The sequence below is a fragment of the Lepus europaeus genome, chromosome 3 (assembly GCF_033115175.1).
Source record: "Lepus europaeus isolate LE1 chromosome 3, mLepTim1.pri, whole genome shotgun sequence".
Taxonomy (NCBI): domain Eukaryota; kingdom Metazoa; phylum Chordata; class Mammalia; order Lagomorpha; family Leporidae; genus Lepus; species Lepus europaeus.
This window is the reverse complement of record NC_084829.1, coordinates 119420645-119492733: the sequence shown is the minus strand read 5'-3', so window position 1 is coordinate 119492733 and position 72089 is coordinate 119420645. Positions and strand designations below refer to the sequence as shown.

At 35.6% G+C, this 72089-nt stretch overlaps 1 pseudogene; it reads right to left on the bottom strand.

Annotated features, from left to right (window-relative positions):
- Positions 1-20001: 20001 nt before the first annotated feature.
- Positions 20002-63392, bottom strand: LOC133756644 (activated RNA polymerase II transcriptional coactivator p15-like; annotated as a pseudogene).
- Positions 63393-72089: the final 8697 nt, after the last annotated feature.

The following is a 72089-nucleotide window of genomic DNA, read 5'->3' as shown; positions in this document are numbered from 1 at the left end:
TGGTGCACATTATCCAAGCTCTCCCTATCTCCACTACTCACAGTCTCTACTGATCCTTATTCTGTGTTTAGCTCCACTTGTTTTTTAAAACTTTCACATAGGAGAGGAAACATGTGATACTTGTCTTTCTGTGCCTGGTTTATTTCACTTAACAAAACAACCTACAGTTGCATCCACTTTCACGCAAATGTCAAGATTCCATTTTTTTTAAAAAACAGCATTCTGAAAAATTTCATCAAGTGCATCTACCACATTTTCGTTATTCACTAAGGGACACCTCGGTTGATTCAGCATTTTATCTATTGTGAATAGTGCTGAAATGAGCATGAGCATTCAGGAAGTATCTCTTTCAAACTAAGATTGATTTTAAGGAAGAAACAGGCTTATCTTCCATGCAGTCCTGTGTCATTCTTTAAGCCAACAGCTATGATTCTCATCAAAGTTAAAGCAAATGAGTAGATAAGAATAGTATGTAATGTCTATTTTCTTTGGGAGCTTGCTTGGAGGTTCTAGCAGGGGAGTGCAGCTATTCATATACCCTTGATCTAAGACGGGTCCTCTTCTAGTGGGGAAGGTCATCCTCTTCCATTAAGCATGCAGCTTTGGGAGGGACACACATGGAGCTGTGAGGTAGGTAGAAGACATCTGTCCAGCCAGCCAGATGAGCCAAATCAACCGTGGTGATCATGGAGTAACATATATTGCAGCCAGATAGCCCTCACTTCCAGGCTGCTTTCTTTGTACTTGCATGTATCTGTTGATGTTCTCCAGAGAAACAGAAGCAATCAGAGAGATAGATAGATACATGATAGCTAGAACAATAGATGATAGAATAGAGAGATGGTAGACATAGATGATAAATAGATTGATTGTTTGAAGGGTCAGAGAATTATTAAGGGACCTGTTTCACATGATTAAGTGGGCTGAGAAGTCCTATAATAGGACATCTGAAAGCTGGAGACCAGTTGTGCAAATAGCACACATCAGTCTAATTCCAAAACAAAGGAAGCCCATGGTGTAATCCTCATTTCAAGCCTAAAGGCGTGAGAACTCAGGCATGATGTGGATAGGGGAGGGTGCTGACAGCACAGATTCTGATCTCTTGGAGTCTGGTGCTCGAGTGTGACATAAGAAGGGCTTCCCAGATCCAGGAGAGAGATTATGAATTTGCTTTTCTTCTGCTTAGTGCTCTGTCTAGGCTCCCCTGCATATGTATTTGTGTTTGCCCATTTAGTTCATCTATTTATACATCTTCTCCTCCAAAAACATACTCACAGACACATCCAGAAGTAACTCTTTTCCACTATGTAGGTATCTCTTAATCCAGTTAAGTTGATACCTAATTAACCATCATATTGCATAGGGATGTTCTTGTCATATTAACATTTGCCATTCAATCTCCTGTGGCTATATGCCAGTATCTAGTTAGGATACTTTTCTGCCTGAAATTCTTTGTTGTTGGGACTGTAGCTTATGTCTGTGAATATTCTTGTGTTCCTCGGTTAATTGATCATGTGCATCTCATTAGAATGACTGGCAGGTGCAAGATGACGCTTCAGGAAGACCAACAATTCAAACATTACAACTTTTCCTATCTTTTCCAGAATTTCATTTTACCACCTAAGAGGTACAGCATGTGGTCTGTCAAAATGCCTACCTTATACAGAAGGAAATTCTGAGAATTCAGGTACAGAATATGCAAAATGATATAAAGTTTGGTTATTCATATAAATGTAATTAAATAGAAGTGTCTTGTGATTGTATTTGCTCTTCTCCTCAAGACTATTACCCCCATGCTATTGTGAGTCTGATAAAATCATCACAGCATGAAATTGCACTACACTCTTAATTCCTCCAATGTATGTGTTGTCTAGTTTCAATTCCACTTTGCTTTGAATTTCAGTTTTATCTAAATCATAGGTTAAAGGAATGCACAAAAGCAGTTTTATTATATTTCTAAGTTTCCAACAAGGTTAATGAAGTTCAACACTTCAGTTGAATCTGGAAATGAAGGAAAAGAGGATGATTATCATAGTTTCATTTTAAAATCACTGCATTGAGACAGGCAAAATCATTATAATAACCATGTACTACGAATAAACACATGGTGATTATGTGAAATTCCTTACTTTTTAAAAATTTCAGTATTCTTTTACTTAGTGCCTACTGCCCAGGGGCATAGCAGTCTCGACTGTAAAATGCATTGCAGAATAAGATATATGCTCTCAAAAATGTATTCAGTATAGCAAGTAATTATCCTCTGATTCTTTTATTCAAATCAACTTTTAATGGAGTCTCTGGGGATATCTACTTTGCTACATTTATGTTAAAATTTATTTGCATTTAATGTAAACATTATTTTTAAAATAATTTGAAAGTTTATGTACATACAGCTAGTGTTCATAATATGAGCTAGAAATAAGGAAGAATGATTTATCTACAAGAATCAGCAACTCTTTATGGATAACTTTATAAACAGTAGTATTCAGAAGGGCATTCATTAAAACTTTCCATCACATTCAAAATACTTCCTTTATATTTACATAACACAAATCTCAAGAGCAAAGGAATCAAAAACTCATGAACCATTTCACATGCTCTGGTTAGCTGGGTAAACACCCTAGGAATCATGATTTTGTCAGGTACAAACAGGTGCTTTCCTTCTATCACATGTTCTGTTGTTACTCGTCCAGAGATTGGTAGGATACTCATACTTTAATTATGAACTCACAACTGTTACAAAAGAACCAGAAGATTTTTCACAACTTTTGTTCAAGACTGTTTCACAATGAACACATATCCTGTTCCATTATCACTGGTGAAAGTACAATGACATAAAAATCAAAATGACCAATCATATAATTGTTACTTGCCTTTTAGAAACTTTCCAGAGTATTTGAGTAATTTCAAATGCCCTTTAAGTTTTTTACCATTTTATTTAGAATAGGTTTAAATTTGCAAAACAATTTTAATAGTAACACCAAATTTTAATATATTTCTCACTCCATTTCTCCTATCGAAAGCTCCTGTTAGTGTATTTGTCACAATTAATGAACCACACTCTACATCCCCATTTTGTTTTATTCAAACTCTCTTTATCTCTCCCATCTCTCCAAGTCACTATTAATCAACATTCTGTGTTAAGATTAGATTTCTTTTTTTATTAATTTTAGCTCCCAATATAACAAAGGACATGCAATTTTGGTTTTTCTGTGTCTAACGTATTCTATTTAACATAATGTTTTTCAGCTTCAGCCATTTTGCTGAAATTGACATGATTTCATTCCTCTACATTTTTAACTGGTTATTTGTCATATTAAAAAAAAATGTTGGGTGGGCCGGCGCCGCGGCTCACTAGGCTAATCCTCCGCCTTGCGGCGCTGGCACCCCGGTCGGGGCACTGATCCTGTCCCAGTTGCCACTCTTCCAGGCCAGCTCTCTGCTGTGGCCAGGGAGTGCAGTGGAGGATGGCCCAAGTGCTTGGGCCCTGCACCCCATGGGAGACCAGGAGAAGCACCTGGCTCCTGCCATCAGATCAGCACAGTGCGCCGGCCGCAGCGCGCCTACAGCGGCGGCCATTGGAGGGTGAACCAACGGCAAAGGGAAGACCTTTCTCTCTGTCTCTCTCTCACTGTCCACTCTGCCTGTCAAAAAAAAAAAAAAATGTTGGGTCAATTTTATTCATGTGGCTTGGTAAAAAGTTCTTCATTCTGTTGAAGCATATTGCAATTTTATTTTCCTAAAATATACAAAGTCTGAAGTAGTTACAAACAATACAATATGATGTCTGTGATTAGCTTAAAATTCATACAGAATGGGAAAAGTGAATGATATATGGAAGGGACAGAACTAATTGTAGACTGATGCTTGTTATTTAATGAATATAAATTTCCAGTGTACAGGCTTGAGGCGTGCAGCCCGCAGACTCATTTATTACAGTTGGTACAACAACTTATATAGCCAAGACCAGCCAATCTGGTCAAGGGGCGGTCTATACCCCAACCAATCACAGCCTGTTGCCAGGCAGTTTCCAGAGCCATCCAATCACAGCCTGTCGCCAGGCAGTTTCCAGAGCCATCCAATCACAGCCTGTCGCCAGGCAGTTTCAAATCCATCCAATCACAGCCTGTTGCCAGGCAGTTTCCAGAGTCAGGTGGGTTTCAAAGCCATTCCTAACTGACGCTCGCTTGCCAGTGGCCACCTTCACATGGCCTTCTCATTCCACTACAGGTTGCCTCTTCACTTTCTTGACTGTTTCTTTTGCTGTACAGAAACTTCTCAATTTGATGCAATCCCGATAGTTAATTTTGGCTTTGACTGCCTCTGCCTCTGAGGTCTTTTCCAGGAAGTCTTTGCTGGTGCTGATATCTTGCAGTGTTTCTCCAATATTAAAGATGCTGCCATAAAAATCACACAGTTTCTTATATTGAACTCATTGTTGCCATCTTCTGATTTTCCCAGAAAATCTTGGAATTCAGGCTATGTAAAATTTGCCAGTTTAGGAATACTCTCTGAATCAAAATGTCAGCCACAAAGTTGACCAACACATCAGAATATTTTCTATTACTCTTAGAAATGCATCCAAACCAACTTGATAATCTCATAAAATAAATACAATGGAGAATACAAAAAAGATATTTTAGTCTTGAAATACAAGAGAAACCTTCTTCCTTACTACCCGAGATTGACTCAGGATTTGTAAGCTTTTATATCAGTTATTTATTCATCCAGGATTTGTGATGATTAAAAGTGTTTTATTACTGATCTAAAATGTTCATCTTACTGGGCTCCAGTCAAAATTGAATCAGCTACTCTGATGACAGTGGTAGTCATATACATATACACACAACAGGCAAATACCTTATTACATATTAAAATATATTTTCCATTTCAAAAAATTATAAATCATTGATATAAATGTGAAAGGATAAGAAAGAAATACATCAGTATTGCAGTGAACAACAGTAAAAGAAGAAAAATGAGTTATGGATGTCATTATATATCATTCATGTTTAAAAGAACTTTTTGTAACATGAATATTCAATTTACAAAGCCTTGTTATAAATCAGCCAACATCAGTGAGAGATTTATCTTACTTGCCTGTGTGCTACCATAACTCATTGCTTTATGGGAAGAAAACCATAGAGTAAATTGCTAAATTCATTAAAAAGTTATATATTACTGTCTAGGAAAAGACCAATTGATTGAGAACTGCTAAACCTTCTAATATTCCATTCTTCCACATAGAAATACTTTAATGAGCCTACATTAGAACATATATTCAGATGCAGTTAGAGGAGAAAATGATGCCATTTCAGCTTAACAATTTGGTATAGCTGAGTAAAAAAAAAAAAAAAGATTTGGGAAGAGGAAAATGATTTTTTCTAAAATTAGTGGTGGAGGTTTTTAATCCCATCCAACTTGTGGGACTTTTACCACAAGAGGATACAGGCTTCAGTGCAACACTGGTCCTTACCTGTACATGTCTCACATTTGGACTAGGTCTAATAACAGTATTTTAAGTCTTATACTCGGTCTTTTGGGTTCAGGGAAATCTATTAATGTCTTGATATAAGAGGAGAGTAAAAGAGCTACAGGGCAGGTTTCTTTGTATTTCTTCAAAGAAATGAATGAAATGTCAGCCATGAAAATCTCCCCTCCTGGTTTACATAGTACAAATGGCTTTTGTATGGAGATGATATAACACTTTCTGAATGTCATCTATATTCCTGAGAAGAGTTTTAAAAGAACATTTATTTCATAATGGCTATGTTCCTTTTCTAGACTGTTAAATAATATATTAAAAATTGGCTGAGATATAAAAGTAAATGATGGATTTTCTGGACTTTCGTTTATTCGAAATTAACACACTGATGCATATATGTGTATATATATATATATATATATATATATATATATATATATGACTACTTTTGTCTCTGAAGAAATAAAGGATTTGTAAAGAAACTATGAGAAATATAGCTTCCAGGGTTAAATTAATAAAATATGAATTATGACTTTGTAGTGTAGCAAAGATTATAAATGAGTCACTTGCTTTTTGCAGTAAGGTCAATGTTAAGTTAGCAAGAGGTACACAGATCTGTTAGGAACATTCTGTAAGAACAATTGGGAAGCAATTAGTGTTTCAGTGGATAAATTTTTTTTTCAGTTTTGTGACGGTTAAAGCAAAAAAAAAAAATAAATGAAGGCTAACTAAGAGTTGCATTTTATTGTTGTGTTTCGTTTCCCCTGCTTTGTTGTAGGACACACATTTTAGTTAGACTAGGGAGTGGAGAAGGACATAGAATTTGCAATATATGAAAAGAATCCTGACATCTGACAGTTTTTAATGTCTGGGAGAAGTAAGTAGTTTAGAGAGGAAAAGAATAAAAGATAGAGGAATGGAGAAGATGAGAACCTGAAACACTTTTATTTGTACCAATTTTGATCACAATGTTGAAAACTGAATGGGAATGGTATGGGTTGACAAAGTCAGAGGTTAAAGCTGTATTTATTTTCCCTCAGAAATTCCATCATTCTTTTTCATTAACACATACTAACCCTCACAGTTTTCTGATAGTATTTTTTCACATTAACTGTTAATAAGTTAATACTTGAATCTTCTTAACAATCCCTTGTGAATTTTCTCAGTGCAGAGAAGGGCAAAGTGTTTCCCACGAGTAGTTGTTCTGAGGTGAAACAAAATATCTTCAGTGAGTTTCAGGATCATGGCATGGATTCATGATTGTCAAGCTATCTAGAAACTCAACATTTTATCCTTCATCTTCAAAAAGGGCAGCGAACCTCACTGGAACAAAGGTCAGGACTATGTTGTGCAGATTATTGTGAAATGTTTTCTGTTACTTTATTTTATACTTTTGAACAAAATAATAGCTACATAATATTTTGGTTCAGTCTGATGGAAAATTTTTGCTTTCAAAGGATGTTGTTTTTTCTAAATGCACTAAGAGTAACTTTTCAGGGCTCCAAGAAGCACTAGGCTGAGAAGATGTGAATATTACTTGTTATCACAGCTTCATGGAATAGAAAGTTGAAATGGACTGGAGACAGATTGGGTTTGGCTGGGTTTGTTAGGATCTCTTTCTATTTCTTCAGGACATATCTACTCGTAAGGTTCGTTAATCAGGGTATCTTTTGTATATAACTTAACATTTTTCTTTTAATGACTTCACAATTCTCTCCCATAACCAACCTCCCACCCACAAACCATCCCATGAGCTTCTTATAATTGGATGACACCTAAACTTCCCATTATAAGATCCATGAATTGGCTCATCACAATTTTCTAACTTCTGTACCTGAGAATCCAAAACAATAATTTCTTATCATTTCAGTATAGTAAAGACTTCTTCATTCTCATTGTCCATATAATGACATTCAAATTAAGAAATTCTTTCAGATTAAAGTTTGGAGATTATAACCTCATTTCCCTAGAATTTACACATAATCATTACAGGATTAACGAATGGAAAAATCAAGAGACATTTTAAAAATTCAAATAAAATATGAATTTAATTATTGGAGAAGGTTGCTAGAACAGATAATAGGAAAACTGCCTAGATATGCTACATGTCTTCAAATAAGGTACACTCGAAACTTTTCTTTTTGTATATATCTTTATGCAACCCTTTTGAACTCCATTTCTATTTTTCAGACATTTTGTGTGACTTGTGTGGTGAGGTCAACATTATCAAGAGAAAACAATGGTTACTTCATGTTCTTCGGTAAGCTTACTCAAGGGTTGCAAACTCCTTATGGACAAGATCAGTGGCTTCCTCATGTTTGTATCTTCATCATCTACCACAGTGCTTATCACATGCCAAGAACTAAATGTGAGCTAACTTGTTAGCTTTAAGAATAGATGAATGAACTGATTGTAAACAATGAATTGTTAAGTGTTTTCCTTATATATGTTAATTTGGCCATTTGTTTTTTTAAATATATAAAATTATATGTATTTATTATATACAAAATATTTTTGAAGTATATATACATTATGGAATGATTGATTCTGTCTGGATCTTTTAAGTAAATAAAAAAAATTAGCTAATGAAAATCTGTTTTAACTTACTGCATAGTTACTTTTGACAGTGAGAACACGGAATCTACTCTAAGCATTTTTTCAAGTATACAATATGTCCTCTGAATTTTTCAATTGATAAGCTCAGCCTTGCTTCCCCAGGGTCTGAATAAATTTCCTGTTACCTGATTTTTTTTCTGTTTCTGTGACTTTCTCACATAGTTAGCTTCTATTTATTTTTGCCTGGCCCAATTTAAATACTATTTTTCAGAAATCTCTTTTTCTTTCACTTTGAAAATTTAGGTTAGATCCTTCATATTTTCTTTCACAGCACTTATGATGCTGAATAATAATTATTAAGTTACTGATGTGGTCACTTTGAATCTATCACCAGAATGAGATTGTGATTTCCCTGTGGGTAGGTCAGACTGTGATCACTGATACCCCCCTGATAACTTTCAATTGCTAGACAGGAAAGAAATACATTGAACCAACAAATAGAAAGGGAAACAAAGCAAATTGATAATGGTTTATTTTTAGCATTATTTCAAGCCATTTTTCCCAAATGCTCACCAGTCTTAAGATCAATACATTAGAATTATCAGGTATCTGTGTTAAATCACAATTTCCCAGGTTTGGCTCCTGGTTAAGCTCCTGGCTCAGACTCTTTTGGCATTGTGCCCTACATCAAAGACATGGCTCTGATGTGCTCCTTATTGTGTTGACTCACTCATCTCTGCAATATTTCCAGTGAAACTATGTAAGCTCCAAATTCAAAGTCCTTTAAGAAGAAAAATTAAAAATACAATTATCCAAATAGCTTCTATAAGTTCAGGAGAGATCCATTGCTAGGATTTGTTCACATGATGTGAGAATGAATGAAGAATGACTGCTTTCCTTAATGGAGGTCACATACATAATCAGCTTAACATAATCAGACAACAATGTTAACATGAGGTTTTTTCTGCCCAGAGACATGAACTTTAGTCCTGAATGGGAAGAAAGGAGCACAATGCTTGCCATGTTAGCATTCCAAATTGAATTGAGACTTAAGAGATGGGTAGGTATGGAGAATGGAAATTTTGAGGTAGAAAAACTATAAACTATAGTTTAAAGTTAAGGAATCATGAAAGGGTAATGACTATCTTGGCTTAGATGTTATTTTTAAAAAAGCTTTCAGTGTAAGCCAAACAAAAGAATTTGAAAATGAAAATTTTAGCTAATGTAGTGATAATATTTACAAAGAAAAGAAGATCCTGAGTTTTTGATGAATAAACACATCACCTGATATTAAACGTTTATTTCTTTTTCCTGCCAACTCTGACAAGTTACTATCTAAACTGAAAAATACTATTTGTCAACAAAACTATTTTATTACTACACATAGGAAATTGAAAGCTGCATTCTCAAATTCTCTGTGTGAAAATTTATGTTCAAATATAAATATGCATTACAGAAATCTATAAAAACATGCTTTGCATTAGTTACAATTATAATAGATTTTATTTTAGATATATTTTATTTTAAAATCAATTTTATTTTCAGTATCTACCTGAGTCAACTTTGGTAGTTTGTATGTAAACAAAAATCTTGCCATTTCTTCTAGATTCTCCAATTTGTTGGCATATTGCTCTTTGTAGTAATACCTGATGATTCTTTATATTTCTGTAGTATCTGTGTGTATATTTCATTCTTCATCTCTGATTTGTTAATTTGGGTCTTCCTTTTTGTTTTTTCTTCCAATTATGAATTAATTTTATTTTTTCACCGATATTTTATATTTTAATTTTATTTCTTTTCTGATTTTAATTATTAATTTCCTCCTACTAATTATGAATTTGTTTTGTTCCTGTATTTTAGATCCTTGAGATGCTTAGTTAGATCATCTATTTGATGCCTTTGAAATCATTGATGTAGGTACTACTTCCTGTTAAGTTCCCTCTTAACTCTGCTTTTGTTGTAGCCCAGAAATTTTGATATGCTTGTTGTCATCTTCATTCACTTCTAGGAATTTTTTGACTTTTCTTCTCTTTCCTTCAATTATCCACTGTGGTATCAGGAGCATGATGTTGAGTCTCCATGTGTTTGCATATTTTCTAGATTCTTATATTGTTAATTAACAGCTTCATTCCATTATTTTCAGAAGAGATACATGATATGAATTCAATTTTTTGGACTTGCTGTGATTTACATTATGGCCTAGGCTATGGTATATCCTAGAGAGAATTCCCTACACTAATGAGAAGAGTTTTTATTCTGTAGCTATAGTACTATATGTTATATACATACACACACACACACACACACATATATATATATACATTTATATATATATACATTTATATATATATATATATAAATTAGGTCCATTTGGTCCATGTGTAGATTAGATCTGTTGTTTCTTTGTTGTTTTTTTCATTGATAAAAAGGGGGTTTTGAAGTCCCCCATTATTATTGTATTGGAGTCTATATCTATCTTTAGAACTCTTTTTTTTTTTTTATTTGACAGGTAGAGTTATAGACAGTGAGAGAGAGAGAGACAGAGAGAAAAGTCTTCCTTCCGTTGGGTCACCCCCAAAAATGGCCACTACAGCCAGCACTGCACCAAGCCAAAGCCAGGAGCCAGGTGCTTCTTTCTGGTCTCCCATGCGGGTGCAGGAGCCCAAGTACTTGGGCCATCCTCCACTGCCTTCCTGGGCCACAGCAGAGAGCTGGACTGGAAGAGGAGCAACCGGGACTAGAACCTGGAACCCATATGGGATGCTGGAGCTACAGGCGGAAGATTAGCCAAGTGAGCCAAGGCACCGGCTCTATCTTTAAAACTATTAACATTTGTTTTAAAAGGCTAGGCACCTCTGGCATTGGGTACAGATACATTTATTATGGTCACACCTTCCAGTTGAATTGATCCCTTAATAATTGCATAATTCCCTTCTTCATCTCTTTTATTATTAGTTTTTGTATTAAAGTCTCTTTTGTCTCAAAAGAAGATAGCTACACCTGCTCATTTTTGTTTTCCATTGGCATGGGAAACATAGTTTTCTATTCTTTTGCTTTTAGTCTGTGTTTATCTTTGTTGATGAGGTGTTTTTCTTATAGGCAGAAAATAGATTGGTCTTGTTTTTCTTAATGCCTTAAGCCAATGTGTATCTCTTAATTGGAGAATTTAGTCACTGAAGAGGACTTCTAATCCATTTTCTCATTCCATACTTTCAGGAACTCCTAAGACACATATGCTTAGTCATTTGATAGTATCCTGTAAATCTTGAAAGCTATTTCCAGTTTTTTAATTTATTTTTTGTCTCATTGGGATATATCCAAGGATTTGTGTTTAGCTCAGATATTCCTTTTTCTGTCATACCAAGTCTGCTGTTGAGACTTTCCACTGTATTTTCTATGTAACATATTGGATTCTTCATTTCTAAGTTTGATTTCTCTTCTCTCTCTCTCTCTCTCTCTCTCTCTATATATATATATATATATATATATATATGCATATATACGTATCTTGAAACTATTTTTAATCTATATCATGTATGGATTTCTTTATCTCATAAATTTGTGTCTCTGTGTTTCTGAGTAATATTATGATCATTCTTCTGAATTTATTTTCAGGGATTTCATCATCTCTGCATCTTCCCATTCTAATATTGAAGTCTTGTATTCCTTTTAGAGAGTCATATCATCTTCCTTGCTTTGTTTCTTGTATTTCTGGATTTGTATATTTTTAGGCATTTGTGGGAACACTTGTTGGCTTTCTCCTCTAATGGGTTTTATCTTTGAACTATGCCTCTGCGGCTTAGTGGAGTATCTGCTCCTTCAGGAGAAACCCAGAGGCATTTGTTGGGTGGGCCAGGAAGGTCTGATTTATGTTCAGAGGTGGGGTAAGAGTAATCAGAAGTGGCGAGGATATGATCATAATTGCTGGCATAATCACAGCTTCCTCTCCTCTCTTCCGTGGTGATCAATGTCCACTGTTCGCCCACAGTGGTTATAACCCCCACCCATGAAGGTGTATGAACCACGCAAAAAATATCTATGCATTCCTCAGTGAAAGCATGGGATTGTTTGCAATGTCCCACCCCAGGCCATCAAGGAGCTCTGAAACTCTGAAGCCAGATATAGTGATTGCCCAGAAACCCAGCTGTACTCCATGCTCTATTGTGCAGTCACGAAATCCCCGCAGTCCTGGATCACAAGTCTCCCACAGTCACAGGATACAGATTATCCACTCAGCTCTGTGAACTTGCCACATGCACAGAGAGAGCAGAGGCCTTCCAAGACCCAGGTGACTGTGGGCATTCTGCCTTGGTAGTTTGAGCTCCAGAGCCTGTGATAGAGTGTGGCAATTGGAGTGCCTTACAGTCCTAAGTGGCTGCCTAGCCCCCTGCCAATCTTCCAGAGTAGACTAAAAGTCACTGGGAAAAGCAAATTTATCTCTCTGACAAAATCGCTTAGTCTAGCAGGTGTGAGAGCCGCTGCAGCCTCTACTGGTTTTAAAGTAGCACTCTCTTCCTGCTGGTTTCCAGATGTCCTTGTGGAGGGATGGGGAGAAAGAATTGTGCTTTTTTTTTTTCTACTGGGTTAGGTGGGTCCCCTGCCCCCTACTAGGACTCTAGGCCAGACACGAAGTCAGTGTGGTCTGCAAGGCTCTCCCTCAGGCAATACCACCAGTCCAAGGGCTGCTGAGTCTGCAGTCACCTCAGTCTCAGCAGCTGGTATCCGCTTCAGCCCCTACCTGAGGGAATCACAGGTAGTGTCCCTGCTCACTGCAGTGTTTGCACTGCCTTTGCAGCTCCATGACATCTCTTATTTCTGTACCATTTCCCCTGCAAACTTCTCTCCAGCTCTCTCCTAGGGTGCATTTCCTCTGCTTTTCTTATATTATGTTCCCCTGGTCAAATTCAGCTGCCTTTTCCCTGTTCAGCCATCTTGGAATCTGTCTTCTTTAAGAAAGATTCTAAGAGCATAATAATATTTTTCCACTTTACCCTTCTTTCCTCCTTGCCTCTCAACCCCTCCTTCTCTTCTCATTCTTCTCTTAATTTTTAGAATGACATACTTTCAATTTACTTTATAATGACAAGCTTAGACCTCCACCAAATAAAGAATTCAACAAATAGTAAGTAGAAAAACTACTGTTCTTCATGAGTATAGACAATAGTTTTAAATAATAATCAAATATCAGAATGTCAATTTTGCTCACATATATAACATTTTTGTATTTTGTATATTAGTTACTGAAAATCAGGAGAAATAAGATATTTGTCTTTTTGGGACTGGCTTATTTCACTGAGAAATACAGGATTTTAATTTTTATTTTATGACTGAGTAGAATTTCATTGTGTATATGTAACACACTTTTTTAATCCATTAAATTGCAATTTAAAAATATTTATTTATTTTATTTATCCCAAAGCAGAGAGGGAGAAACAGAAATTCCACCCACTGGTGCAATCCCCAAATGGCCACAACAGCAGGGACTGGCCTAGGCACATTAGCATTGAGCTAGACTTGAAGGGCACTTCAATATGGAATGCCTGTGGTGCAGGTGGAAACTTCATCCATTGCACCACAATGCTGATCCCCATAATTTTTAACTGAAAATGCTCTTAACAATAAGTTCTTTCTAGAAGAGGACTGTCAGTAGGCTGTGTGTAAGAGCGTTTATAAATTACTGAAATCGGTTCATTGCTTTCTACTGGTTTTTGTTGGGAAAAAAAAAAAAGTCCCTCTTGTTTCAAAATAAACAGACCTGCTAAAATGTGTGAATATATAATTTATGTTAAGTATTTTAATGGTTTTACAAAGTTAATATTTTAGCAGTAAAATTCCCCTTGCTTAAGATTTTGTCAAATGGTAATCATATGCAAGCATCCTCACATATAAAAAAGTTTCTTTTCAAATAATCTTGACAAATTTTTCTCACTGAAAATAATTAAACTTTAATTTTTACATAGTTCATATTTTATGAATTAGATTGAAGTAATTTGTCTTTGCTTAGCACTAAGCAAATGCTAAACATTGGCTGCTACTCTTCAGAAAAGTCTTTGATAAACTACATTAATCTAGAACTCATCTAAATGCCTCCAACAATTTATACCATTTTCACCCTTAAAACTTTTAAAAATGTTTCATTAAAATATAACTTTGATCTATACTTACATGGGCATTCATCCATACCTATATGAATAGTCAAAATCTGAACTTCATAAGGCAATAACTTTGGAGCTGGTGTGGGAGGAGTGGTTGGTGTGAAGATATGCACTGGCATAGACTGGCAATGAAACATGGTGAAGAATATGACAATTTCTTCCCCTACAAATAACGCGATTTCCAGTGACATCCTTCAAGAGATGTCCCTGCTCAGTTGGAGTATCACTCATGCAGCTTCCTGCCAAAGAAGATTGATTCTTGAGAGTTGCAAAGTTCAAGAGACTGAAAAAAATATAAAGGAAGGAAAGGAAGAGAGGGTAAAGTTTTAAAAGTGTTTGTCAAGCCTTCTCAGGCTTCTTGGTTTAGAACCATGCATTTCTCTTTTGACTCCAGATGAAAGAGAATTTTGCTGACAGTCACTAGAAAATGTACTCTTGGGAAGCATGGAGTGCTTCTCAGTCATGCTGTGATTACTAATGCTTCAGCTTGTCTAATCATAATTTTTGGAATTAATATTAAAAAGAGTTTGTTGAATTATGTTTATATCAAAAAGAATGACTAATAGAACCCATGTTTGAAATCTTTAGAAACTTCTATCAAAATTCCATATAGAAATATAATTACTAGAAGACTCTCATCATTAAATGTATTTCCAGACTTGTAATTTAATGTTGAAACTTTAGTACAATAGGAAATATGTTTTGATGTTTTTATCTTTAAAACCAGAAACATAAGCATGAATAGATAACAAGTATATGTTACTCACCATCTATTCTTAAACCTGTTTTTCCTGGAAGAAGAATGTGAGCTGAGGTGATATGGAGAGATAGAAAGGAAGGAGAGAGGGAAAGGGAGAGGGAGAGGGGAGGGAGGGGGGTGGAGGGGGAGTAGAGGGGGAGAGGAGGAGGGGAGGGGAGAAGGAGAGTAAGAGAGAGAGAGAGAGAGAGAGAGAGAGAGAGAAAGACAGAAGGAGAGAGGGGAAGAGTGAGAGGGAGAGGGGGAGGGCAAGAGGAAGAGAGGAAGAGGGAGAGGGAAAGGGAGAGGAAGAGAGAGAGGAGGAGAGGGGGAAGGGGAGAGGGGGAAGGGGAGAGGGGGAAGGGAAGAGGGGGAAGGGGAAAGGGGGAAGGGGCGAGGGAGAGGGGGAGAGAGAAAGGGGAGGAGGAGAGGGAGAGAGAGAAAGGGGAGGAGGAGAGGGAGAGAGAGAAAGGGGAGGAGGAGAGGGAGAGAGGGAAAGGGGAGGGGGAGAGGGAGAGGGAGGGGGGAGAAGGAGAGGGAGGGAGAGAGGGAGAGGGGAAAAGGAAGGAAGAAGGGAAGGAAGGAAGGAAGTTAGTTTTAAAGCTGACACAGGAAACTCTACAAAGCAGTTTCCATAAAAAATGTCATGCTCTCAGAGCGGTTACCTATTCTTATATCTTTCTTTGGCAATAGAGTAATATAATGAGATTGCTATTCCTATTAGATCATCTCCTAGGCCTAAATTAGATAATAACAGGAAAAAGAAAAAAGAAACAAAGTGAAAATTTATGTTTACAGAGTAATCAAGTAGAGAACATCGATTAGTAAATAATATTAGTGAAAGACTAGCACTTCCTGCTTCACACTTTTTTGAGGTCGATTATGTGTGTGAAATTTGCAGCATTTACATAAATGAACACTAAACTAGTCATTAGCATTACCATTACTACTAGTAGCATAAATCTAAGAGTATCCATTCTAACTTTGTATGTATAAGTGCAATATTAAAATTATCTTAGGGACAGGCCTTGTGGCATAGTAGGCTAAGTCACCATTTGTATTGCTAAATTTCATATCAGTGTGCTGGTTTGAGTCCTGGCTGCTCTACTTCTTATCCAGCTTCTTGATAATGAGCCTGGGAAAGCAGCAGCAGATCAGTCAAGTACTTGGGCTCCAGCCACTAACAAGGGAGAACAGTATGAATTTCCTGGCTTCTGACATTGGCTTGGACCAGCCCAGGCCTGTGCAATCATTTGGGGAGTGAATCAGCAGATAGAAGATTTCTCTCTCTCGCTCTCTCTCTCTTTCTCTCTGACTCTACCTTTCAAATAAATAAATAGATCACTTAAAAAAGGTTTCTTAATACTGTTAACCACATCCCCCACTTGTGATCCTTTGAAATGAGTTTTAGTTTCTCCAATATAAGTTTCAGTTTCCTAAGCCCTGCCTGGTTTACCAGAAATCAGGTGACCAAATGGCCCAACCTCAAGCTTCAACTCTACCGCACCCTAATGGATTCACTACTCCCACTTCCTTTCCTCTGCAAAGCTATATAAGCTCTGTTCTCCCAGCACAGGATGTTGTTCTATCATGCATGGGGAAGCAGCCTGTCAGGTGTCCCCCACTGGACAATAAACCTTTCTCTTACTCCAATGTTTGGTGTGTTCTGTGGTAGCCTTTCTTTTCATTCTCCACATTGGGAGATGGGATGCAATTGCTGAGTATGGTTTTCTGTCCAGGGAGAGGGATTGTAAAAGGAGCCACCACTGATCATGACACCAAGACTGCTTTAAATCTCTAAGATGACATTGATCTGTATCTTCTTATACCTTCTTTGCTGAAAGAAAGAAGAGAGGAAAATAAAGAAACAAAGAAAACAATGATCAATGGATATTTAATTACTGTAGAACACTCAGAGGACAAAACACAGGAAGAAACAAAAATAATGAAGTTAGTGGGATTGCCTCCTTTGACAAATATGTAGATAGCTCTATAATGTCTATGCCATAAATGTGTCTCAAAAGTATAGACACTACATGAATCAAAAGGTAGATTCAACAGATGTTTAGATTCCATTGCAAGAGAATAGAAATGTTGAAGAATGATTATTTTCCTCATTATGATCACAGTATGGATTTTATATATGTATTAATACACATCTGAAAGAGGATCTCTTCTTCCTGGTAAAGTAAGAAAATCTGAGTTATGGTGTACACAGTTCATTTTCCTTGCCTCAAAACAAGAAAGATTAAATACTACATATATGTGTGTGTGTGTGTGTGTGTATGAAGTATTGTTTGAGAAAATCACCAGTTCCATTCTTTTTCTTTTGTCCTAAAGAAATGGATATATTTTATTTGAGGATGACAACTGGGACATTTTGGAATCCTGAAAATGATTTAGAAGTTTCTAAAATAAAATTATATTTCTGTCAAAAGAAAGAATAAAGGAGAAGAAAAAAATAAAAGGAACACAGAAAAAAAAGAGTAACAAAAGGAAAGGAAAGGAAAGGAAAAGAAAGAAAACAAGAGAAAAGAAAAGAAAGGGGCTGACACTGCGGCTCAATAGGCTAATCCTCCGCCTTGAGGCACTGGCACACGGGTTCTAGTCCCGGTTGGGGCGCCAGATTCTGTCCCGGTTGCCCCTTTTCCAGTCCAGCTCTCTGCTGTGGCCCAGGAGTGCAGTGGACGATGGCCCAGGTGATTGAGCCCTGCACCCCATGGGAGACCAGGAGAGGCACCTGGCTCTCGGCTTCCGATCAGTGCGGTGTGCCGGCCACAACGCGCTGGCCGCAACAGCCATTGGAGGGTGAACCAACGGAAAAGGAAGACCTTTCTCTCTGTCTCTCTCTCACTGTCCACTCTGCCTGTCAAAAAGAAAGAAAGAAAGAAAGAAAGAAAGAAAGAAAGAAAGAAAGAAAGAAAGAAAGAAAGAAAGAAAGAAAGAAAGAAAGAAAGAAAGAAAGAAAGAAAGGAAAAGAAAAGAGAGGAGAAAAGGAAAAATACAAAGCATGGTCATTGAATTTCAACAGAACACGCAGCGATAGCTCAGCAGCCAGGTAGCAGTGTCTGGAACATGAGCTTCCACGTTTGTGGGATCTGGGTTCTGGATGCTCTTGGAACAACTTAGACCACTTTGGTGGTGGTTTCTGTGTACTAGGAATCAGTATCATTGGAATAGCTGTGGGCTTTGGGTCTGGTTGGATGTGTGCAGGTTTATCTCTGCTCTGTTTCAGGCACACCTAGAGTACAGAATCTCTGAGATCCCAGGCACAGGTAGCCCATTATGGTGATGACTTCCGTGTCTGAGACATGGATATTCAATGAGTAGAAGCAGATAGGGGACCCAACACACAACATTGTGCAAAACATCTAGGATTCTTAAACTCAGGGTGAATCAAGCAAGCAGGGTCAGAGCCTATAGTATCTGAAGTGTGGGTGTGGTGTGCATGGTGTAGCCAAAGAACCAGAATTTGTCTTGGGGCATTAAATGAAGGAGCCCTTCTCCAGTGTCTTGGCCATACACCATTTCCTGAGAAGCACAGCCTTGGCTTTTTCGTGATTGTCGTGTGGGATTTGTGCAACCTTTCCCTCTCTGGTGGTTCTGTGACACCACCTGTGGTTCTGTGGTGGCTCTTTTGGTTTCCCTAGTGTCAACCTCTGCTGGAAGTCTCCATTCTGTGGCTGATGCAGATCCATGGCAACCTCACCTCCCTGCTCAACTTACTTGTTCTAGACACGTTCCAGCACCTCAGATGTGCCTCAGGGTCTACCCAGCAATTCTTTCCGTGAAATCATTGGCCCTTTTCCCCCAGTGTATGGCTGCAAGTTCTTAGTTGAACACTTGAGCCTTGATAAGACTATTTTCATTTGAGGATAGATACCTAGGGATATGAAGGCTGGTATTGCCTCATACTCCACCATCTTGCTGAAGTAACTGAGATGAAATGTATATTTTATGAATGCATACAATGTCTCTCTATTTACAGTAAGCTAGTATTAATGTAAAGTAAAATTATGATAAATAACATTGTAGTTCTAACTATAAGAAAAATCACTCAAAAATCAGAAAAAAAAATGAAAGAATTCAAGTGGAATACAAGGCATGTACTTCACTCTAAGGAAAGCAGAAGATGAGGAAAATGAAGAGAATCTTATATTATGAAAGATTTTTAAAAATGGAAAAATATTAAACATATATCAGGAGCTTAAAGAGGGGCTGGCGCTGTGGTATAGCAGATAAAGCTGCCGCCTGTAGTCCAGGCATTCCATATGGGTGCTGGTTCGAGTGCTGGCTGCTCTACTTCTGATCCAGCTCTCTGCTATGGCCTGGGAAAGCTGTAGAGGATAACCCAGGTCCTTGGACCCCCGCACCTGTGTGGGAGACTCAGAGGGGGCTCCTGGCTCCTGGTTTTGGATTGGCGCAGTTCCGGCCATAGCCGTCATCTCGGTAGTGAACCATCGGATGAAGACCTCTCTCTCTACCTCTGCCTCTCTGTAACTCTGCCCTTCAAATGAATAAATATATCTTTAAATAGAGAGAGGTTAATGAGTAAACTTCCCCAATCAAAAGATTGCTACTCAGTATAAAAAGCAAAATACAACGTCATATTGTTTATAAGAGAAATAATGCATATTAAAAGACAGAAAGTTTGACAGTAAAAACAAATGAAAAAGACATACAAACAGTAGGTAACAAGTAGTGGAGTGGCTTTACCAAAATGAGATGAAACCATCCTAGAGATAAAAATACTACCTATTATAATAGTGAAATTCCATGAAAATAAAAGGACTGATTTATTCTGAAGATTTGGCAATTCTAAGCAAATTAATATATGATCTCCCAAATATATGAATTAAAAATTAATCACTCTGAAAAGAAAAATAGACAATGAAACACAAGCATTCATGCATCACATCTTTTAATTTTGTAGGCTATATCCTGAGAAATGTGTTGTTAAGCAATGTGATCATTGTGAGATCTTCATAGAGTGCATTTTCAGCACCTACGTGGTACAGCCTACTAGACTACCGAATGGTGCTGTGTACCCTATTGTTCTCCCCCAGTTGCTATGCCGAATTGCTCTGATTTGCTCTACTGAACTGCTCTTGGCAGATTTGCTTGGGCAAGTAATTTTCCACCATAATCAGCTTGCAGACAGATTCCAAAAATTCTTCAGCTGCCTTCTCATCAGCATTTGCAGCATCACAGGCTTTCACGTTATGTAATGAATAACGACCCTTGAATTATTTAAACCACCCAGTGCTAGCAGTGGGTACAACATTGTAGTTAGATGCAGCCTTTTCTTTCAACATCACAGCAAGCTTTCTGCTGTGGCTGTGATTGTCAGAGTGCTGAGAAAGATAGACTTTTGTGCCTGGTCTTCAATTCATGCCACTAGAAGTTTCTCCATAGGTCCTTTTCAATTTTTGTTAGTGTCCTTGTCTTTATTGAAATAGTGCCATTAAAAGCATGTGCCAGGTGTTATTCTTCAAGATTACAATGATGGTGACTGGAGAGTAGTAACTTTATCTTCATAGTTTTTACGTGAGGTGCATGAGGCTACTGGTGGTGTAAATTTTTTTACACTAACATTTTTATATAACTAGAAGTAATACATTCTAAAATAATTAGAAGGAAGTTGAATGTAGTAAATACATAAATCAATAACTGTCATTTAGTATAATTATCAACTATTATTACTCTACATCATTATATGTGCCATACTTTTATACAAATGACAGTGCAATAGGTTTGTTTACACAAGCAACACTACAACTATGTAACAAGTTTCACATGTAAAATGACTATGATGTCATTATTTAAGACGGAATTTTTGGCTGCAATATAATCTATGTGTGTATATTTATTTATACAGTCTGTCGTTGACTTGAATGTAATTATGTGGTATGTGATTTTAAGTCACAACCACTAATAACTCACTTTCAATAATGAAAAAGCAATTACATTTTAAAAAATTCATATAAAAATCCTTAACTACATTAACAGCAAACTTGAATTCATATTTACAAAATAGCAAAATATGGAAATCAATAAGAAAGAAGTAGAAAATGAAGATACAGTCAATGAAATCAATAGTTAGTTCACTTATTAATCGATAGAATTTACAAATATTTATATAGTGCAAAAGGGAGGGTATGGATGCTCAAAACCAGAAACAACTGTCAAGATTCCAGCATTTTTACCCACGTTAATATTTCAAAAGGCAAAATCATCAGCCTCACCAGGGCTTGTGCCTGTGGGACAGAGAGAAATTAAGCAGATATAAACTGTGGATAAGTAGGTCAATACAAGAAATCCATAAGTACTTACGTTTCTCATTGAAGAAAGAGTGGAAGGATTGACAGCATGAATCAATGGCCAATTCCTAGATTATGTATGCCACTAATTCAGTCAGGATGGTGTTCTCACAGTGGTTTGGGCATATTTTGTGTGCACATTTTTTAAATTTTATCTAAGCTAAGCAGATTGCTAGTATTACATATATACAGATTTAGCAACATGGTGATATTTCCCATCCTACCTGCTCTGGTGCTCATGCTCTCGCCCTTCCTCCTCATCCCTCAATTATCCCCTTTCATAATTTTTACAATGATCTACTTTCAATCCACTTTATACTCATAAATTAACCCTACACTAAGTAAAGAATCAAACAACTAAAAACATTTAAAAATACATATTCTGAAGAAAAATTATGGTTCAGTTTTCATCTCATCCAAGTTAGAATTGCTCTCATACAGAAATCAGCAAACAACAAACGCTGGTGAGGATGTGGGGAACAAGAAACCCTAATCTGCTGTTGGTGGGATTGTAAACTCCTGCAGCCACTGTGGAAGACAGTATGGAGATACCTCAGAAATCTGGGTTAGACCAACTTGGTAACTTACCCAAACAAAAAGAAATCAGTATCTGAAAGAGTTATTTGTATTCTCATGTTCATTGCAGCACAATTCACAGTAGCTGAGATGTGGAATCAATCCAAATGTCCATCAACTGTAGACTGGATAAAGAAATTATGGCATATGTACACTATGGAGTACTACTCAGCTGTAAAAAAAATGAAATCCTGTGTTTTGCAACAAAATGGATATAACTGGAAATCAAATACTTAGTGAAATAAGCCAGTCCCAAAAAGAGGTATCATATGTTTTCCCTGATCTGTGGTAACTAACAGAGTACCTAAATTGTGAAGTTTTTGAGTGAAATGGACATTTTGCTATTTGATGACTGTTTACAGCCCTTGTCTCTTCTGCTAAGGAACAGTGTTTTTTTTTTTTTTTCATAATATTTGTTGGATTCTTTACTAGTATAGGGTTAACCTTATAATCATTATGTGAACTGAAAATAGATCTTTGTAAAAATTAATAGTTGGAATAGGGGAGGAAGGAAGATGAAGTGTTGGTGCATGGCAAGGAGAGAGAGTAGGGTTGAAAGATTCACTATGTTCCTAAATGTATATTTACAAAATTCATGAAACTTTTATAACAAATAAAATTTAAAAAATTAACTCAATGTAATGGTGTTATTTCAATGATATTGACATTATATTGTGTTTAATCCTACTTTCTGCAGAAAGATATGCAGCTCAGAGTTGAAACACCCTAGGGAATACCCAGTCATGATCTCTTCAGTTTGATGAAATAATCAGTACACTCTGATAAGTGATTTAAAGCAAACTGTACAATTGTTCAGAATGACACTGAAATGCTGTGTACTTTGATTTAAAGGAAATTTATTTGCTTTAGACACTGTGTTAGAACCAAAGACTCTACACCTTTCTCTGATTTCTTTCCTTTCCCCAATTCAGAGAGAGGGTCTCTCAGAGGATCCCTTTTCTAACTGAGGAAATTCCTTTTAAGTAGAATTCAATTATAGAGCCAGCCATTGTGGTGCATTGGATTAGACTGCCTGCTGCAATGCCAACATCCCATTTCTGAACGCTGGTTCAAGTCCCAGCTACTCTGCATCCACAACAGCTCCCTACTAATGCTCCTTGGAAGGCAGCAGATGATTGCCAAAGGGCTTGGGTCCCTGCCACTCATGTGAGAGACACAGATGGATTTGTTGCCTCTTGGCTTCTGCATGGACCAGGTCTGGCTGTTGTATTTGGAGAGTGAATCAGAGAATGGAAGATTCTTTTTCCCTCTCTTTCTTTCTGTCATTTTTTTTTTCAAGTAAATAAACAAATCTTTTTTTTAAAGTTAATGGTAGTTGGAATTAAAAGTTAAGTTAAAGCAAAAGGTCAAGTCCCTGTCTTAGGCATCTCAATAAATTACCAAGAAAGAGTAACCTTGGCAGCTAGAAAGGGCTCGAAATCTTCAGTATGCTCAGATAGACTTTCTAATTCTTCTTCTGAGGGCATATCTGAGAGATGAATTGTGAGTCTTTATCAACAACAACAAAGAATCTTTTTTTGGGTCAAAGTTCCAAACCTTATATTCTCAAACTTGTTTCCACAGTCTCTTTTGCCAAGAGGAACGTGGACTTAAGACAATGTGTATTCTAGAGGGCTAATTCATTTATTTTAAAAAATATTTATGGTTCCTGAAATTTTCCTACACTTCTCTATTTCTGTCTTCCTGTAATAATAGTACCCAAGTTTCTAAATCTCATTAAGTAATCAGTTTGCTGTGCTGTACCCCTCACATATAGTAATAAATTTTGACACCTTTAACTCTTTTTTTTATATTTATTTGACAGGTAGAGTTATAGACAGAGAGAGAGAGAGAGAGAGAGACAGAAAGAAAGGTCTTCCTTCTGTTGGTTCACCCCGCACATGGCTGCTATAGCCAGAACTGCACTGATTCGAAGCCCGCATCTAGGTGCTTCCTCCTGGTCTCCCATGCGGGTGCAGGGGCCCACGCAGTTGGGCCATCCTCCACTGCCTTCCTGGGCCACAGCAGAGAGCTGGATTGGACGAGGAGCAGCCGGGACTAGAACTGGTGCTCACATAGTGGAGGATTAGCCAAGTGTGCCATGGTGCCGGCCCCACCTTTAACTTTTGCTAAGCTATTGTTAGAAGTTTCTTCCCCAGAATCTACATGGTATCCAATTGCTGTAGTCAGATGACAGTAAAATTAAAGACTTAAACTTTTCTAATGCTTCTCTAAATATTTATAAGCCAGAGTATTTTTTCATAATGGAGCATGTTACTATCATTGCATAATGGGGATCTTCTTAAGTTGTATGCTGAGTAAATGGAAATGCACTAATGAGAAAAATGGTGAAACTATTACTATGCTACTGGAAATTTATACACTGGGTCATGATTGGCTCAAAATCCAAAATTCCTAACAACCATAAAGAATGATCACTCTCTCTCAAAGTTGATGGCATCCATGATCCACTAACTGAAATTCCATTTGCCACCAGAGACAAGATAAGAATTATCTAAGACTTGATAAACATTGTGAGCCAATCAAAGGATTAAAATTAAACATATTTTTGTAGTGCCAACGTCCTTAATATTGCTGGATTAAATGAACATATTGCTGAGTACATAAATGAATAAATTAAAGAGAAGGATCATGTTTTATGAAATAAAACTTTATTTCCCCTAACATATTCATATTTTGACAGAATTTGAAGTGTATCTTTTATATAAATTTAAGTGGTATCAATTCCACTTTAAGTATATATATATGCACATATATGTTTAAAATAATGTTTCATGATTTTTCTCTATGCCGGTATTTGCCCTTTTTTCCATTGTGCAATGTATCTAGGTGAAAATAAAAATTTCATTCTGTTATTCAAAAATGATCAAATGTAAACATCTGCTTGGATTGTTTGAGTGTTGAGATATGGAATTTAATCCTTTGCCCATTTTTCTGATTTAGTGTCTTTGTGTACTCAGTCCAAGGAACAACACATTCTTGCTTGCTGCCATTTTTCTTTCTTTCCCTTTTTTTAAATTAGGTTCTTTACTAAGTTGTGAGAATACGTTTGCATTGACCTTGGTGTTTCACACTTAAACTTGATGACTTCTGATTAACAATAGGGAAACATCACTTATTGCATTTACATAGTTCATAAAAAAGAGAATATCCAAAAAACCACCACAGAATTATTGGTGTGGTCTACTTTTGGGAATGGCTTAAGATTGTAATAATTTCTTAGGCTTTTTCTTAGTGAGGAAAAACGAATTGCTTTGTAGGAAATATGTGTTTTCTATAGAATGAATTGCTAAATGACAATGTTGATGATTAAATATGGCAATGCAGTTATAACTAGGAAACAATTGTTCTGGAGTTTCATGGCTCATAAAAATCATACAATGAGGATATAATTTTAGAAAAGAAAGCCATTTTATATGTGGGCAGGATCATTAGAAGAAATGATGTCTGTAAAAGTTAACATTTGTTTGAAAATAAATGATATGATGGTAGTTTTATTAAAATAAAAATTACAAATGTGCTTAAATAAATTCATGTGGCATATATACATGTATTAACTAAACTGATAAAGAGAGGGGAGGGAGGCCAAGATTGGGGGAGCAGGAGAGTGAGGGGAATGTGTGTATGTTTTTCTTCTTAAAACTGTACCTCTGGAATGCATAAATCTGTTCTCTTTATATTAAGTAAAAAAAATAATAATTTCTCTTACTACTTGCTTTGTGATTTGCTGCCATGAAAGACAGCAAATAGAGACTATATATCACCTTTGCAACAACAACAACAAAAAGTGAAGTCCTTACTTCTTACTAATTGCAGAATCTGTGAAGCAGACTTGCTACAAAGTCCGATTCTGAACTTAACCTTCCTCTTCACTACTTGCTGTTATTTCTTCCAGCCTTAAGAATGTTTTGCAGGGACCAGTGTTGCTCTGTAGTAGGTTAAGTCAATGCCTGCAATGCTAGCATCCCATCTGGGTGTCAGTTCAAGTCCTGGCTGCTCCACTTCCAATCTCATTCCCTGCTATAGTGCTGTGGAGAGCAGCAGAACATGTGATGTAGGCAGGCATACAGGTTAAAATTGATTAGTTTTGTGAGCTGGAAGACCACACCTTCACCACGCCCCTGTGTGACCTCATGCCCCTAGTTGGCCACACCTGGGTGCCCACTAGCCAATCAGGTTAATTAACCACTCCCCATTGAAAGTGGATTAAATGCCTGGGATATGGTGTGCCCGCCCTCTCCTTTCCATGGCCTTTTGCCAGTATGGGCCTGGTTGAGGACATGCTCCTCCAGGGCGAGTGGCCTTCGGGCCACCTGCCCCATGTTTCTTGGCCTAGATGCTCTTCCACGGGGCTGGTTCCTGGTACTAGATATGAACCCAGATTTACTTCTCTCCTATAAATAGGGGCCTCCCTCTCCTATGCATCTTTTGCACTGAATAAAGTCTTAAAAATGCACCATGCTGCCTCATTTACCTATGCCTATATTCAGAATCCTTCTCTGAATATTAGGCAAGAACCCACACAGGCTTACTAATATTGGGAATTTATTAATAAGCATATGGTGATATCATATGGCACCCCAAATTCTGATTTCATATGGCACCCCAGATGGGACTTTTGGGGGACTCTATGGGGCCATATTCTTATTTCATATTTAGGGGGGCCAATCCTGATATCAAATGGACCAATTATTTGGGCCCTTGCTCCCACGTAGAGATCTGTAGAGATCAGGAAGCTCCAGGCTCCTGACTTTAGCCTGGCCCAGCACTGGCCATTGTTGCCATTTGAGTAGTAAACCAGCAAATGGATGATGTCTCCCTCTCTCTCTTCATCTCCCTTTCTCTTTCTAACTCTGCCTTTCAAATAAATAAAAATAAAAATTTTCAAAAACGGAAGGTTTCTCAGCTTACATTTGTCTAAAACAGAGCCTAGAAATGCTTCCAGTTGATATAATTTCCCTCCTACCTTCATGAAAATATGTAGCTGTACCTAAATTCAGGGGAAGGATGACAGTTTATCTAACTCTGCACACCAGGTGTATTCATGCCCAGATCTAATCCCGCTGGAATGAAAAATACTGAGCAGTTGCTAGAAGGTATTATATTGAGCTTTCACTCTAAAATTCAAGGAATCCTTTTGATAGACCCTGTTCTAAGTGTTTTTAATAAATATAACTATATTTAATATTGAAAACATACTTTATAAAATATATCTAAATACTCAGATGAGAAAATTAAAGAATATAGAATCTGAGTGACATATAGATAGCTAGTTATATGGCCGGGTTAGGATTTAAAACTGAACATACCATGTCTATAATTTATACTTTAAGTCATTATAATATGCTATCTTACTATATACATGCAAATATGTGTATATGTATGTGTTGTTATTACAACAAAAATATAAAGAACTATGCAGTATTCATTTTGATACTTAAAACATAATTACCTACATTAGACTCTGAAACACAGAGAAACTCCATCTATTTGAGTTTCTTACCGTCAATCTGTGAAAGAAATATATTTGAATGAAAATCAAAGTTTATTGTTTCAAGGTACATAAATTTGGAAATTGCTTGCCAACAAGCTGAACACAATATATGGTTCTGGTATGAGTAGAGCAAAAAATATGCTAAGTAATAATTGTCAAAATCAGAAGATAATATTAATATTGTATCATATAAGATATTATGTTTAGTTCATAATTTCATGTGACTCAAAACCTTTCCAGGAAATGATTGTTTCTTTTGCCATTGTTAAATAAAAACTAAAATGAAAGATCTCTGTGAGTGAGATCCCAGTGGAAAGAACAGGGCCATCAAAGAAGGAGGTACCTTTCTCCGAAGGGAGGAGAGAACTTCCACTTTGACTATGACCCTATCGGAATAAGATCAAAGTCAGCGAACTCTAAAGGCTTCCATAGCCCTGACAACTCATGACTAGAGCCTAGGGAGATTACTGACGCCATGAACAGGAGTGTCAAATTGTTAAGTCAGCAACAGGAGTCACTGTGTACTTACACCCCATGTGGGATCTGTCCTTAATGTGTTGTCTAATGTGCAGTGATGCTATAACTAGTACTGAAACAGTATTTTTATACTTTGTGTTTCTGTGTGGGTACAAACTGATGAGGTCTTTACTAATTATATACTGAATTGATCTTCTGTATATAAAGATAATTGGAAATGAAAAAAAACAACCTGGTGTTAAATTGGAAATGGCATAGAAAATTAATTAATTTTTTTAAAAAATATTATATAGGATCTCTGTCTTTAATGTGCTGTACACTGTTATTTAATGCTATAACTAGTATTCCAGCGGTAGTTTTTTCACTTTGTGTTGCTATATGGGGCAAACTGTTGAAATCTTTACCTAATATATACTAAACTGATCTTCTGTATATAAAGAGAATTGAAAATGAATCTTGATGTGAATGGAAGGGGAGAGGGAGCGGGAAAGGGGAGGGTTGCGGGCGGGAGGGAAGTTATGGGAGGAGGGAAGCCATTGTAACCCATAAGCTGTACTTTGGAAATTTATACTCATTAAATAAAAGTTTAATAAATGAAAAAAAAAGAAAAAAAACTAAAATGAAAAATGACAAAAGGCCAGCAAAACAGAATACATAAATTGCTTATTACCAAGGGACTAGATCAATTATAACAACATTTTTTGTATTGGAATGATAAAAATTGATCCATAAATGAATAGGTATTGGCTACCTAATATATGCCCCTTAGTGCTGACATAGGAATTAAGATGGATTGTAAGCAATTTTTAAAAGAGGACCCCAATGCTCTTAAAATTTTATAAATCACCATTTATATATAAATATTAGATATGATGCTGCTAAGATTAGAATAACTTTCTGGAGCCAATAAATGGTTACCAATAATGCAATGTCCTATATTTTGGGATCTTATCTACTGGTTTTAAGAAATTTTAAAATATAATATGTATTTTCTTAAATTAAAAAATTAGTTCTACATAAATTATAGGTCACAAAATTTTCTTTAATGAGTGGTAAAAGACAGCTCTCACCTCCAGGAAGACACTAATTCATAACTATGTATTTTTTCATTAAGGACATATAGAAATATGTCAATATTCAGTTAGCTACTCAAGCACTCATTTAATGAAAAATATTTAATGAAATGAAATGAAAAATAGAGTGTCTAACAATACTGTGGCTAAACAATGCACTATTTCATATCACACCTTTTATATAAAGTCACTTTTCTTACTTCCAGAGGCTCTTTCAGCTAATGATTTTTTCAGATAGATGTAATCCGAATTGTATCATTAGTAAAATTCTGTAAATATATTCACCCAAATAAGATAGTAAGTTCAATTTTCCAAATAAAACTGCAGACAAATATATTTATTAGGATCTCCAATCCCACAAGTAAAACAATTAATATTTTATTGTGCACATAAAAACAACAACAACAAACAAAAACCTTCCCAATTCTTCCCCAGTACTGTTGTCTTTTGGAATCAGGGGCTTTATGTATTGTTGCCAAAGCCATTTTCTGAATATCTTTTTACAAATTTAGAATCCATGAACGCTTTTCTACCTTTTATTTTTGTAAGAGAGAAACATGATAACAAGAGTAAAGCTGATGGAATAAGTTAGTGTGCTCCACATCCTTAGGAAATTTATCTCAATTAAAGAGAAGATTCTCTTGAACTAAGTCATAGAAGTGTGCATATTGAGCATCCATTATTAATGGAAATTAGAATCCCATAAATATATTAGATATTCAAATGATTATAAGGAAAATTACTCATGAGTAATTTAAAAATGTGGTTTGAGAGAGATTCAATATCCTTCCAACCTTTCTTGTTTGGAAGGCTTTAATTTGATTGTTTTGTTAAAAGAAAAGGGAAAATATACTTTTCCTCCTTTTTTTAAAAAGTTTTTGAAATTTTAAACTTTTTTAAAGATTTATTTATTTGAAAGGCAAAGTTGAGCTGATCCAAATTCAGGAGCCAGGAGCCTCTTCAGGGTCTCCCACAAGGGTGCAGAGGCCCAAGGACTTGGGTCATCTTCTACTACCCCACCCCCCACCCCAAAGGCCACAGCAGAGAGCCAGAATAGAAGTGGAGCAGCCGGGACCCAAACCAGTGCCCACGTAGGATGCTGGCATTTTCCTCTTTTATATCATGTATTTTACTCAGTAAATTTCTTTTTTGTTTATGAGCAGTGTAGGAAAGAGTAAACAAGACAGACAAATTTTACTAAAACGGAATTTACAGGACCGGCACTGTGGTGCAGTAGCTTAATCTTCCACCTTCAGTGCTGGCACCCCATTTGGGCATTGCTTCTAGTCCCTGCTGTTCTTCTTCCAATCCAGTTCTCTGCTATGACCTTGGAAAGCAGTGGAAGATGGCCTAAGTGCTTGGGCACCTGCACCCACGTAGGAGAGCCAAAAGAAGCTCCTGGCTCCTGGCTTCGAATTGGCACAGCTCCAGCTACTGTGGCCAGTTGGGGAGTGAACCAGTGGGAGGGAGACCTTTCTCTCCATTTGTCCTTCTCACTGTAACTCTGCCTCTCAAACAAATAAACAAAATCTTAAAAAAACAACCTGAATTTGCTAACAAAAACAGGAAGAAAAAAAAATTATTCTGCTATCTGTCTCGTACAGCAATTCTGAAGAAATATTCTTTTTAAAATTGCAAATTTTATGATCCATGTGTTTCTCTACTTCATGTCACACAACTAAATTAAAAGTATATATGAAGACAGCATTTGTATATAAGGTATGATACAATAAAAATTTATCTATGAACTAGCCAGAGCATGTCTACCTTGCAGCTGTGCTAGCTGATTGGGGGTATAAAAGAAATGACTTATGGTTTCGTCCCTAGAAGAGCATCAGTAGATTTAGGAGAGAATAAAAATGCCAAGATATTCCCTAATCAAGGGCTAATAGGGATTACTTGTTGAATATAATGTGTCCAATGACAGATTCTGTGATCTGAGAAGGCTTGTTCTCTTGGTTCATTCTGCCACTGTTTACATTTAACATTCAAAATGTACAATATATTGATAAAAATAATTGTCTTTAAACCCATCCAGACTTGAATATGTGAACCAGCAATCTCACTTTCCACATGTGTAAACTTGAATGTTACCTATCCTCTCTAAATATTAGTTATCTTATCTAGAAAATAGAAATCATGATAGTACTCAAAGAATTTTTGGAGAATTAAATAGAATAATACTTATAAAATCATTTAGCCCAGAGCTTCACATATTTAACTTTTACTATATATTTAAACATATATATCAAATTTAACTATTTGATGTAAAAAGATTTTCTAAAACAGTGGATAAATTAAAACTGAAAATATGAAAAAAAAACCTTTTGTAATCAATGCTAGCAGCTGTTTAATCTATCTCTACAGAAATGAGGTACTGAGAATTTAGCCATCTAGAGGAGAGAGAGAAAGGGGGGGGGGATATTATGGTCCATAGGATTATAAAAGCTGGAGAATCTGAACTTGGAGAGCCAGTGGCATTATCTGAATCCTAGTCCAAATCCAAGGATAGAAAACCAAAATTCCAGCTTCAAAATAATGAGGCAGAAAGAATTATTCTTTTAATTTTTTTATTTATTATTATTATTTTTTTTGCACTCAGGCCTTTATTTCATTCAAGTTGTCAAAGATTGATGAGGTCACCCCGCAGTGACAGCAATCCAATCTTAGTCTGCTGAGTCAAATGTTAATTTCATCACCACATTATCATAGACACAACCAGAAATAATGTTAAACCAAATGCCTTGAAACTATGAAGTCCACAAAATCTTTTGTGCATACAAAATTAAATATATCATGTGGTAAATAGAAGCCTTATATTTCCTCCTATTTGCTCCCCCGCCTCCAACCTACTTCTACAATCAGGGATTTTTTTTTTTTTCTGATAAAAATCACTCAGTTTGAGATAGTCACCGTAATGTTGTTCCCTTTAGATTATGCTCACTCTTAGATTATTTCACACGTTCTAAGTATCAGAATGGTATTTCCTTAGAAAATAGTATCTTCCATTATAAGTAAGCATCCCTGATCTGAAATTCTTGCAGCTTAAAGTGTTTTGAACTTCAGATTTTTTTCAGACTTTGTAATATTTGCTTATGCATAATGAAATATATTACAGATAACCCTCAGGCATGAACACGAAATTCATTGTGCTTCATGTATACATTATGTACATACACTGAAGATAATTTTATATGACATTTTCTATTGTGACTATATTTTGACTGCGACTCATCACATGAAGTCAGATGTGATGTTTTCCAGATGTCATTTCATATTAACACTAGAAAATTTTAGATTTGGGAAGAGTTTTCACTACAATATTACGTTTAGGGATGCTCAACTGATAGTTTCAGTAACCATGGCTCAGTTATTTCCTGAAGCAACACTAATTCAATGATTATTTGCACTACATTTTATTTTTATCAGTAAAACTGTGCATCATAGCTAATAAAGTTTTTATACATTATTAGAAAAGCAAGAATTTGGAGATCTTGGCTATTCAGCTTAAATGCAAGAAATACATCTTTGAATCTTACAGAAAAAAAAATTACTTACCAAGTAATTAGCCACCGAGTTATCAAACATGCAAATTTATTTATTTATTTATTTATTTATTTATTTATTGACAGGCAGAGTGGACAGTGAGAGAGGGTGACAGAGAGAAAGGTCTTCCTTTTCCGTTGGTTCGCCCTTCAAAGGCTTCTGCGGCCAGCACGCTGCGGCCAGCACACCGTGCTGATCTGAAGCCAGGAGCCAGGTGCTTCTCCTGGTCTCCCATGCGGGTGCAGGGCCCAAGGACTTGGGCCATCCTCCACTGCCCTCCCGGGCCACAGCAGAGAGCTGGACTGGAAGAGGAGCAACCGGGACAGAATCCGGCGCCCCGGACTAGAACCCGGTGTGCCGGTGCTGCAGGTGGAGGATTAGCCTATTGAGTCATGGCGCTGGCCAAACATGCAAATTTAAATTGGAAAAGTTGTCATTAGAAATGACCTCAAATGGATATGACTATTGTGAAACTGTACCAACCGAAGGCCCATAGGTTAACTTTAAATAGGTACTTATTTGTGAAATGATAATGTTTCACAACCATTTCCTTCAATTCAAATTGCATTCTTTACATATAAACCAATGTTTTTAGACTCACAAAATTTTAGTATTGGACTAGAAGACAATTCAGAAGCGATATAATTTGATCCACACATTTTGCAATAAAATACATAAACTCTAGATGTTTGTGAAAGATGCTCAAGGTCACACGCAGGTTTGAGGTGGAAACTAAATTGTGAAGTAGACCACCTGATTACCTGGGGTGTGCCCTCCCCTTGCATAAAGCTTGGAATGAAAGGACAGAGTTGTATGCTCCTGATAGTACAGAAAGGACAGTGATTCCAAAGCACTTCCCTGGTTCTCAGTCACCCATCTCAGTTATTGCCAGGCTTTTCAGAAGAGTTGTTATTACTGAAACAGCATTTACAATAAAAAATGCCAACAGAAACCACAATTGTTTTTCGGGTAGGATTGAAATAAAGAGTATTCCCTGTAACAGACAGCAGTTACCTAATATTATTTAAGTATAATGTTATCAGAACATTTCCTGACTTATGAGAAAAGCCTAAGATTTTAAAATAAATTTTCTGTAGTCACATTATCCATCATTTTTCCTCTCATGATACTTCCCTGAGACCTACAAAGCTGTCAATATAACAGAAGAATGATCTAATTAGGATGTGGTAGCTCACACAATCTGATATTGTACTAATACTGTCTGTTTTTACTTGAAAATCGACCACTTTTAAAAGCCTTAGAAAGTAAGAAATTCAGGTATTTGCTTACTTTTTGATGTAAATATTTCCTATTAGCTCTTACTCATTCTGGATAGGCTTTTTATATTATATGTGACTTTATAAGTAATACATATTAGATTCTCACTTTGCTAACTTCAGTGTTTGGTAATCCTCAAGTCTAATTTATATTGTATAAATAGCACGATGTTCTATTACCTTAAATATATTTATTAAAATGTCATTAACTTAAAAACAATTATTTCCTTGTAGTACTATGTTTGTTTTACAGCATTTTACAACACAGCCTGCCTTTCTGGGCAGAATCCACCCATTCATACATATATGCTTCCATTCATCCATCCATCACCCACACATCCACCAATTTATAATAGGTTTGCTTTTTTCTAAAATTGTTACTTCACTACTTTCAAATGGCTTTTAAGGAATGGTCTTTTTAAATTTTTTTAACATTTAGTTATTAAATATAAATTTCCAAAGTACAACTTTTGGATTATAGAGGCTTTTTCCCCCATTACCTCCCTCCCACCCGCAACCATCCCATCTCCCACTCCCTCTCCCATCCCATTCACATCAAGATTCATTTTCAATTATCTTTATATACAGAAGATCAATTTAGTATATACTAAGTAAAGATTTCAACAGTTTGCACCCACACAGAAACACAAAGTAGAAAGCACTGTTTGAATACTAGTTATAGCATTGATTCACATAGTACAACACATGAAGGACAGAGATTCTACATGGGGAGTAAGTGCACAGTGGCTCCTGTTGATTTAACCATCTGCACTCTTATCTATGGCGTCAGTAGTCACCCGAGGCTCTTGTCATGAGTTGCAAGGCTATAGAAGCCTCTTGAGTTCACCAACTCCTATTTTATTTAGACAAGGTCATACTCTTTAACATGATCACAGAAAAGAAAATACGGGAACCAAATAAATGCTTATTTATACTGCAGTGACCAAACATCATCTGAGAAATGAGAAATGGTCTCAATTGAAACAAAGCTTAGAAAAGCTATACCTTATGTAAATGTGGATTTTTGTGTTTTGTTTTAAATTTTGTTTATTCCCGGTGAATCTTTCAACAGCGACATTTATATTTTTCTTCAATTCTTGAAAAATTTTGTATTTTTTAACTGAAAATTTACTTTCTCTAGTTATCTATAATTGTTTCTCCTGAAACAGTTCTTCATCCTCTCAATCTCTTCTTTATAACATTCTTGGTTGTGTTCTGTGTTACATCTTCATTTTGAAATTCCAAAAACTGATTTTCCTTAATTAATATCTACATACTCTTTATTTTATATATAATATATGTTATACATTTTATATTTTATTAGTATTTATTTTAGATATTTGATTTCATTTCCAAGATTTTTAGGAAACAAAGTTGTAGATAATTTGTTTCTATTGTCTTGACTGTAAGGTCTCACCTATGTTTAAAATAAGTATGGTTATCTTCTTAAATCTGTATATATGAAATATATGAAAAGTGTTCCCCTTATATAAACAAAAAAATTTAAAATTGCTAATTTGATCCAGGGTGGTCCTACTTATAGCTCTTCATTTGCAAGCCTTTGAAACTAACCTAGTTTGTGAAGGTCATTATGTGTTATTTATCTGTCTCCTGATGTCCTCAAACATCTTTCATAATAATTACTTTCCTAGATTGTTAAACAGTGTTCTTGGATTCAATTTATGAAAAATGTAACAAAAAATAAACTCATTTTATTAAATTATTCTACATGTCTCCATCATTTGAAGCTGACATTTTAGTATGTGTCATGCCCTTATGTCTTTATGAATTCTATGTTAAAATTGAATAAAAAAGAAAATAAATCTAGGCATTACAATAAATATCTCATATTCTCCAAAATATTAAATAATTATATGAGAGACACAGAACTTACAAGCAGAGTTTAAAGGAAATGACATTCTATAAAACTTGCTTCAGTATAATCATATTCAGTGACTCATACTGTTTTGTCATCTAACCTCTGCTCTTAAATGTAAGCCCTCAGAAGGTCATTGCAACCTTAAATGATGTTGATTTTCCTCAGATTATGTTTTAACTTGACAGAAGCCATAGGAAGGCCACATTGTAAATGATAGGTCTTGGGCACTAATGTCCTTCTCTGCTGCAACCCAGACGTTGTTGTCAAAGTCTTTAGACTGATAATGCCTTCTAACCCTACTACAGGATAATCTGAAAATGCTACACATGGCGCTAACAGCATCTGATTATTTTTTCTTTAGATAGTTCATGTCTTGAGAGGAAATTAGCAACTATAGAAAGTAAAGTTACTTTTCCTTTTTTATAATTTGTATATATATACATATGTATATACCCAGAAATAAAATTTTAAAAATTAATCTTGTGACAGTTTTTCTTATATTATTTTCTTTGCTTGCTTTCTTCTGTATAATTTATAAAAGATACCTGAGTATTATCTTTCCATGAAAATTAACATTCAACAACAAAAAATCCTGTGAACGAATGATATCTTTTTATCAATGGAAAACATTTAAAATCACCAAGTCCTTTTAGCACCATCAACCAAACTAATAAAAAATTCCATGCTAATGTCATGACATTATTATTATTGTTAGAGAGAAAGAGAGAGACTTCCTATCTGCTGCTTACTCTCCAAATGCCTGCAATGACCAGGGACAAGGTGGGGGCTGGAGCCAGGAGCCAGGAACTAGGAATGCAATCCACATTTTCCAAGTGGATGGAGGACAAGAAGACAATCCCTTGAGCCATCAACGCTGCATCCCAGTGACTACTGTTGTGGGAAGCTGGGTCAGGATCCTGAGCTGGGATTTCCTCTCAGGCACTTGGATGTTGGATGCCATTCTCTTAACCACTAGGCTAATCACTCACTCTTCTACTGTGAAATATTAAGAAAAAGCAAAAGAAAATGTCTCCATCATTTTAAGAGGGACTTAGTAATTTTATAAAGTTAATTGCTATTGAGCAGGTGACAAGGTGAGTTTTTAAGAAGGAATAATTATTTCATAGAAAACTTACAGTTTAAAAGGATATTTACACATACATTAATGTGTCAACTTAATCATCTATATTTATCCTAAGTGTATATTAAACTAATTATTCATAGATTTCAACAAAAATGATAGGAAAATATTAATTTTTAAATAAACGATTATTGCAAAGATTTTATTACAAACCATTTACCTTCCAAGTTAATGAGACATCATTGGGCAATTCTTTCATGATATCAAAGCTTGGAATTAATGTCATTTAAAATGTTTTCCCAATATCTATAACTTAAAACTGTTTAATGGACATGATACTCTCATTCATTTTGTATGCCCAGATAGATAGAGTTGGTACAACATAAATGCTATTTGATGAGCTGAGCAAGAGGAATAAGTCTCTCATTACTCCATTATTCAAACAGAATACTTCATGTTAATGTGATATCTTAAGAAAAAGGTAAAAGAGAATGTCTATCATTTTAAGAAGGGAGTAACCACTCAATAATAAAGTTAATTGTCACTGAACAGGTTATAAGGTGAGTTTTTAAGAATGAATAATTAATTCATGGAATACTTATAGACGTTTTAAAGGAACATTCCACAAAAATTGAATGTCGTATTATTATAAAATATTAAAACATATTATAGACAAATGAGACCATATGAAACTTTCAATATCTTTTTGTCCCATTTTAAGCACTTGGAAGATTTATCTTTATTTTGGACTGGCACTTAAGTTGAACAATGCTGGGAGGTCAATTTGCACTTTGGTAAAGATGTGAAGAATGATGAACAATAACAGTGATTGTACTTTACATTTATGTAGCAATATATGTCATATATTCTCCATTTTTATCTAAAACTCTACAACAGAATGCAAACATTTCATAATACCAAAATTATGATCTGGCTTCATCTGCCATTTATTCACACTATTCCTGCCATACAGAGTATCTCCTTCTGGAAATGCCAGGAACTCTCAATACTCAAATTAGTTTAGATTCAAATCTGGAACTGTACTTTCAGACAATATCATCTATGTAATGAACTATCATTTCCCAATACAAGCAATGATTTAACAGAAATAACGTGGGACCTGGTGTTGTAGCGTGCAGGGTTAAGCTGCTGAGTGATGCCAGCATTCCATATGGGCTCCAGTTAGAGTCCTGGCTGCTCCATTTCTGATCCAACCCCTGCTAATGTGCTTGGACAACAGCAGAGGATGGGCCTCGTCCTTGGGTCCCTGAACCTCTGTGGGAGTCATGGAAGAATCTCCAGGATCCTAGCTTCAGCCTAGCCCTGCCCTGGCCATTTCAGCTATTTGGGAAATGGATGGAAGATTCTCTCTCTCTCTCTCTCTCTCTCTCTCTCTGACATTCAAGTAAATAAATAAATAAATAATAAAATCTGACTTATTTGTGTTGATTTTTATGATGATGGAACCCTAAACAAGGACCATTCAAATAAATAAAATTTTACATTAAATGTAACCAAAATATTTGTATAATAATATAAAAATAATATTTTGAGGTCCTTCTTTGAAGCTGGAAGCATGGTTACTATTCTAGTATCTCTTTGCTTCTGTCTACCATCAATATTGAAGCAATGGGGCAGGCTTGGGTCTAGTGCTTAAGATGCTGGTTAGAATGCTTGGGTTTGAGTTTCACCTATGCTCCCTGTTCTGTTATTTTTTTGCTTATTTATTTATTTATTTATTGGAAAGGCAGTGTTACAGAGAGGCAGAAGCAGAGAGAGAGAAAGAGAGAGAGGGAGAGAGAGAGAGAGAGAGAGAGAGAGAGAGAGTTTCCATCCTCTGGTTCACTCCCCAGATGGCTGCAACTGCCAGAGTTGAGCCTATCCAAAGCCAGGAGCCAGGAGCTTCTTCTGGGTCTCCCACATGGGTGCAGGGACCCAAGCACTTGGGCCATCTTCTACTGCTTTCCCAGGCCGTAGCAGAGAGCTGGATCAGAAGTGGAGCAGCAGGGACTAGATCCTGTGCTCATATGGGATTTGGGCACTGAAGGTTGTGGCTTTATTTGCTATGCTAGCTCCCTCTTAATGTGTACCTTGGGAGTTAGCAGATGATGATTCAAGTAGTTGGACCACTGATACACACACATCTTGGACTGAGTTCTGGCTCCTGGAATATTGGCCTGATCTACCCTTGGTTGTTGGAGTCATTTAGAGCAAGAATCAGTGTCTATCTTTCTCTCTGCGTTTCTCTCTGCCACTCAAATAAATAAAATTAACTAATTACTTAATTTAAAACATTCAAGAAATGTATAGTTACTGCTCTAGATTCTGTGGTAAGAATTCTTAAAGAGGAAAGAGTGTGAGTTGGAAGTAACAGCTGCAATACAGTAATCCTCAATTTTAAGAATTTATGGTTCCGATAATTTTACTTTACTAGTAGATATTAAGCACTTACATATTCTTCAACATGAGTAACATTAATTATAAAAATATAAAGTATCTATTAGTTTGCATTTCACTCAAATTTACACAAAGCACTTGGATACGAATGTACTATTACATTCTAAGATCTACTGAGATTATTTCCATTAAATCTCTTTGGATATATACTTATTTAAAATACCACCAAATTTTTGGATATTCAATGATCTAGAATAATATTTAATATAATTTGATTAAAGCTGAAAAATATATATATCTCTAAGAGAGTTTAAAAACCTCTATGAGCAAAGGCCAATCACTGCAAAAATTGCCATCTCACTAGTTCAAGTGATCAATTTCAGTTCACAATTGATCACACTGATAGGTCTAAGAGTTAAAGGGATAACACAAACAAGACTAGTGTCTGAAAATACTAACCAATAGAACAAAAAAGGGAGAGAATGATTCAACATGGGAAGCGGGATACACAGCAGATTCATAGAATAGCAGATGTCCTAAACAGCACTCTGGCCTCAGAATCAGTCCTTAAGGCATTCGGATCTGGCTGAAGAGCCCATGAGAGTATTTTAGGCATGGAAAGCTGACACTCTGGCAAAAAAAAAAAAAAAGAAAGATCTCTGCAAGTGATATCCCAGTAGAAAGAACGGGCCATCAAAGAAGGAGGTATCTTTCTCTGAAGGGAGGAGAGAACTTCCACTTTGACTATGACCTTGTCTAAATAAGATCGAAGTCAGCAAACTCAAAAGGCTTCCATAGCCTTGGCAACTCATGACTAGAGCCTAGGGAGATTACTGACGCCATAAACAAGAGTGCCAATTTGTTAAGTCAACAACAGTAGTCATTGTGCACTTACTCCTCATGTAGGATCTCTGTCCTTAATGTGTTGTACTATGTGAATTAATGTTATAACTAGTACTCAAACAGTATTTTACACTTTATGTTCTGTGTGGGTGCAAACTGATGAAATCTTTACTTAATATATACTAAATTGATCTTCTGTATATAAAGAGAATTGAAAATGAATCTTGATGTGAATGGGATGGGAGAGGGAGTGGGAGATGGGAGCGTTGCGGGTGGGAGGGAAGTTATGGGGGGGAAAATCCATTGTAATCCATAAACTGTACTTTGGAAATCTATATTTACTAAATAAAAGTAAAAAAAAAATAGCTCACCAGGAACCAAAATTGTCAGTAATGAAAGACAAGCAAAGTCTGAATAGAAAACAGCATTCAGTAAAGCTAAAAAGTACACAATGCATGTAAGTTAACTAATAATAATGTTTTTATTTCATTTCATTAATTGTGGTGAATGTATCTACTAATGGACAGTACTAACAATATGAGATTGAACATGGGCATACTGAAACTAAATTATTTGTGATTTTTGTAAATCTTAAGCTCTTGTAATTTTTTTATAGTTTGCTAAGAAATTAAGAGAATCTGTAATTCGTTGTTGAAATATTTTATGAGGGTTGTTTTAAAATCCTTGTCAGATAATTCCAACATTTGATTCATCTGCTGTTGGTGTCCACTGATTATCTTTTCCCATCCTATTCAGGGTGGTTATTATTATTATTATTATTATTTGACATGTGATTTTTAACTGTTTCCTAAATACTCATCCTTTATGTTAGGAGGTCCAGCGTGCTACTTTTTGTTTTGTTTTGTTTTGTTTTGTTTTGTTTTAGCAGGAAGTCACGCTAGTTTGGATTAGCATGTGGTTCTATAGATTGCAGTTCTAACATTCAGACATTGGCAGTATTTTTTGTTCTTCTAAGAACAAAAGCTATTGTTGTTCCCAAGAACAGGGGGTGCTTTCCAGGTGGGACCCAAGCCATCTCTTCAAGGGAAAGGGGATGTTCGGACACAAAATGAAGATGGTTCCCAGGCCAGGTTGTTCAATGGGAGAGTCCAATTTTCCACCCAGTGTTGCCACTCGTCTGCTGTGGTACCTCTCCATGGCCTGTTGGGACCTTGAGGCTTTCTTGACTGGATGTTTATTGTGTTAGGATATTTCTATCAGTAACCCAAACCTCCCAGCTGTCTCTAGGGAGAAGCTTCTCAGTATGCTAATGTGAGAGCAATAGACTTTGGTGTTTATTTCTTTTAATATTTATGTTTTATTTATAGTTTCAGTTATATTCTGCCTTCTGATTATGCTAAAGGTCTGCCTTTTTCCTTTCTTATCTTTTTTTTCGTGTCACTTTATTGGCATTCACAGTTTTATGTTTCTTGGGAAGATATGCAAGGAGATTCATTTTAGTCAACACCATACACTAAGCCACCATGTGCTCAAATGTAAGGATGGCACATATCCCTTTTTACATATTGTATTAGTCAGCTTTGCATTGCTGTAGTGAATATCTTTTGTAACTAAGTTTATAAGGGGAAAATACTTATTTAGCTCACAGGTTCAGAGGTTCAGATACAGAATTGGGTGCCCTATTTGTTTGGCCTCTAGTGAGAACAGGTGGCAATGGCAGAACATACTTGGTGGTAAGATCACATGATGAGCCAGGAGCAGAGAAGGTAGTTGGGCTCAACTCAGGTTTGTATAACAAACCATCTCATTAGAACTGCCATCTGACTGCACATCCCCAGGGAACTGAGGACCTACCAAGAGGCTGCACTTGCAATCGGCATAATTGGATTTTTTCTACCCTTTCAGTACCACTAACTTATGACATTGGTGTTTAATGTCCTGAGTATTGGAGTGAAAAGAACATGCTGAGATCTGATGATTGTTTATAGCTCTTGTCTCTTCTGTTGAGGAACAGTGTTTTCTTTTTCATACTATTTGCTGAACTCTTTAATTAGTGTAGAGTTAACCTTATGAGTATCAAGTAAACTGAAGATAGATCTTTGTACAACCTAAGTGTGGAAATAGGAGGGAGGGTAGGGTGGGAAGTATCACTATATTCCTAAATCTGTATATAGGAAATACATGAAACTTGTATAAATTAAATAAAATTTTAAAAATTAAAAAAACAGTCATATTATATTCAAACTATAACATTCTGTGGGGAAGCTATGATGACTAATCTTTGGCTGGGCCACAGTGCCCAGATATTTATTGAAATGTTATTTTAGATGTTTTTGACAGAATTATGTTGGATGAGATTAATGATTATAGCAAAGATTGTAGATTGCCCTATACAATATAGATGGATCACATCCAATCAATTTAAGGCTTAAAAGAGTAGAGGAATTGACTTCCCTGAGCAAGAGTGAAATCTGTCTTTTTACCAGTATGTCACATTCAGAACTTAATTGCAAAATTGGATCTTCCTAGGTCTCCATTCTGAATGTCCATATGCAGATTTTGGACAAGTGAGCCCCCATATTTGTGTGATCCAATTCTACAAAGATAAATTTCTCTACATTTAATGTATATGTCCTATTAATTCTTTCTTTCTGGCGAGTTCTAATACAGAACAAAACCAAAAGTTTTCAACAACTTGAAAGAGTATAAGGCCACTTCTTTTAAGTTAAGGCTCCACTACAGCAAAGTAAGTGGTATTGAGACCTTGCACAAGCAGAACTGTGTAGGTTCACCAAATTCAAGGGCAGGTGATATGCAGGAATCATTACTGGTTTATGAGTTATGAAAGCTGAAATTTTTGGCTTTCTCTGACCATATACCACACAGAGGCCAAAAATGGTACAAGTCTCCATTTGCAGAATTGATTTTATTCTACCATATTTGAAACACTGAGGAGAACTCAAAGATCTATTAGCCTATTAAACAGCCTATTAATCCTTAGAAACTGGTTGATGTGCTTCTGTGTTAGGGCAACTTTTCTCTGAGGATGGGATGCTATACTTGAACTGGCATTGAAATATCATCAACTTCACCAATCAAGAAACCAGCTGCTTCCCAGAAGCATTCAAGACGCCTAGACTTTGAAAATCTAACATTGCTTCCCTTAAAAATTTAAACTGAAACGTTCATTCTTATTACATAAAATAAGAAATCATTAACAATAGCTACAAAAAGGGATAAATTTAATCACCATCATGCAAAATCTCTACAATGGAAATTATAAAACATTAAGGAACGAAATAGAAGAATACATCAAAAATGGAAAAATCTTCCATGTTCATGGACTGGAAGAATTAATTTATTAAAAGTCCATACTATACAAAGAAATTTACAGATTCAGTGTGATCCCAATCAAAAAACAAAGGGCATTCTTAGATCTAGAATAAACGACCCCAAAATTCATATGGAAACATAGAGAGACCCTGAATAGCTAAATCAATCTTATTAAAAAGCAAAGCTAGAGGCATCACGATATCATAGTTGAAGACATGTTACAGGTGGTTATAATCAAAATATCCTTGTACAGACAGAAAAATAGACATATGAACCAATGTAATAGCTTAGAGACCCCAAAAGTTAATCCGTGCATCTATAACCAACTAATCTTTGATAAAGGAGCTAAAATCATTCCCTGGAGAAAGGATAGTTATTTCAATAAATTTTGGGGGAGGGCAAATTGAATCTCTGCAATGCAGAACTAGGAAACAAAACCCTTATCTTACATCTTATATAAAAATCAACTCACAATGAATCAAAGACATATACTTAAACCTGAAACCATCAAATTACTCAAGGAAAATATAGGGGGGAACATTGCAAGACATTGGGCAAGACAAAGACTTCTTTCATAAAATTCCAGAAATACAGGTGATAAAATCAAAAATAGATAAATAGCATTACATCAAGCTAGGAAGCTTCTACACAGCAAAGGAAATGCTCAACAAAACAAAGAGGCAACCAACAGAATGAGAGAAAATACCTTCAAACTATACATCTGAAAGGATTAATAACCAGAATATATAAGATGCTCAAGAAACTAAATAGCAACAAAACAATCAATCCAGTTAAGAAACAGGCTAAGAATATGAACAGGTGCTTTTCAAAGGAGGAAATACAAGTTGCCAACAGATACATGAAAAGATGCTCAGGATAACTAGTCATCAAAGAAATGCAAATAAAAAATACAACGTTTCAGTTCACTGTGGTTAGAATGGCTATCATACAAAGCATACTGAAAGGCAGTATGGAAATTTTTCAGAAAACTGAAAATAGACCTACCGTATGACCCAGTCATCCCACTCCTGGGAATTTATCCAAAGGAATTGATATCAGCATATGAAAGAGTTGTCTGTACCCACATGTTTATAGCAGCTCAATTTATAATAGCTATGATATGGAATCAACACAGATGGCCATCAACTGATGACTAAATAAATAAATTGTGGTATATATACGTTATGGAATACTAGTCAGCCATAAAAAAGAATGAAATATTGTCTTTTTCAACAAAATGTATGCAATCAGAGAGCATCGTATTTAGTGAAATAAGCCAGTCCAAAAAAATCATATGTTTTATTATTTTTTTTGATTTGTGGCAACTAGTATATTGAGTATAAAAAATACAATGTATATGAATGAAATTGACATCATGAGATTTGATTTTTGTCTATAACCCTTGTCTATACTCTTGAGGAACCATGGTCTATTTACTACTTCTTGAATGCTTTATTAGTGGAGGATTGACATTGTTATTACAAAATAAGTTTAAAGCATGTCATTGAAAAAATTAAAAGTAAAAATGGAAGGAGAAAAGAGGGTGAGAATGAGGGAAGGAGAGAGAGTGGGGTGGGGAGTACCATTTTGTTCTTAAAGCTGTGCATTTGAAATACATTGAATTTGTTCCATTTATTAAATAAATCTAATAACTTTAAAGTGAATGTTTATTATTTTTCTTAAAGATTTATTTCTTTATTTGAAAGAGTTACACACACACACACAGAAGAGAGCGAGAGAGCGAGAGAGCGAGAGAGCGAGAGAGCGAGAGAGAGAAATATCTTCCATCTGATGGTATACTCCTTAGATAACTACAACGACACATGGCTGGGTCAGGCCAAGCCAGGAGCTTCATCTGGATATCCCATGATGGTAGCAGGGGCTGAAGTACAAGGGCCATCTTCTACTGCTTTTTCCTGGCCATTAGCAAGGAGCTGGATAGGAAGTGGAGCAGCTGGAACCAGAACCAGCACCCATATGGAATGTTAGCATTGCAGGCAGCAGCTTTACCTGCTAGGCCACAATACCATCCCCTAAATGCTTATTTTTATACTTATTATACAAAAAAAAGAGAAATTGTAGTGGATTTCTCTCTAAAATATTTTATCCAGCATAGACCCTTGGCCCTGGAACACTTCTCCTTGGGATAAGATAGAGGTCACTGTGCCAATTATTAGCAATAACTTGTATCTTGGGAATCTCCTCAACAAATAGTATTCTTTTTTTATTTTTATTTTTATTTTTATTTTTATTTTTATTTTTATTTTTATTTTTATTTTTATTGACAGGCAGAGTGGACAGTGAGAGAGAGAGACAGACAGAAAGGTCTTCCTTTTTGCCGTTGGTTCACCCTCCAATGGCCGCTGCGGCTGGTGCATCTCGCTGATCCGAAGCTTGGAGCCAGGTGCTTCTCCTGGTCTCCCATGGGGTGCAGGGCCCAAGGACTTGGGCCATCCTCCACTGCACTCCCAGGCCGTAGCGGAGAGCTGGCCTGGAAGAGGGGCAACCGGGACAGAATCCAGCGCCCCAACCGGAAGTAGAACCTGGTGTGCCAGCGCCGGAGGCAGAGGACTAGCCTATTGAACCATGGCACCGGCCAAACATGCAAATTTAAATTGGAAAAGTTGTCATTAGAAATGACCTCAAATGGATATGACTATTGTGAAACTGTACCAACTGAAGGCCCATAGGCGACGGCTGAGCAAATAGTATTCTTTATATCCACACAATATGATGTTGTGGAAGTCAACATTATTTATCTCACTGCACACTACTTGACAGTAATGACCAATTTAGGTCAAAATTTGTAAATGTGATAAACTGAGAAAGCACCTGATATCTGGATAAACTCAACAGATAAAAAAAAAAGGTATGTACTATGCGAGACAGGAAATGAGTAGCTGTTAATTAAATATAAGTTAGTAAAACTACTTATGAACTTATTGCAAAAATTATATTTGGTTCCCTCATCTCCTGAAAATTTTTCAAATCTATAGGGAGGAGCACAGTTTTGGCATAATTTGGCATCTTCCTGATGCATCCACACATGGTTAAAGAAGAGATTGAACCCCCGTCAGCTATTCATTAAGGGCAGTAATGCCATACATGAAGGTTCCACCCTCATGACCTAATCACTTCACAAAAGCCCTACTTCGTAATACCAACACCTTAGGGGTTAGGATTTTAACTTAAGGACTTCAAGGGACATAAAGATTCAGATCATAGCTTTGCTGCTATGAAAAGTTCAAACAAAGGAAATGTCAAGAACTCACAAATACGATATTCACATTCAGGAGAGGTCGGTAATGTGTAAGCTGAAGAAATTCAGTCAAGCAGTTGAAGCATGAGGACAAACATTGCAGAAATGAAGAAAACAGTAAAGGGCTAATATTGAGCTATGCATAACACAATCATAGGGAAGTATATAGAGGTTATAAAAGAGTAAGACATATAAAAGGAATAGAAAAAGGACTTTAAAAGATTAAAGGGAAATTATCTATATAGAACACAGATCCTCTATTTGCATAATTGGAATCCTGGAGGATGTGGAACAAATTATAGAACTAAGATACTTTAAAATAGAATTGACAAGTATCAAAAAAGTAAGATGGATGTCTCAATATCATGTTCCTCATATGCCAAGAAACATAAACACAAGAGTCAATAATAAGACATTGCTTATTGAAGGTACAGCAATTTGAAGAATAAAGAAGAAAAATTGTAACACGTAAAAATATTGTTGGCTTGGTTCCAGGCAGGCTTAGTGGTTTAACAGCTGGAATTCTTGCAGGTGCCTGTGTCCTAGGCTGAGGGGGTTTGTGAGACTGTAGCACCAGCTAGCATGCAGCTCTCAGACAGGGAAGGTTTTCCATTAGTTCTGGTATCCTACACATGGCAGTGGCTGTGGGGTGACCACGAACTTTTGATGGTGGGGTCATCCTGGCAGGCCTGGATGGGTGCATTGAAATGTGTGTCTGGTAGTGATGGTGGAGCACTCTGCAAAGTTGAGGTCCTTGAAGTCTGTTCCTCAAGATGGCACTACTGATGGGCCACCTGGCTGATTCCTGGGGCCTCTGTTGGATGGGCACAGTGCCTGCCTGGATGTTTCACAGGCCCCTAAGAGGGTCAGCTAGACAATGTAGCTGCTTCCCTGAGCCACAGGTGAGTCTGCAGGGCCTCAGGATAGCTCCATGCAGTAGGAGCTTGTGTGAGACTGAGCTGGGTTCTTTTTGGAATAACACAGCCTCGTGAATTTGTCGTAACTCCCCATATTGGGCCCTGAAAGGGCTTCTGGCTTTTTCAGCAGTAAATCTATCGGGTGTCCATGGCATTGGCGTTAGTAGGGGAGATGTGGGGCTCCTTCTTACTCATTCCCTGCCATGTAAAGTCCATCTTGTCTCATGGTTGATTTTATCCTGGGAGAAAGGTCTGTAAATGGTCTGTTTTGTACCATTCTTTATAAGGCCACCCTAAGCCTTTGTGCTCCATGTAGTCTCTGCTACATCCTACTGTATTTTAATGCTCCTTGTCAAACATTTCAGTGGAGTAGCAGTTACCTTGTCTTTGTTTTGGTCTTTTGTAGAGAGGTATGTGTCAGACACCTCTACTAAGTTATCTTGCTGATATCACTTCCTCCCAAGAAATTTTTATACAGCTCATCTTCCCGTGAATTATGAAGAATACACAAAAAGAATACTAAATTAATGGCAATATGGCTATCGTGGACACTTTTTGAGAGGATTTCAAGGGATGATTGTGTCTTTTGGCTGTGGATTTTGTATAGATTCTATTATAGAAGTGATACTAAAAACCATCTTATCTTCAGCCAGTAATTCTCCCAAAAAGTAAATCATTCAGGAAAAATGTGGAGAATCCATTTCTTAACACTACTCCTTTCCTGGTCCATCAGACTGCTATATTACAAAATACTTTAAACAGGGTAACTTACAAACAACAGAAGTTTATTTCAGAATCTAAGTCCAAGATCAAAGCTTTGGCATAAATAGTTCTGCTGAGGGTTCCGCTTTTTGCTTCACACAGGTTACCTTCTTATTTTATGCTTCAGTGCTACAATAGAAAACTGAGTTCCCTTGATCCTCTTATAACATAGGATTCTTACCTAATTCATGAGGACCCCAAACTCATGACCTAGAATGCTTCACTTCACAAAACCATTGCCTTGAGGGTTAGGATGTTAACATATGGACTTGAGGGAAAAGAGATATTCAGGCCATAGCATCTGCAAACATAAGGATGGTATAAAAAACAGTATTTTAAAGAAGGCCTACTAATGCTTGACATATTTAGTGAATATATGTGTGACAATCATCAGAATGGCATAGTATGGATTGTATACCCTATCTTTTGTAGTATCAAGAGTCAGGCTATCCAAAAAATGACTTGACTTCAAGTATCACCAGTCTTTCAGGATTATGCATTTGCTTAAGAACCACTAGCTGCCTGCTGATTGCATTTTCTATGGCTAACCAGCAAGTCTTAAATACCATACATCTATTCTAGCTAAGCCAACACATCTGGCAAAGCAGCTATGATTGGACATGCTCTTTGTTTAATGCATCAAGCCTACAACCATCTTCCAGGATCTTTCTGGTTTCTGCATGGGCCATAATAGTAAATTAAACATAATTATAGTGGAAGCCACAACCTGACATCCTTTATATTTTAGTAGTATAATTAATTTCTGTCATTACCACTTTCCCATTACCACTCCCCCTTGCCTCAACAAACATACAAAATGTACTGTCTCAGGTTTATTTAATTTGTGAGATAAGGTAAGATAGTCTTAGAACTAACCTTTGTCTTTCTTCAGTTTGTAATTTCTTACAGAAAAAGGATGTAATGTACAAATTTAATCAAGTGTTACATATGCCATGCTGAATTTTGGATTTGGAGACCAGGGAAATGATCGCCATGCATATCAATGACACTAGAGAACAAAGCATCATAGAATCAAATTTTGCTAGCATCCAGTCACTTTCTGGTTCCCTATGCTCACAGTCTAATGAGAAAACCACAATCTAAAGGTTTCCAGGTCAACTCGGAATCTTTGTCAATGGTCTCAAAATTCCTAGGCATTCTCTTTGCCCAGTGTGTTGTGAACAAAGCAATGGTTTTATGCCACTTTTGGGAATGGAGTAAGCTAATCATTGCCACATATAATGGAGTTATGTATTAACTCATGTTAAGTGACATCAAGGTGTAAAAAATAAGTGCACATTCAGAAATCAACAAGGGGTCATGGATTTTGAGATATTTGCCTTCAGACCATTGTTATCCACCCTTGGTTTATTCAGTTTGTATAAGCTGAGAGCTATCTCGTGTTCTTTTGTTCATCTACATTTTTTCTCCTAGGAATAGTGTGCCTTAGGATCCTTCTGCATAATTCTCTACAGGACAGACTCCCATGATTTACATTCTGCCCTTTCCAGGTATTATAATAGTTACCACTCCTGGCTTTTGACAGTAAGTTTTTGCGTGTGTTGTATCATTCCTTTTGCAATCAATGAACTAAATTCCATAACAACAGTGGCCTACAGAGAAAAACCATCACTGAACATTGTTGAGGTGCTGAGGACCTCCTCACTAAGCATTCCTTATCTTGTATGTAAAACTGTATTCTCTGTGTCTTCTACAGAGAACAGTCATGGCAAACATAGTCTGGGCTTTCACAGCTTTGCTTCTGTAATATATTATAGTAGTGAGTTTGTATCAAAATACGCCTATAATCTGTATTAAATTCCTTTATTGTATTAATGCAATAACTTTTCTGATATTTCTATTCTTCAGAGGGAATAAAGATAAGTCTGGCAGACTTAAACATTTTTTTTCTTTTAGACTTGTTTGCATTCTGTGAAAATAATTATTCAGTATTACAACTTACCTTAAATTTCACTGCTATATTTATTCTATCTTTTCAGGATCCTCTGTCAACACTTTCCCAGTATCTGAGAACATCCGCTTGTCTATTTCATTTGCTTAATTACAGCTTGAGACTTCCTTCCTTTCCAGTGAATAATATTGTACACATTGTCCATCTTCATCAGAGTTATTCCCTTCAACCCACAAAAGGGATTAGGTAAATATAGCCCTTCAAAATAAGCAATAAACAGCAAAAAGGGCAAATCTTGAAAGACAAAAGGATGATGTAAGTTTTTTATGAATGAATAATCTTGTCCATCTTTATATTGTTCTTTGCTTTCTTGCTTTTAAAAGCCAAATATATACCATAAGATAAAGTGCCAAATAGTTTCTTTTAACTACTAAAATAGAATCAGAATCACTTTAGCAAACTTCAAATATAGTGAAACTTTAAGAAGCTTGGTTGGAGCCAGCATTGTGGCACAGCAGATTAATCCACCATTGGAGTCCCAGCTATTCCACTTACAAAACAACTCTCTGCTAATGCAGTTGAGAAGGCAGTAGAAGATGGACTAAGTGCTTGTGCTCCTGCACCCACATGTGAGATCTGAATGGAATTCTAGTCTTCTGGCTTCAGCCTGGCCCACATCTTCTCTTTGCAGCCATCTGGACAGTGACCCAGAGGACAGAAAATCACTTTCTCTGTCTCGTCCTTTCTCTCTGTAACTCTTTTAAAATATATAAATAAGTAAATATTTTTGAAAGAAACATGGTTAACCTTTCACTTGTTAAGTGTGATTTTTTTTCAGTAATTTGTTATTATTTTTACTTGTTTGTACTCAGTACTCATATTTTTCTAGTTTGTACTCAATTAGTAATACCTGAAATAAAGTTTCCTCAATTCTTTATTTTCTTCATTCTTCACAAACACATATTTTCAGGAAAACTTATAAAACTTACCTACCCATTAGATTTCTAAATTCATCATACCAGCTGAAGAAGCAATTTTTAAATTTAAACATTGTACATGAAAGCATTTATAATTTATGGTTGCTTTCTTCTATTTGATATCCTGGGAATATACTTCAGTTGAGTTTTGGAAAGTTCTCATTACTCTTCCTGACAATAATTTCTGGTCATTCTTTGTATTTCCTGACTTAATTTTCTCCTTGTTCTCATCAAGTTTATGGCTTTTTCTGCTTTGATGAAGAGCAAAAGAAATAGACAAGAACTCAAAACAAATTTTACAAAGGTTAAAGAAATCCCACATGTTTAAACTTTCAGTAATGTATTGTACTGTATCATGCATGTTTATTCATAAATGTCTTCCCTAATTCAGACATTCAAATGAATATAGTGTCATGAATATTCATGATTGTGCTGAGAATGAAAAATTATGCAGTACTCAACTTTTTCTGGTAATTTTCCAAAAACTGTACTTGTATGGCCTTCCTTAGGTGATGTTACTTGAAAGGCAAAATTTGAATGGTCCATCATTCTTTAAAAAGGTTCAACCAGAGAGTTTACAAAAATGTAGATTACTTGATGTTTTATTGGCTCTGTAACTTATAAGAGTTTTCTCTCATTGTAACCTTTCAGAATGAAGTCAAAGCATAATTTTATGTAGGGAGACAATAAGCACCTGACAATTTCACAAATGAAATGAACTAGGTCACTTTTGTTACATTATGCCATGTTTGCTTTATTTGTTTTAGCATGTAAACAATCTTATGGTAGTTTAAAAATAAATTACTGATCTTGACAACCAGACTCAGGTACAGAAGAGGTATTCTTTTTCCTTATGAAAGAATGCTTTCTAAGCCAGTGTTTGGGAATGAGGTAGATTCAAGTAATCTTGGAGTATTAACAGAGCTAACAGGAAGGTTCTTTTTATTTTTGAGAAATTGCATTACTTTTTCACTTCACTTTGATTTATCCCTAAAGACAATATTTTATTCACTAATTGCATGGTATAGAATTTATATGCCTTCTAAGACAATAAATAAGAAAGAAAGAAATACGTGTCTTATTTCACAGGGCCTCTTCATTGAATGCCATTAAACTTTAGAATGGAAGGTACCTTCCTAATGTATGTGCAGTAAGCTTTTTAAAAGAATATATAAAAATTGCCAAAAAACTCATTTGCTATATTATCTTGCTAAGTAGAAGTAATAACTAGGCAACTTTTAATGGTGCATGAAGAATGACTATGATATATTCCCAACATTTTCAGAAGTAGAAAATACACAAAATTTACTGCACGTAGGTAGATTGCTGTTTCAACTCTTAAGTAAAAATAACTGTATTTGAGAGGTAAATTATTAAGATCATGCAAAGCCAAACTACTTGAAGCCTTAGTGAATGATATTTTTAAAATTCAATTTCATACATATTTAGAAGTCTAATAACATACAAAAACTGTAATAGATTAAATAGATTAAATCAATATTTTTAAAATAGAAGAAGTTAATAACATATTCTGCACTACTATTGATAAAGCAGTTAGGGAATTTCCAAAAGTAAACTGATAGCACAATTACACTTGGATATTAAATATATAAATGTATACACATCTGTATTTCTGTCTTAAACCTTGTTAAACTTTTTTTTTTAAGATTTATTTTATTTATTTGAAAGACAGAGTTACAGAGAGAGGTAGAAACAGAGAGAGAGGTGTTCCATCTGCTGGCTCACTCCCCAGATGGCCGCAATGGCTGGAGCTGTTCTGATCCAAAGCCAGGAGACAGGAGCTTCTTCCAGGTCTCCCACGTGGGTGTATGAGCCGAGGGACTTGGGCCATCTTCTACTGCTTTCCCAGGCCACAGCAGAGAGCTGGATTGTGAAAGGAGCAGCCAGGACTTGAACCAGCGCCCATATGGAATGCTGGCGCTTCAGGTTAGGTCGGTCAAAGCGCCAGAGCCAAAACCGTGTAAAACTTAATCAACAAGTTTCCAATTTGAAACTAACTTAGCTACAAAAATTGTTCATATTATTTAAAAGTTGAGTTTCAGGTGAATATGCAACACATTATTTCTTTCTAGATTTTCCTAAGGCCTTTCTCTTTCATGATAAATTACTCTGTTTAAATTGGTTTACCAAATCAACTTTCACGATGATTAATTAATTAAATATAATGCCTAGGATGTATGACTTATGGGCTGGGCATTTTAATTCCTATTGTCTCTCCAAGAAAAAGGTTTAATATTTCTTGTTTTAAAATTGGGCGATTATATGACCTTTTGAACTTAAGAAGGAATTATTTCTCAATAACAGCTTCTTTTTTATTGTAAGTACTATAAAAATTGCATTAATTGTTGTTGGACAAGGAGGACAATAGAAGTTTAATTTATAAGAAAACATTTTTTGTAAAACCTGAAGTTCTGATTCTAATTTTTGAAGGCTCCTTTTTTTTACTACTGACTAGGAATCAGAATTTAATCTGAAGGGGTCTAGACATAACTTTTCTTCTCTGCTAGATATGTCTAGATGAAGTTGGAAATCAGGTAACTTAATACTTTGTTGTTCAGTAAAGAACAATTAGTTCACTAAAATAGCTTAAGTGGTGCTTACAATGTTATTTTAATTTCAAATATTTCAGCGTGTTTACAGAAGTGCTACAATGGGTGCTGGTTGGTTCCAGTCCAACTGCTCCACTGCTAATATTCCTGGGAAAGCAGTGGAAGATAGCCCAAGTACTTGGGCCCTTACACCCATGTGTGAGATCTGGATGGATTTCCTGGCTCCTGCCTTCATCTTGACCTAGACCTAGGTGTTGCGATCATTTGAGCAGTGAGCCAGTGGTTGAGATTCTGTCTCTATCTTTCTTGCACTTTCTCTTACTCTCTCTGTCGCTTCCAAATAAATAAATAAACCTTTTAAAAATGTTAGTTTCATTTTTATTTTATTTTTAAAAAATTTTTTACCTATTCACTAGTTCTCAATTCTAAGCCAATGACTCAGTGTAGAAAGAGTTGTTAAGTGAATAGTTGGGTCTTAATTTCTCATCTGATTGGAGGTTTTAGTAGTTCATTCATTGCTGTCTCCCCTTTATTGATTATGTCACCTTATGCAGCATGGTCATGAATACTAAGATCCCCAGAGGGTCTTTGGAGGACCTCAAACCAAGACTCACTGTACAAGACTTTTAAGTAACTAGTTAAAATTAATTTTCTTTTATTTGAAATGTAGAGAGAACGAGAGAGAGGGAGAGAGGGAGAGAGAGAGATTGCTCACTTGCTGGTTTACTCCTCAATTATATACAACAGCTTGGACTGAACCAGATGAAATTCGGGAATAGAGAATTTAATCCAGGTCTAACACATAGGTGGCAAGAACCAAACACTTAGACTTCACCTGCCACCACCAATGGTGCACATTAGCAGGAAGCTGGAATGGGGAATTGAACTAGAAGAGAGTAGAGCCTGGATTCAAACTCAGGGACTTTGATATGGGATGCAGGCATCCTATGGCAGTGACTTAATGACTGGGTCAAATGCCCACCTGCCTTGAGACTTAAAAAAAAATTGCTCAAAGATTCATGATTGTTCTCAGTGTAATGGATATTTGTGTGCTAGAGCAGCAGAAGAAAGGAAATAATTGAAAAACAGGAATTACAGTCTACCCAGTGGCCAAAATTAGAAACAAATACTGCTAAAAATGTTTACTTTAGGATTTTAAATTGATTTTTTTAAAGATTTATTTATTTATTTGAAAGTCAGAGTTACACAGAGAGAGGAGAGGCAGACAGAGAGAGAGAGGCTCTTTCACTCCTCAATTGGCCACAATGGCCGGAGCTGTGCTGATCCGAAGCCAGGATCCAGGAGCTTCCTCCAGGTCTCCCACATGGGTACAGGGCCCAAGGCCATCTTCTACTGCTTTCCCAGGCCATAGCAAAGAGCTGGATCCGAAGTGGAGCAATGGGATCCAGCGCCTCAGGCCAGGGCATTAACCCGTTGTGCCACAGTGCCGGCCTCAAATTGATTTATTTTTTACAAATCAAATCATTGTCTATAAAATATTATGGAACAACACAGATGAGAGTAGTTCAAAATAATCAGGGAAAATGGAAATAAGAGATAAGTTTATTCTGGTACAAAAATTTTCAAACCACATTCCTACATAAAGTCTTCAAAATGCTAATGGAAAATGTCTTTTATAAAAAAAGAGGTTTCTGGATTTCAATCTTTTTTTTTTTGCAATAAATGAGCACATCTTTTAATTCCATTGTTCCATGAATGCTTTGATGGCCCTTATGTCTCTCTCATAAGAAGTCTTAGATGATTATTTTCTAAGTTTGTAATTCACATAACTGGTGTTTGTATAGGGAAATTTACCTAGGTATTTATTACATGTGTTGGCAGAGTAACTAGATCATCCATGATAGGCTTCCTGACATATATTCGTGCACTTCTGATCACCTTTCTGATTACCAGAACTCATCACAGTACTAAGTAATAAAAACACCATGTGCGATGAATGAATGAATTCATCTTGATAACTAAATTTAAAATAAAGGCAACTTATTATCTATATAATTTATTTTGCTTATTTTGTATTATGTAGTTGCAACATGCATATACTTAATACTAGTTATTTTACGTCTTTACTAATATGCTTGATACCATTAAAATTGTGGTATTTGCCTTAACTTTATATTGAATCAGGTTGAGTTGGACACTACAGCTCAATTCACATATAAATAACATATGGAATCAACCCAGATGTCCATCAGTTTATGACTGGATTAAAAAGTAATGTGGTATATAAACACTATGGAATACTGCTAGACTATAAAAAAGAATGACACAACAAGGCAGATACAATTGGAAGCCATTATGCTTAGTGAAATAAATCAGTAACCAAAACACAGATATAACATGTTTTGTCAATCCCCAAAATACAAATATGGTATGTAATAGTTAATACAGAATATGAAAATATTTATGGGAATGAAATTGACATCTTCTGATTTGATTATTTTTTAGCCCTTGTTTATACTCCTGTGGAACTGTTGTCTCTTCTATATTTTACTTGTTGAATATCATGGTTATGGGTGGATTAAGCCTGTGATTATAGAGCTGACTGAAATTATGTTTTTGCAAAAATTAAAGAAAATAAAAGAACAGAAGGAAGGAAAGAGAGAGATTGAAGGAGGGAAAGAGGCAGGGAGGGAAGTATGGTTATCTTAGAACTCTACCTATGAAATGTATCAAAACTCTTTATAATAAATGTATTTTTTTTTTGACAGGCAGAGTGGACAGTGAGAGAGAGAGAGAGACAGAGAGAAAGGTCTTCCTTTTGCCATTGGTTCACCCTCCAATGGCCGCCGCGGTAGGCGCGCTGCGGCCGGCGCACCGCGCTGATCCGATGGCAGGAGCCAGGTGCTTCTCCTGGTCTCCCATGGGGTGCAGGGCCCAAGGGCTTGGGCCATCCTCCACTGCACTCCCTGGCCACAGCAGAGAGCTGGCCTGGAAGAGGGGCAACTGGGACAGGATCGGTGCCCCGACCGGGACTAGAACCCGGTGTGCCGGCGCCGCAAGGCAGAGGATTAGCCTAGTGAGCTGCGGCGCCGGCCCAAATAAATGTATTTTAAAGGATAGGTGAAAAGTACTCTTAAGCAAAACTTGGAAACAAAAATGGAAGTAACCTCAACATATAAGAGATTTAATTTTATTGATTTATCTGGCATCAAAAGGAACTGAAAATTATTTTCCTGATGCTCAAAACGTAGCACATTATGCAACTGTATTTTTAATCAAATATTTCCTGTAACTGAATATTAAATAGCATATAGCATATTGAAAAGTTATCTGAGAATAAGTAATATATTATTTTAATTTGTGTTTACAAATAATCAGAAATAGATTAAGAAGGCACATTAATCCAATACAGTTAGCAAAACAGGAAGAATACATTGATATTAAAATAATATAGAGATAATTTTTAAATATATAAACATGCTGTCTTAAACACATATATTACAGTAGAAAAGTGGAGAATCTTCCTAAATATTATAATTCTCCTAAAATTTATTTCAATGCAATAAATATACAACTCGGTTGTCTATCTCTCTACACAACAAAGCAAGTTTGGCTTAGAAAAGCTTAGCACAAATGATTTAAGCAATCTTTCGGGCAACAAAAAATTCTGTCAACTGGAAAATATTTTTTCCTTTTAAATAACAGTATTTTTAATTATTACAAAGCTTATGAAGTTGCAGTATAGAGTTTATACAACAAATCACATAAACTCTACTGATTTAGAACTTACTAATTTTTAGAACTTTGAAATTACAATAAGGTCTAGAAAAATTTTAAAGCTTCTAATATATCAATAATTGTTATCCCACTTGCATAGTAATTTTGCAATTTTTAACTTTAGAGGTCATTCTATGTTGAAATTAGTGCTAACCATATCCATAGCTTTGTGGAGATCACTCCCACGTAAAGTTCAATGACTTAGTTTAAAAAGCTTATAGCTTTCCTTCCTAAGAATTCTTTTTAAAATATGATTTAATTTGCAATTACATCATAGTAATTTACCCCAAATGTTTCTCAATTGTTGTTATCATGAAATGGATTTAGTAACCAGTAAGAAAAAGCACAGTAAATTTTTATCCTTTTGACTCTTTTTTTTTTATATACAGAAGATCAGTTTAGTATATATTAAGCAAAGATTTCAACAGTTTGCCCTCACATAGCAACACCAAGTGAAAAATACTGTTGGAGTACTAGTTAAAGCATTAAATCACAATGTAAAGCACATTAAGGACAGAGATCCTACATGATTTTTTTTTTAATTGATTACTAGTAGTGCCATTTTTCGTGTAAAGAAAAGCCAGCTTCATTTATTATGATACATCATCTATGGATAATGTGTTTTGGTTCACACAATTAAAATTCTACATAAATGCTGCACAAAACTGAAGAAATTTTAAGCAAAGATGAATTTAGTCTTTTAAAAGTTTGTGAAATAAGAAACTTTGAATTTTTCATAATTTGTTTTGGAATAACTATGGAATACTACATTTGAGTAACTAATCATGAATTTTTAGACCTTTATCCCAAACACAATGACTGTTGTATTTTTAAATGTCATAATTCAACAATTAATGGTTCAAGTCATACAACATATCTCGACAACATGAATATTAGAAAAGGTCTACAACAGCCCTGTAGAATCTTCCCATGGCAGGAGAGCGCAATTGGACATCCACGCACACCCAGGCTGTCAGTTCCCTTTAACAGCTCTCCCCTATCCCAGCTCCTGACTGCAGACCCAGCTCAATGTCAGCCTGCCTCATCTGTGATGGGAATGTTTGGTTAAGCAAATCTGCTCAAGCTGTTAGCGACTTTCTCTAGTTGGATATTGGTTTTGGCGAGCATACATATAATATCAATTTCAATAATGTTTGTTAAAAATTCCAATGTAATAACCTACCCTAGGAAGTTTATAAAATGGTACTCTAAATCTAAATATTTCTGTCACATAATACATCCCTGGCTTCATTAATCCCTTAATTCATTCTCCTGAGAAACCTATCACTAACCATAAACCCATCTTATCTGGATAATCATATATATATATATATATATATATATATATATATACTCTCAGAAGAAAACAAGTAGGCATATTTAAAAAATAATTTTAGTTGATCAATTTTAAATATACAAATGGCTACATATTATTTATAAAAATACACTATAGAATCATAATAGTGACATATCAATGGTAACATTGGGTTGACTGAAATGGCATAGATACCACTATTTTATATAATAACAAACTAACTTGAATAATTCAGAATAAAACCAGTACTATCAGAGTACCAACAACATTGTATCATATAAACAAGCTACAGAGATCTGCAATTAATTATGAGAAGAGCCAAAGAACATGAAACTATGGAATAATGAAAAAGGAAATTCTCCCAAGAAAGTAGAACAAAGGATTGATTATTGCTTAGTCTTGGTAACATAGGATGGGATCTTCCCACTTCATACCAATTTTAGTTTTTTCAGTGTGATGAACCAAATCACTGCTGAGTTTTTAACGTTTTCCCTTTTTCTGAATAAGAATTTCTACTGCATATATCCTACCTCTACACAATGATTACATTTGAGGGCTTGTAGAGATGATAAACTATCTATTAGTTTATGTGTCTGTCACTTAGTAAACCAGACTCTGGACATGTAGACAGGACTGTGCAACACCTGGGGATATGGAACTTGTATTGGATGCAGAATTTTAGAGATAAATCCTTGAATAAATTGTCGTTTCTTGGAATATTCCTTCGGCAGTAACTGATGCAAGCCTGTTGCCCTGTTTTATGATATGTCTTAATCCTTATCTTTACACTATAAATATTAGATTTAAAGTTTGATTTTTCATGAAAATGAAGGGCATATTAAAACATAGTAGAACAGAAATATTCAAGTGGTTTGAATCCTAGAGGAACTGATAGAATGGATTTCTTTCACACTCAGATATTTCCGAACTGTTACATAAAAGAGAAATAAATTTCTATCAAACATAATCCAATTTTATTTTCCTTACAATTTCTGATATCTGACTTTAATCCACCTGATAACACTGAAACTGTAATAGGCACACAGATTTCACAACTACAGCTATGCTATGTAGGCACTGTTCATTTACCTCATGCAATTAAATTATAAATAAAGAACCAAAGGTTTGTTTTCTTTCTAAAAATCAATACGTTATTTTAATACATACTTTCTTATAAGTAGATTGTATGAAAATTGACAATGAAAAAGAATAAGTGAATGCAATGTTAGTGCTAGTATGAAAAATATGGAATTTAGTCAAAGTTGTCCTCAGAGATAAATTCATAGGAGTAAATTCATTTATTGGAAAATAAAAATAATTGAAAATAAACACAAACGCTAATTCAGGAAACTAAGTAACACATAACCAAATAAACACAAGTAAAATAGTAAAAGCTATTATAAAGAAACATAATAGTAACATATAGGAGAATACAGATAGAAATGATCACTAAAACACAAAAGCAAATTTTTTGAAATGTAAAGCATAAAGCAAAATAGAAATATTCCCCAAGTGTAATTTTTGAATACTAGATAATTGATATATAAACAAGTTCAACATTGAATAATTGGCCATAATTAGAAACATAAAATATTTTTCATATAGGAAAGTAAAAGATGTTATTTTAAGAAACTGTTGTCTTAAATTGACCCTCATTTATAAAGAAACTTGTGTAAGTAATGATTCATATACACATATCTACTTTTCAAAATGCAATGAACTAAATGTTTTAAAAGTAATTTCTACTATATCTTTAAAGAAACAGAAAATCCCTCTGTTCTGAGATTATGAAAACTTTTCCAGAACAGAAAACCTGGGAAGTTACCCTTCTTATTTTTGTGTATCTAGCATAATCCTCATACAAAAGCAAAATTGAACAGCAGAAACTGAAGGAAAGAATTGGTCATCCTTTTTTTAAAGTTAGACATAGAAATCTTTAATAAAGTTATAGTGAATCAAGTTTGGCCATGTCTAAAAATATACTACACATTAGAGAGGACAGTTTATCATACAATGCTAGAAGTTAATTTAGGTAAATGCATTGATAAATAAGTAATTCATTAAACTAACATGTTCAAGTAGAAAAATCTGTTTCTGTCAACATATGGGAAATTGATTATATTCAATATAATTTGAGCAGACTGAAAAGGGTTTTTTCTTTAAAATGATTAAGGATTCCCTATCAAAACCAATAATAAAAAGCATTCTTCATGATGAAAAATCAGCAGCATTTCAGTTAAATTCAGGAAAAAAAAAAAAAAAAAGACTTGCCTGATATTGTCATGGTTCTGCATTTGGAGGTCTTCAGAAACTAATGTAATCAAAGACAGAAGAAAAATAAAGCAGCCATGAAGATTTGAAAAGGAAGGTCCCTAAAGTATCAAATCTTTTTTTTTTTTTCAAAATTTGGTCATTTAAGTATTTTAAAAAAAAGAAGTCATGAAACATACAAGTGTGTCCATGTGGAATGGTCACCATTCCACATAATGTGTGATTTTCTTGTGTACAAACAAAAAATTAACATATAAAACCTGTGATAAATAATAATTGTGGTGGATTTATGTGAAGTCAACTTAGGTAAGTTGGACTTTGTTTTCAGATTTTACTTCTTATGCATATCCTCATAAGTGTGATAGCACAAGGGACATTTTACATGAAGTTTGGAAGGTGGGAATAAAACAGCTGCCATATTCTATTTACATAAGGGAGGTCGATGCAGAACAAGAAGTGCTGTTACTGAACCTCATCAACACCATCACAAATTTTCTTACTCCATCTTTATGTGTATGTATATGCAGGAACTGGGCTTCAAATCCATCAAAGCTTTGTGATTGAGTTTTCCTAAGGCTTGGTATCAGATGCATTTCCTGTTGGCCTTCACATCAGGAAAATTAGAGGCTTGCTGGAAATTTGAGAACCAGCAGAAACCCCATCCATCCTGGCAGACTCCAGTTTTTTCCCCCATTGTGAAATATTGATTACTTTATGAGCACCTGAACTGCAAAGTCTTTCTTTGTTTTTTGTTTTGTTTGCTAAAGATTTACTAATTTATTTGAAAGGAAGAGGTAGAGAGAGAAAAGTAGAGACAGAAATGATCTTGCATATGCTAGTCCACTTCCCAAGTGGCTGAAATGGCAAGGGCTGGTCAAAATTGAAGCCAGGAGCCTGAAACTCCATCTGGTCTCCCACGTGGGTGCAGGTTCCCAGAGACTTGGGTCATCTTCTGCTGCTTTCCCAGGAACATTAACAGAGAATTGTAGCAGCTGGAGTAAAACCCACACCCATATGCTATGCCAGCCATGGAGATGGCAGCTTAACCCACTCAGCCACAATACAGGCACCAGCAATTTCTTTTTAAAAAATAATTATCTCCTATTTATTTTCAAGGCAGAATGACAGAGAGAGAGGGAAAGACACAGAGATAAAAAGATCTTTCGTTTGCTGTTTCACTTTGAAAGTGGCCATGATGGCTGAAACTGGGTCAGGCTCAATCCAGGAGCCTGAGATTTCATACATGTCTCCCACAGGGAGCCTCCAATGGTTGAACCATTTTCTGTTGCTTTTCCAGGCACAACAGCAGGGAGTTGAATCAAAGAGTGAAGCAACCAGGACTCAAATCAGCTCTCTCGCATGGGTTGCAGATATTGCAACTGACAATTTAGCCCACCACACCGCAATGCCAGCACGACAATCTGCAATTTTGGCTGCAGGACCACAGCAGATACCAAAGCCAAAAATGTATTCGAAATAAACTTTAGAATTGTGTGTGTGTGTGTGTGTGAATGTTTAAGGTCAATTCCATTAAGATACCAGCCACCTTTTTGTTGTTGTTGTTGTGGTTAATCTTGATAAGTTGATCTCAATTTTTTTTTGTAATTACTTGATTTTATTTTACACTAGGTGGGCACAAAATAATCTCCCTTAATAAAGTCGGCAATTAGATTCACTGACAACATTTTTTTAAAGATTTTATTCGTTTACTTGTGAGGTAGTGTTACCAACAGTGAGAGACACAAATGTCTTCCATCTGCTGGTTCACTACCCAATGGCCACAATGGCTAGAGCTGAGCCAATCTGAACCCAGGAGCCAGGAGCTTCTTTCAGGTCTCCCACGTGGGTACAGGGGCTCAAGTACTTGGGCCATCTACTGCTTTATCAGGCCACAGCAGAGAGCTGGATCAGAAGAGGAGCAGCCTGGACTAGAACCGGCGCCCATATGGGATGCTGGTGCCACAGGCGGAGAATTAACCTGCACCACAGCATGCATTCCAAGAACATTTTAATAATTCATATTAAAATGTATTCGTCTTACAAATTGTTCTGCAATCCAAATATACAATAGCTTGGAAAGCAAGGTAGGAAAACAAAAGCCAATGTAAAAAGATTAAAACAACTAGGACACAACAGGTGTTTTCTGGCTCAGATTTTAGTTTTCTTTCTGCATCTCCAATGGCAGAAATCTGTTCCTTCAGCTGGCTCCACTGCTCCGGATTTAAAGAAATGCCTTTTCTTCCCGGTTTCATCTCACCTTCTGTATCCATTCAGTATTCTCGAATATCAATTTCATCTTTCCCTATAATGTCTGGAACATGGGCATGGAGGTCTTACCAATCTTTTGCTTCTTCATGGTTTTTTGTCACAACTTGCTTCTTCCTCTTTAACTTTTTGTCAAGTACACTGTCAGATCATTGTTAGATGAGCGTGAAGAAACAAGTGTCTGTGATTTAGGCATTGTTCCTTCCTGCAGCCACTCTCCTGCTCAACGATTTCAAAATTTTTATAGAAACTCTAACTTGGAAAATTGTTGGACAACATATCCATACTGTCAAATGTTCTTCTGAGCCTATTTCTTTGAAGAACCCAGACTTCTTTACTGCCAAATTCTACTCATCACTTTTGTTACAATTCAAAGACTTTCTAATATCCAGCAATTTTTATATTCAGTGCAACTCATTGCCTCTTTGATGCCATATCTAATTTCTTTCTCTGTCACTTTTCCCACTTCAACCAAACTGACACCCTGGCTCTTTCTTGAACACATCAGGCAGACCCTTGACTCAGGGTGCTTACACTTAATTCTCATCTTTGGTTGGAACACTTTCTCCAAATATCTGTGGGCTTATGTTCCTTAAAACCTCACAATATTACATTGATTTTCAACCTGTTTAAACATGCACCACCTACTTGGTTGAATTTTTACCACTTTCACATGCATTTATCCACTGGTGTTTGGTTTGTCATCTTTTCTCCACTCTAGAGATATCTATGGGAATAGAATTTTTTAATGCCTTGTTTCCTGCTACATCCTTATTTTCTGATCTATCTCTTGTTACATAGCAGTCACTCAACAAACATTTGAGGGATGAATAAATGAATAAAAAGAAATAAAAAAGTGCTTCAGACATAAGATGTCTTTAGCTAAACCAGAGTTTATTCATTGTATATTTGAAAACTAAACAGGGGAGGACAGGGCTACATTGTATTTTTCTGTCCACTTTTATACTACTCCTCTTCCCTTCATGCTTACCTACCATAATTATTTAAAGAGTAACTGATGTATGAAAATTGCAATTTGTAGGATAACATGAAATTTTAATACATATATAAGCATTGTATAATGTTGTATTACATGAGACACATATATTTCCTTAAATATTTATCATTTACTTGAAATGAAACTATCCAAAACTCTTGCTCTGGCTTTTATTAGATATATGCACAGTATAATATCACTATCTATAGTAATCTTTTTGTGCAATAAAACCCCAGAACATCTTGTTCCTATCTAACTGTAATGTAATACCCATTACAATTTACTAATTGAATTTAATATAATTTCCTTCACTGGTAATATATTCAGTGTTTATTTTTTCTGAAAGTAGTCAAACAAGTTCAATTTAAATATACTTAGTCTCAATTTTAATAAAAAAATCTGTAATAATTTTTCTCTTACTCTTTATTCATTGCAAATTTTAAGCTTTCACATTGACATCCCGTGGTCCTTGATAGTAACAACAAATTTTCTTGTGACCTCACAGCTCAGTGGTAGGCCAGTGATTTCCAGTCTAACAAGGAGAATATTGGATCACATGTTGAGGACTGCAAGTGACTTCAAAACTTCTTAAGCAAGTACATGTCAAAAGCAAAGTTATTCATTGTACTTTCTCAGTCAAACAAGATTTATCTGTAAGGTAATAATTATCATGCCAAATTCCAAAGTAAACATTATGATTGGTTAGAATATTTACCAAATATAAAGTTGGGAAATAGTTTAAAATAATCTAAAGTATGATATCTTCTATGAAACAATAGAAATGATCTGAGAGTCAATAAAATAAATTTATCACAGAGATAATATATGTATCAATATTTTATTGAATATTCATTTATTTATTTGAAATACAAGGTTACAGAGGCAGAAGCAGAGAGAGAGGTCTTCCACCCGCTGGTTCACTCCCCAAAAGTCCGCAATGGTTGGAGCTAGGCCGATTGGAAGCCAGGAGCCAGGAGTTTCTTCTAGGTCTCCCATGTGGGTGCAGGGATCCAAGCACTTGGGCCATCTTTGACCACTTTTCCAGGCCATAGCGAAGAGCTGGATTGGAAGAGATACAGCTGGGACTCGCACTGGTGCCCATATAGGTACTGGCACTGCAGGCAGTGGCTTTTCCTGCTACACCACAGCATCAGCCCCGTCTTAAAATGTCCCAAAAATAATCTATCTGGAGAGAAATTTGAGTTTTATTTTTATTTGTGTGTGTGTGTTACATGCAATATGTAAATCATAATGTGTACTCTACAATTGTATCTTGACAATTATGTGTTACTTATTTTGAAGGAAAATAACTTAAAAGAATAAAAGATAATATCTAGAACCTATAAGATTTTATTGATATTTAGGAATAATTTTGTGTAGAAGTAGATATTTTACTAAATGTTGGAAAACTGGTCAATTCAAAATGAATATTTTTGCATATTTGATGATCTCAAACCCAAAGTTTCAGAACAACAATTAGAACCATATATTGGGTCGGTGCCGCAGCTCAATCAACTAATCCTCCGCCTTGCGGCGCCAGCACCCCAGGTTCTAGTCCCGATTGGGGCGCCAGATTCTGTCCCGGTTGCCTCTCTTCCAGGCCAGCTCTCTGCTGTGGCCCGGGAGTGCAGTGGAGGATGGCCCAAGCCCTTGGGCCCTGCACCCCATGGGAGACCAGGAGAAGCACCTGGCTCCTGACTTCAGATCAGCACAGTGCACTGGCCCCAGCGCTCAGGCCACAGCGGCCATTGGGGGTTGAACCAATGGCAAAGGAAGACCTTTCTTTCTGTCTCTCTCTCTCACTCTCCACTCTGCCTGTCAAAAATTAAAAAAAAAAATTAAAAAGAACCATATATTGTAGAAAAAAAATAATTTTCCCTAACTAAACTCCAAAAATTTCTAACCACTTCATATTGATAATAATTATTTTATTTATTTGCCATTATGCATAAATAACTTTGCCAGCTGCCTTGTCTGCATTGTTTCCTGATAATTTTCCCAATGCAACTGAGTGGTATGTTATTTTTTTTTATTTGGAAGAGAATGAGAGAGGCAGATAGAGATCTCCCATTTGCTGATTCACTCCCCCAATGATTACAAAAGTTGTGGTGGGAGTCGGAGAAAAGGCAGCATCCCAGAGCTCAATCTTTTTTTCCAAGTGGTTGTCAGGGATGCAAGTACTGGAGTTATCATTATGCAGCCCAGGGTGTTCATTACCAGAAAACTTGAATCAGGAGCAGAGCCAGGCCTCAAAGTCAGGCATGCCAATATGGAATGCCGGCTTCTGGAAGGATGTCTTCACTGCTGTTGCAAATGCCCACTTGTTAGGTTACTTTTAATCATGTTTCTAACATATAAGATGAGATATTTGCTGAAGAGTAAGCATCCTAATTTGTTTGTTATCACTATGAGGATAATTAAGAACTGAGAAAATCAAATTATTTATCATGGAAAGTCCAGAGAGGATGCTAAACATAATTTTGATTACTCTCTATGCATTCACTTAGGAAAAGAGAAGCCTTGTATTCCTTTGCTCAATGTTTTATTATTGTTTCTTACGTGTACACACGATCAAGGCAGTAGTACATTTTATTAAATATCTTCTCTGATGAATTACATATTGAACAGACAAAAGAAATAATTGTGGTAGGCATGGGACTCATTTGAAGACAATATTACCAAAATGATAGTAATGGTTATAAAGTCCAGTTGTTAAGCTTTATTTTGCCATATGGACAGATAAATCAGTGCTTGATGCTACATCCAAGAAGACTGGTGGCATATGAAAAATGAAAAGATAACAATACCTAAGTATGCTCTATAAATTTATTGAACATACCATCATGTGGACATACTATATGCAGTTGATATGGACTCTATGGGATTGTGAAACTGTAGTATTTATTTGGAGAAAAATGGACTAGCAAATAATGCATTGAAATTTATTATAGCAAAGTGCTAATTATATGTAATATTGAAGGCTTTAAATGATTTAAAGGGAATTTAAAAATTTATGTACAGAGATTGTATAATCATTAAATAAGTGTCTACAGAGGAATATTAATATATGAGAAACAATTGGGAAATTTTCAGGTCCTTAATAAATATAAAAAGTCTATTCCTGTTTCAGTCTAGCTTCCCTAATTTTTAAAAGGTAGTTGTTTTTCTTGGGCACCCACTTGAATTATTTGTTAGTACAAAGAAAATAGATAGTTACAAGTATAAATAACTACTCAAAGAAGTTATTTGAATGTCAAAATCTAACACAACGTGTTAGATTAAGGTCTTCACCTGGCTCTCTTTCATATACTGATTTTCATATATTAATTTGCAAGTCCTTATTCTAAGGTTTATCTTGCATGCATAAAATATTAATAATGTTTTTCTAATGCTAATTTCAAAGGTATTTTCTAGTGTGAATGCTGATACATCATTTCCAAGATACCCAGTGAAATAAACGAAGAAAACCAAACCCACATAAACATAATGCTAAAGCTAGCAAATTGGTACAACATCATTATATAAACTCTAGGAAATAACTTTCATATACAATGAATTTATATCAAAGTGTAAAAATAAACTACATGTTGACAAACTTTGTCCCTACAGTGCAGGCTATACTACAATGTAGAAAATGCACACACCTCTGAAGAATTTATTGATATTCTTAAGTGATATATTATATCATGAATGATAAAATCTGAGGTTTTGTCAGAACAAGAGAGCATGAAAATTATCTCCTACATTTTTCATTCTCAAATTGTGAATCACCACTGGCATCAAGGGTAAAGATGAGACTGAAAAATTCTATCTAGCCATATTTTTCTTATCCTTCATTCTTGGATAATTGAAAAGTAAGTATGAGAGAAGATCGAGGAGATCCAATGAATAAAGAACTTTATAGTTTTAGTAGTTTTTTCTAAGGTAGACAATGCCCATGAGGAAAATTATATTCTCACGTTAAAACTTTCTTTCCCTTTGGTCTGAAAGGGAGGTTTTTTCTACTTACTGTATACTTCGCTGATGGCGAAGTGAATCTAGCTATGAGATTATTATTTAAGTTCTTATTTTGGCTATGCTATTACAGAAAAATGTTACTCATCTCTTTTATAAGGTCTAAAGATTAAATTGTGCGTCCTACAGATTCCTTTATAATAGAATTAGTTTCCTACCTTGAAGAGAATAGAGAAATGAAAGAACAAGTTGGGCTTAGAATAGAGAAATGAGGGAGCAAGTCCTAGATCGCTTGCTGACAATAGCAATATTACATGAATACTTAGCAAACCGTTTCAACCATTAGATAACAACTTAAGAAAACATTTACCAGAAGGTCCAATGCCTTCTATAAATTTTAAGAATCATGTATTTGAAAACACCTCTTAAATATCTAACATGGTGTAGTTTGTTTAGCCAGTAAACTTAAGCACAACCATCTAAAATGTTTTTAGTTTCTTTCTACCAACACGTTTAAAACATATGATACACAGATTCAGGTCCCACAAATTAAAATGTATCTTTGATTGATTTTAGAGATTATAAATAATGAATAGTAAATACAAAATGCTATTCTAATCCTCAAAATAAGAACATGTTACAAGATACTTTATCTTAATTTAGTTTTATCACTTAAACCCTTAGTTCACTCTAAATCAGAGCCAAAACAAAATAAACTAAAGAAAAAATCCAAATGGGGTGTGAGTTATTACGACATATGAGAACATAGTAAGTAGGGAACACTAGAGAAAGATATTTCAGAACAGAGAGACACCAAATGAAAGCAAGTATACTTAATGTAGTTGTCTATAATTATACATGTTTCTCCTCTAAGAATAGAAAATGATTACTTAAACTCTTAACACCAAAAAAAGTGTCTTAACTCTTTAAGCTTTCTTTTGTCCTTTTTAATCTTTATCTATTTTGCTTCTGTGATGGAATAATTAAATAACTTATTATTATTAAGTTTGTTGATTCTTCCTTCTCTTTATCTAGTCTGCTGTTGAAACTTTTTATACTAAATTTTTCATTTCATTCATTTTGTTCTTCAATTCAAGATTACTGTTTGGTACTTTGCATATTTTTAATTTGTTGATAAAATATCCACTATGTATCCAATATTTTCTTGAGCCAATTAAGCATTTTTGTGATGAGTAGTTTATCAGGTGAAATAATTTTGTCATATTTATTGTTTTTTTGGCATTTTCTTTTGACATATTCTTTGTAAGGTGATATATTTTTATGTTCATGTATCTTAATATATTTATGGCTAGCTGCTAGAGATTTATTTTGTTTCCTTATTTGGGCCATATTTACCTTTTTAATATTTTTATCATTTGTCTATTCCATGTCTCTGTCTTTACAGATTGACATTGCAGAGAAGAACACCCTGATCAATTTGCCTGTCTAGAAATGCTGGGGGCCTCTCATACAAATTCATTATATTTGCTACAATTAGCCTTACTAATAGCACTCATGTCTTTACATGTCCTCCTGCCCATAAATTCTCTGACTTTATCACCCATCAGAATCACCCTTAATGCTCCATTCAGAACGGTATAGGATTTTTCTGGATTCTCTTCAACACCTCTCCCCTGCTTTGCCCATTACGCTACTCCAAATGTGATTCTACATTATCAAATATTTGATCTAGAAATATATTTTTCTTTGGCACCAATTTTTGACTCAGTTTTTTTTTTTTCTGCTATAACAGAATATTTAAATCTGGTTAGTTTTTGAGAAACAGATATTTTTTGGTCATGGTTCTTTAAGCTTGAAAGTACAAGATCAGGAGCATCATCTCTTTTTCTTTCTTTTTTTTTTTTTTTTTGACAGGCAGAGTGGATAGTGAGAGAGAGACAGAGAGAAAGGTCTTCCTTTGCCGTTGGTTCACCCTCCAATGGCCGCTGCGCTGATCCAAAGCCAGGAGCCAGGCGCTTCTCCTGGTCTCCCATGCGGGTGCAGGGCCCAAGGACTTGGGCCATCCTCCACTGCCTTCCCGGGCCATAGAAGAGAGCTGGCCTGGAAGAGGGGCAACCGGGATAGAGTCCGGCGCCCCAACCGGGACAAGAACCCGGTGTGCCTGCGCGGCAAGGTGGAGGATTAGCCTGTTAAGCCACAGCGCCGGCAGGAGCATCATCTCTTAATAGAAGTAGAGGAACAGAATGGACTGAAAGACAGAAAGACAGAAAAAGACACACACACAGAGACACACACACACAGAGAGAGAGAGAGAGAGAGAGATGTAATTCCCCCTTTTTATAATGATAGAATGAACTTATTCCTGTGATAATAGCATTATACCCATTCATTCACATTTATGAACTAATCACTTCTCATTAAACTCTCTTTTACAAAATTATTGCATTGGGAATTAAGTTTACAATTTTCAGTGTTTTTAGGGAACAAATTAAAACTTTATAGATGCTCACATTCACCACTTCTTTTCAATATAATAGTAGTTCTAGTCATTGCAATTAGGAATGAAAAAATATAACAACTATTCAAAAAGAAAAGAACAAATACATTTATCATTGCTTTCAGATCACATGACTTCACTTGAAGAAAACTCTAAAGACTCCATAACATGTCAGTTCTAATAAATGCATTCAGTAACGTTGTGTGATTCAAAAAATAGGAAAAGAAATTAAGAAAGCATTAACATTTGCATTAAACATAATAAAGTACTTAAAAACAAATTTACCAAGTAAATGAAAGATTTGTACACAAGAAACAAAATAACATGCTGAAAGAAATTAATGAAGACACAAATAAATGGGAAGCCATCCTGTGTTCATAGATCAGAAGACTTAATGTTGTTAAAATATCTATACTGCAAAAAAGTGATCCACAATACAATGCAATCCTTATCAAAGTCCCAATGTAACATTCACTTTTTATAGAAATAGGAAAAAAAAATCCCTAAACTTTACATGGAAACACAAGAGTCCTCAAATAGCAAAAAATTATTGAGAAAAAGGAACAAAGAAGCACACACCCCTTGATTTCAAAACATTACACACCACAAAACTACAGTATTTGCAACAATATGGTGGTAGCATGAATACAGACATTCAGGCATTTGGAACAGAATAGATTCCAAAAATAAATCCTCATATATGTGTACAATTGGTCTGGTACAAAGCTGCAAGTAAAATAGAATGAGAAAAAGGTAATTTCTTCAACAAATGGAGTTATCTTTCAGGACTTGTGGTTCTAGTTAAAGAACTTGGGCTATTGACATAACCTTATCCCAGGAGGGAAGGGAATGCAAGTGGGAACAGATGGTGACAAATGAATTCGCTTTCATCTCCCTTCTTTAACATTATTAATTAATTGCATTTGTTTTAAAGGTAGATGCTTGCAACATCAGGGGCTAGGTCAGACTAAGGACAGGAGCCAGAAATTCAATCAATGTTTCCAACATAGGTGGCAGTTACCTAATACTTGAGCCATTACCAGCAGCTTCCAGGGATATACATTAGCAGGAAACTGGAATTTGAAGCAAAATGAGGACTCAAACCTAGGCACTCTAATATAGTGTGCAGGCATCCCAAGCTGTGTCTTAACCACTGTGACAAAAACCTGCTCCTATCTCTCTTCCCTCAACTTTATATCATCTGCTGGTCTCATTGAATGAAGCTAATTACAAACCATATATTATTTTGAAGTATATATATGACAAATAAGCTATACTGAAGATATTCCATGTCATGTGGATCAAAAATTTAAAAATGCTAAAAAGATTAACCACATAGTAGGCTTTTTTTTTTAACAAACAATTAAGTTGATATTTAAAATATAGAAGAGGTTCTCTGGATATAGATGCCAAAATATACTAAGAAATATTTCTAACTCATACACAAGGAAATTGAGTAAGAGTTCACTATAATAATGAATGCA